General features: G+C 32.5%; 2 protein-coding genes across 2 annotated transcripts in view; both read left to right on the top strand.

Moving 5' to 3' along the window:
• The first annotated feature begins 15281 nt into the window (after nucleotides 1-15281).
• Nucleotides 15282-43883, top strand: LOC129222584 (PCI domain-containing protein 2-like). Its single transcript, XM_054857102.1, has 15 exons — nucleotides 15282-15420; nucleotides 17401-17442; nucleotides 17562-17686; nucleotides 19185-19250; nucleotides 24321-24417; nucleotides 25652-25749; nucleotides 27423-27498; nucleotides 28579-28673; nucleotides 30141-30187; nucleotides 30384-30484; nucleotides 36702-36775; nucleotides 36917-37042; nucleotides 38974-39040; nucleotides 40797-40865; nucleotides 43750-43883. Exons 1-15 carry the CDS (start codon nucleotides 15385-15387, stop codon nucleotides 43837-43839), a joined length of 1209 nt encoding a protein of 402 aa, XP_054713077.1. The 5' UTR covers nucleotides 15282-15384; the 3' UTR covers nucleotides 43840-43883.
• Nucleotides 43884-59902: 16019 nt separating this feature from the next.
• LOC129222574 (mitochondrial chaperone BCS1-like) overlaps nucleotides 59903-72089 on the top strand; it is a 23945-nt gene continuing 11758 nt past the window's right edge. The window contains exons 1-4 of the mRNA XM_054857092.1: nucleotides 59903-60222; nucleotides 62000-62139; nucleotides 62250-62444; nucleotides 64255-64318. Of these exons, the coding sequence (XP_054713067.1) occupies nucleotides 59903-60222; nucleotides 62000-62139; nucleotides 62250-62444; nucleotides 64255-64318 (719 nt within the window). The remainder of the gene's footprint in view (nucleotides 60223-61999; nucleotides 62140-62249; nucleotides 62445-64254; nucleotides 64319-72089) is intronic.

Here is a 72089-nt window from a genome sequence, read left to right as displayed (position 1 = left end):
ATCTATTGGTTATCTACAAGCTCGCTTCCTGTCCAGCCATGGATTGCATGGAATTTTCAAATGTCCAGATAAGACAAATCTATGCGATTAGGCCAAAAAATGGCCAAACCCAAACATCCAAAAAAAAAAAAGGCGAAACCTGTTGCAAATTACTTCTGACCCTTCCAGCAAGAAGGGGTAAAAGTCCCAGCACTTTGCGCGTCGGGTTTTGGGGGGAAAGGGGGGGGTGAAATAATCTTCTATTTAAATAAAAATAATTTCTATTACTTAAAAAAAATTCTCAAACTTCGCAGAAACCACTCTATAATAGTAAAATAATAAACTCTCACAGAAAAAAATTCTAATTAGCAGGGGTGGACAGGCGGAAGGGGGGATTGAGGGGGGGGGTCCTTATAGCAGCTTTGCGGTATTTGAATTTTTAAGGCAGTTTTTTCAAGGATTATTTCTTTCTTTTTTGGGGGCTTTTATTCTGGATGGGTACTCCGTCACACTTAAGGGGTGCGCCATCGCTATTTTTTGGGGGGGGAGGGGGGAGGACCCTGAATTTACATTCTAAAATTGCAGTGAAGTTCACGAAAAAAATTCCCTGATTTAAACTTTTCCGAAGTACAAAATGTCACACAATGATATGGTAATATCAGACTAATAATTCTAAAAGATCTAAGCGAGCTCAGTAACCAAATTATTTGTGACTGGAGTTATTAAACTGTTTAGAGCGCTGGAAAACCAAATTCCTGTGCAGCATTAAAAAAAAGTCCAAATTGACCAAAGTTTCCCTACTTATTCTTGATTAACTTACTTCAACTTTTCTACAATCTTTTGCCATCACCGTAAGGGGGGACAAACTGAAATTGCGAATAGTGAGATGGGCAATGCTGCAATTCTGCACCCTCTAAGTCGGTGGGGGTTCTCATTTGCAAACACCGAGCTACCTCTCTTTTACGCAGCTGGTTATGCGAATTATGCTAAATGTGCGAACATATACTTGCAACACTATCTGAAACTTTTGAGTACATTATGCGATAAAAAAAAATTTGATCACATTAAACATCAGCTAAAACATCAGCTATCCAGCGATCTAACGCAGTGACAAATTCAGGAGGTCTAGAACCTGTAGTGATTCAACGATGGAACAAGTCTTGCTGAGAGCAATGAGCAATACAACAATAGAATGCTGAATATTTACACCTTTTTGTCTCTCAATTTGGAAATTACAATCTGTTTCTAAAGCCCCCAGAAGTTTCTTCCCTCTCAAGCTGGTAGTAGTATTGCTCGCTGATGATAAAGTGAATTGCGATGAGACCTTTAACGTTCGTGTAGTAACATCAAAGGATATTGATGGCAAACAATTTTGTGGCATTTCTTTGTAAAGGAGGTAAGCAGCTATGTCTTCAGCTTCTGTTATGAGAGTAGTTATTATCTGTAAAGATGTGTAAGCCCAAACCATCTTTTACACCTAATGGTATGAACAGTAAAGATGGAATAACAAATTGCTAAAAACTTCTGGTACGAGTTATGCGCTGATCCTCCATCAGTATTCGATGAATCTGGTTTCAGAAGGAAAGAAATACTGTATCGTTAAAGTGCTATTATCTGAAGCAAAAGGTTTATCTACCATCACAGAACGAACAGCTGGTGTCATATATGAGGCAGTGAGAAGCAAAGGGATGTATGTGAACATTTTCAAGTTTTGAATAAAACACGTTTAAAGATAACATCCTAGGTAGGTTTTCATTGATTTTCTTTTCTAAATCATGCGCAACTACCACGCCTACTAGTACCATCTCTTGCCCCAAGATAGAGGAGAGGTTCACTAACCATTTGTACTGGTTATCTCCAAATTTTTAATTTTGCCACTGACATCCCTTTGCTTCTCACTACATCATGTGTAATAGATGGAAGATACCTGCTTGATCATATTTTTGGTTCTGTAAGCTTCAAGGAAATATGCCAGTAATGCAGTGTATAGGTCACTTGTAAGTGTGGGAAAGCTAATGTCATTTTTGATGGGTGCAAAGAAAGCACCACAGAAATATAATCTGCGTCTTATTACAACAGTCAAGCTCTAGAAGACTTTCTGAGCCTCAAATCTTGTGCTTGCTCTGAGGGGTTCATTGGATATAGTGAGTGTTTGAAAAGTCTGAAAGTGGACTGAAGTGTGCAACTATATGCACAAACTGTGCTAGACATAGCTGCAACAATAACGATTTTGCTGAGAATCTAGATTCCAAACAACATTTTGATAACGAAGACTTTTTGTTACAAGCTTAGGAGAAATCATTTGAAAGCAAAAAACAGTTCAGCGTAATTTTTCTGGCCATTGAATCAAATGTGCACCATTAGAGGGGGTGGGGGGGGGGAATGATAATATTTTAGTATATAATTTCGTTTTGGGAGGTGAGCTACTGTTCTTATGGGGTGGACAGTCCTGATTTAATGCATTTTAGATTTGCATGAAATAATACTTCTACTTGAAATAAAAGGGGGGGTTGAGTTCATTTTATTTGGCGGAAGGGGGGTTGCTGTAGCTATGAGAGGAGATGCACCATCGCTCTTGGAGGATGGACACACTCGATTTATAACTTTAACTTAGCATAAAATAATGTTTCCGTATGAAATGTATGGAGGGGGGTTCGGGGGTACTGCTTCGTTTTACGGGGATAGGGGAGCTCTGTAGCATTGATGGGTTACGTCATCCCTCTTGGGGATCAAACACCTTTAATTTCATGCTTTTAAATTTAGTATAACATAATCTTCTCACTTTAAATTTACTCTAAAAATTCTAGAAAAATGCCCAAAACAGCAATTTTTAGATGCCCCCCATTCCAAAACCCGACGCACAATGGGGTGGGACTTTTTACCTGTTCTTATTGGGAGGGTAATAAACAATTTGCACCAGGTTTAGCTTTTTTTTTTTTTTTTGGATGTTTGGGTCCGACCCCTATTTTTACTGTACTAATGAGGGCGAAAAGTAAAAATTTGATGCCCGTATTCTGCTCATTTGAATGAGACTCTACTTCTACAAAAGCCGACATCGGTAAAAAATAATAGATTCGTCCATTTCTGGATGTTTGTCTTTCCATACAATCCGTGGTCAGACAGTACTTGGTTTCCGCTGAAAAAAACATCTAATGCCAACATTTTCCTATCAGTATTGAATTCGTCACACATTTCTTCAAATGTCTCAAAAACTCATTTCTGCAGATACTGCCGTTTACTTGCACACGGCAATACAATAGTTTATGTACCTTGGTTCAATTCAGTGGCGTAGCCATGGGGGGGATAGGGGGGTCAGACCCCCCCCATGAGACCCAAAACAATATATATGTATATATATATATATATATATATATATATATATATATATATATATATATATATATATATATATATATATATATATAGGTATATATACATATATATATATATATATATATATATATATATACATATATATATATATATATATATATATATATATATATATATATATATATATATATATATATATATATATATATATATATATATTATATATATATATATATAATATATATATATATATATACATATATATATACACATACATATATATATATATAGGTATATATACATATATATATACACATACATATATATATATATATATATATATATATATATATATATATATATATATACACATACATATATATATATATAGGTATATATACATATATATATACACATACATATATATATATATATATATATATATATATATATATATATATATATATATATATATATATATATATATATATATATATATATATATATATATATATATATATATATATATATATATATATATATATATATATATATATATATATATATATATATATATAGTATAAGTGTATAAATTTGAGGGCATGGCTTTACTTTAAACTTCAGAAAAAATTAACCCCCTCCAAGGATTTTTTCTCGCTATGCCACTGGTTCAATTTATGGGTTGTTTTGTCTAATCCGTATTTGTATTAATTTGGACCAAAGAGATTCTACTGTTTAAAGCCATAAATAAAGGGTGGCAAAATATTAACATCAGCGACTTAACAATGAAGTTTTGTAGAAGCTGAATACAGACTTAACAGTTAATTTTTGTAGAAGTTGGGGATGTGGAAAATGATTTTCGCTGTTTTTTAAAATGCTGCTCTCGCTCATTTTCATTCAATTAAAAGTATATCGGCTTTCAAAAAAAATAAATAAATAAATAAACAGCAATAGATTGAATTTGTCTTGTGGCAAAGGCTTGTTCCCCCATGATCCGGCACTGTATATTTATATAGAAGTGGATATTTCAGGGGCCTAGTTCCCCTACTCTTTTAATTTCCTTAACTAGCGTCTCCCACTTTTCTCCAAGACTACTAAATGCTACAACAGAAATCGGAATATGAATTTAACAGAGTTTCATCAAACTTTCAAGTTTTGTTTTGCACAAACATTAATTAATATTTTAATTTAAAAGAGTAAAATGTGTTAGTTTTTTTTTTTAAATAGGACCCTTAATTATCTCCCCAGTCAGATCAGCAGAGTAGGTTAGTCATTTTGGGGTTTGGCTAGTGCATTGTGTGTGTTGTTTGCGCCCCTACCCTCTATTAAAAATTTGTCACTCACTACACAACTGCATGGCATGCAAGTCAAGTATCCCTTTTTTATCAAAACTTCTTTTATTTTTATTTGCTGCGAAACATTGTAAAGGATAAGTGAGATGATAGTACACATTAGTGCAGCACTGAGTACTTGGTGTATACTCAGTACTCGAACCAATTTCGACTCTTAATTCTGCCAATATCATGTAGTTAAAATTTAATATTTATGAGTATGCCTGAAAACAATGAGAGTTTTAATTGCAGAAAAATATTCAAATACAGTTACTGCTACTTGAATCATAGAATATGGCTACTTTGTGTAGGGAAGATCAACCAGTGAATAAACAGCTCAGAGATTTTGTAAAAAAATAAGGTTTTAAAATTTTTTAAGTAAATTGGCAGTAGTAACTTTCTCATACCCATCTCCAGAAGGAAAATGACAAAACAATGCTGTGTTTGTCCACTAGTTGGGGTGTTCATTTTCTGGGTCGGAACATTTTTTTTCATTTCACCCCCCCCCCCCAAAAAAAAAAAAAAAAACCTTGATGCAGAACCTTAAAAATTCTCATTTTTTAAAAAAAATAAAGACATCATTTGATGTGATTTTATTGTCATGGTGGCTGATACAGTGCAATTCCGTTGCATTGAACTTTAATGGGCCCTAAATAATATTCGTTGTAATGGAATTCTAGAAAAAGGACTGCAAACGTATTTTGTTGAAATGAGTATTTCATTGTAGTGGCATTTGTTGTAACGGAATTTCACTGCACTACATTTTTTACAAAATAAATACATCATTTGATATGATTTTTCTGTCATGTAGCTAATACAGTGAAATCTTGTTACATTAAACTTTAAAGGAGCCAGAATAATATTCGTTGTAATGGGAATTTTGTTTCTATTGAATTCTAGTAATATAATGGTAATTAAATGAGGACTGAAAATGTATTTTGTTGAAACGGTATTTCATTGTAGTGGTATTCGTTGTAAAGGGTTTGTTCGAATCGGACTATTCATTCAAAAGTTATTAGGGAGGGGGGCAGGGCAATTCTCCTTGCTTTGGCACTGTACGACAATTTTTAACAATGCTGTGGATTTTTTAAAATTAAAATTCGTTTAAGTGTTCATTCACTGGTCCGTCTACCCTATGTTAAGGCCAAAGCCCTCGATTGGCCAATTTGAGTTTAAAATAAGCTTATATAAGAAGATTTTACCTTTCGTATGAAACTTTTTTTTAAATTATTTCATGAGATATCTACTGATGGGAAAATTATAAAACAAAACAATTACATCTGTAAAATTTATTGAAAGCCTGTAGCTATATATTGTACTGTTATATATAAAGTAATGTTGAATAAACATTACATAGGTATTTGATTGAAATTGAGATGAATTTTGGAAACTTAGCAATTATAGGTAAATGGAAACACTGAATGGTAGCATTTTTTAAAAGTTGGCTGAATCGTTTATCACTTCATCTGCATCAAGCCAATTAAAAGTCACTATTTTTTCAAATTAAGCAGTATTTTTTTCATTTGTATCACCGTCAAAATTAGAGCTACATACTACTTTATAGTTTTTTTTAATGCAAGTTTCACAAATACATAGTAAGCGGCTTTTGTGTCTGGTTAATCAGTTCTTCTTCTAGGTCGTCACAATTATTTTGTATTTCATCATAAACATTTCTTCGTCAGAGTTGCTTTTCATTATAAAATAATCACCCTTAGGAGGGGACCTACTTATCCCTTACAGGGAAAAACTATGCAAAATCCCATTGCAGTACGTACTTTAGGCTAAACTGCACAAAAAAAAGTTCAATGAACATAAAAAAAATAATTAAAAATAACCAAGAAGCATAGAAAAATGTGTTCTTGAATCCGCTAAAAAATATTTTGAGTTAAGTTCTAAGACCTAGAAAAAAGTTCCATGAAGTCCAAATATATGCAAAACCATCAATCACTGTGATGAAATGTGACATGATCAGTGTTACATATTTTCTAATCCACCAGTAAGTTCATTGTACCATTCTTCCCAACTCTTTTAACAGTTTCGCGACCGATTCGAAAGTGACATCTGAAGTCTGTATTCAGTATTTCAGGAAATTTTCTCGCAGTAGCCCTGAACTCTGGGGACGTCAGTTCTTCTCCTTGATCCATGTATAATTACAAATTCATCCTCAGTCGATAAGCTTTCTTCAGAATCGCTATTATCTTCTAGTAATAAAAATTTTCTAGTAATCTTCTAGTAAATCTCAACAGTTGACACCAACAAGACACAAGCTATAGTACAGCTTGAGGACTTTGTATTTTCCAGGGATGACGTTTTACTTCATTTGAAAAAAATTAAAGAGACTAAGGCTCCGGTTCCAGATAATATTTATCCGAAAATTTTAGTTGAATGTGCAGAGGAATTAGCAGATGTAATCGCAAACATTTTACATGCTTCTTATAATTCGGGGACAGTGCCAGAGGACTGGAAGCTGGGTAACATTACACCGCTCTTCAAGAAAGGGTCTAAAGGGAGTGCGGGAAATTATAGGCCTGTGTATCTAACTTCGGTGGTTTGCAAAATTTTTAAAACATTGATGAAAATTAAGATAGTAAATTTTCTAGAGACTAATAATCTATTGACTAGTTTTCAGTACGGTTTCAGGAAAGGTAAATCAATTTATTACATTTCTATGACAAAGTTACCATGGCTTTGGACAATAAGAAGCCTGTAGATGTTGTTTACATTGATTTTCAAAAGGCTTTCGATAAGGTACCGCATGTTGCTCTACTTAGCAAATTAGCTGATATAGGAATAGGAGGGAAAACTTTCATTTGGGTAAAAAATTGGCTGACCGGAAGCAAATAAAGTGTAGTTGTAAGGGGAAATTATTCTAATTGGAGTGATGTCTTAAGCGGGGTTCCTCAAGGATCAGTGTTAGGGCCTGTTTTGTTCATTGTCTTTATGAACAATATTCACAAAAATATTTCTGGGAACATGAATTGTTTTGCTGATGATGCCAAAGTTATGGGGACTGTAGAAAATGAAGAACAAGCAAATCAGCTGCAAGAGGATCTAGATCATATTACGGAGTGGGCTGATAAATGGGGTATGGCTGTTAATGTTGGGAAATGTCAAGTGCTACATTTAGGGCATGGAAATAAGTGTACAAGTTATTATTTGCAAGGTTCAGTCATTAGTCAGGCAGACAAAGTTACTGATCTGGGGGTCTTAATAAGTCAGGATTTGAAGTTTAACCAACAGTGCAGCATTGCTAGCAAAACAAAGCCAATAGGATGCTTGGGTTTATCAATAGATCTATTTCAAATAAATCTAAAGAAGTTCTTCTGCCCTTATATAGAAGTTTGGTAAGACCCCATTTGGAGTATGCTGTTCAGTTTTGGTCTCCTTATCTTAAGAAAGACATTAATGTATTGGAAAGGGTTCAAAGGCGGGCTACAAGGCTAATAAGTGGACTTTCCCACTTAGATTATGATTCCAGGCTTAGAAGGCTAAAAATGTACAGTCTTGAGCAAAGAAGAGAGGGGACATGATTCAACTGTTTAAATTTATTAAAACGAAAGATGTTACGGGGCTAAAGTTTAGCACTGAAAACAGGACAAGGGGTCATTGTTTTAAGCTATTTAAATCTCAGGCTAACATGGATATTAGGAAAAATTATTATTTTAGCAGGGTAGTGGAACCTTGGAACAGCTTACCGGAAGAGGTGGTAATGAGCAAAGGAGTGGACAGTTTTAAGAGGGCCATTGATCTTCACTGGGGATTGTAAATTGACTAGGACCAGTCTAGCTGGGCCCAGAGCCTGTTGCTGGTCGTCACTTTTGTATTTGTAATTGCAGCGCTATCAACATAACATTATTTCCCTTCGTTGTCCGCCATGTTGTTTTCACCCAAATGGCCCAAGCGCTGTCCAGAGCACAACTGCTCGGGCTCTGCCCCATACGATTTTTATGACGTCATGGCTGGGACAATTGGTCGCCTCGTGCCGTTACTCTGAACGCACCCAAAATAAAAATACTTTGTTAATTTTACTCTGGCAACATCAATGATGTTTACCACACACATTGAAAAAAAACGTTTGGTTAGAGACCGAAAGATTTTGAAAGCGTCAGGGTGAAATAGTGCAATATTTTCGCTTTTCTAATCGTTCATGCTGCCATCTAGTGGATAAATGTATGAATATCGATCAATAATTATTATAAAAATAAGGTTGCAAAGCCCTATTAATGGAGGTCCTCCTTCTTTCTTTTTTTTAGTATTCATTTATTCTTTATAATTAGCAAAAATATAAATATTCGAATAATTAAAAAGGCTAATAATTTTGTTTACGGTGGAAAAAAATGAAAAAATACTTTTTCATTTACATGCATGATTATTTACATTAGATGGTGCAATCTTATAAAGGAAAGAGAAGAAGAATGCATTATTTTTGGCTACTCTTGGTATAAATGAGTGAATAAATAAATTTTCAAATTCAGTAATATTTTAACATGATAAAATTCAAATCGTCTGCAATTGTTAGTAATAGTAAAATTATTCAAATAGACAAGAATAAGGTAGAGCATTATTAAAGTTTTTTTTTTTTTTCATTTGCGTTATTCTGAATAAGTAAGTATATTGCGCATTCACATGAAATAGACTTAATGTATGTAATAGCTACGATTCATGAAAACAGTAATTTAAAATTGGACGAAAAAATTGCAGACATTGAACGTTCTTGGGAATTGGTATTTGATATATTTTGGAGGATGTAAAATTAATCTTCTGAACAAAAAAGTTCATGTAACCTCAACTGATGAAAGTATTCAGTCAACTTCACTAAAAAGTATTTTAGAAATGAAAAAAAAAAAAAGCATTAATAGAATTATTTTCTTTCTATTCATTTACTTTTTACAATTAGCATTCATATGAATTAATGACAGGTGAAAAATAACTTCTTACAATAGAAAAAAAAGTTATTAAATTAGTTTGTTGATAATCATATTTTTAAAAAATGAAAATGGTGCTGAAAAATGTCTGTTAATTAAAAGTAAACAACGAAAATTTTTGAATGAAAAAAAAAAAATTCAAATTCGTTTACAGCAAATTTAGTGATGAACATATCAGTTAAAAATATGAGTTTAAGTTTTACATCAACTACAGACAAAAGCACTCAAATATTTTACTGTGCAAGACTCTCATATGTGAAACCCATTTTCTATGTTGAAGTTCTATATGCAAATAGTTTGTGATAATGATAAAGGTTAGAAATGACTACTTAACATCAGGGATTGTGATTTTTTAACTTTTTTAAATCAAAAAATTCGGATTTTTTTATTTAGATTTTTTTTCAGTCTTGAAACATTTGTAGATATCAATTATCATTATTGATCTTTTAGTGCAAGTCCAGACGCATAGTTCATAGTAAATTTTTATCATAAAATGTTTGTACATTGTGCATAGCAATCTAGAATGTTTTCTAAGTCCCTTCACTCCCCTTTTTCACGCAGTTTTCAAACAGAATTTTCTCTTTTTATAAAAAGAAAACTGTCACACATGATAATAGAAGTTTTACAATGACAATTAGAAATCCTTTCGTACAAATTTCGTTACTACTAGGTTTCAACTCTAGCTGGTCTGCTCCCCCCCCCCCCCCCTTCCCCAGCTACTACCACCAATCATTCATTTATACTTCTAGGAAACATTGGTGCTACTATATTTCCTAGAATCATAACTTTTATACTTTTTTCAAGATAAATTCTTAAAATTTGACAATTTTCTTATCAGCTCAGAGTCGACTAAAGTTCTGAAATAAATCCAATTGGGGTGAATAAGGCAATTGTTAGTTATTTAATGAATTAATACTTAAAATGATTGAATAAGTAAACGAATTGAACTATGTCACTTTACCCAGCATGCACTTGACTAATTTAAGAAAACGTTTAAAAAAAAGTTCTTGACTGACAACAAAATATTAAAATATGAGCACCATTTTTTATAATTCTAATTGTTAATATTTTTTAATTCTCAATGTGTTCATAATTTGGAACCGTACAACGCTTTCGATTTTGTTAATACTTATTGTTAACTGCTTGACAATCTTACTTAATGTTAAGCAGTGTTCGTTGATTTTAATCAGCTTGATTTAAGTTATGATTAAAATCATGATTTAAATTAAGTAATTTAGAAAAAAAACCCGTTGATTTAAATCAAGAAATTGTTTTAACAAAAATCATTGATTAAAATCAGTTGATTTTATTTTTATTAATTAAATTTGAATTTTTAGAATGTATTGCTCTAAATTTAACTGCACTGCATTATACAATCTTAACTTCAACTGGCTAAACTACATAGATTATTCTTGCAATATTGCTTTTATTCCAAAATTGCACTTCGGTAAAAAGTATATATAAAAAATTGTATTTTTTCTTATACACAATTACTTTAAGTAAAGTAATTAAGTAAACTTATTAAGTAAAGTAATTGCTTTAACACATTATTTTACACTAAAAATGTACATGATGATGGAAACCTTATTATTAAGCCAGGGGTGCCCACCAAAGGGGGGGGGGAAGGGTCATGCCGCAGACTGATCCATTGAAATTTGTATAGGGGTTGTTTTTAGGAGTATTTTTCTCAATTTTGTGGAGCGCTTGTTAAGGGGGGGGGGACACTTCGTGACATTTAGGGAGGGGGGTGCTCTTTTCCTTTAGAAGGAGGGGCACCCCAGATTAAGCAAAGCGTCAAACAAAATCGCATCTTATCTAAACGTTATACCCTATTTATGAATCTTAAGAATTTATTGATATATTATACTAATGCTAATTTTAAGAGTAAGCTAAAAGGTTCATCAGTTCAGGCTGGTTTATGATCAAGTTTTAACAATTGCCTTATTCACCCCAATTAAGTCTATTTCAGAACTTTTGTAGACTCTAAAAGCTGATAAACATAGAAAACTGCCAAATTTTAAGATTTTTTCTTCTAAAAAATATGAAACATATAATAATAGGAAATAGGGGTACCACTGTTTCCTAGAAGTATATAGTTGAAGGATTGGTGGTAGTAGCTGGGGGAAGGGGGGGGGGCAGAGCAGCTAGATTTGAAACCTAGCGGTTGATAGTCAAAATTTGTTCTGAAGGATTTCTAATTGTCATTGTAAGACTTCTATCATCATGTGTGGCAGTTTTCAGTTTAAGAAAAGAGAAATTTATACTTGAAAACTGCTTGAAAAAAGGGGGAGAAGAGACTGGGGGAAAAATTGTAGATTACTATGCACAATGTACATGTACAGACATTTTATGATAAAAATTTATTATGGACTATGCCTCTAGACTTGCACCAAAAGTTCAAAATAAAAATTCTTATTAACCTTTTTTTTAATTTTAAACGTTAAATTTATTTTGAATCATACATTATTTGTGTTGAAACTGGTCTACTTATACCTATCATTCAAACATAGCTACTGCCATACAATGCAAATAGCTAAAAAGTTGCTGTTTCACCTATTGTGTAGGAAGTATATTATGTTTTTAAATGTAAAGTAGAGTTGGTTGGGGTAAGTGGGACCCCTTTTGAGAATAGTTCGTTTTTGAAAACTTATGCATAAGTTTTGAAGCAAAAAATTTTAAACTTATTGTCTTATTTTATCTTATATATTATTAATAAACAAAAGTTCTTCATTATTTTCTAAAATGCTTTAAATATTCTTAACGATTATATTTTTTAAAAAATCGGACGGGGCTCTCACTTACCCCATAGTAAGGGCAGAGGCTCTAGTAGTTCTGCCGCCCTAGGCGATATTGACTAGTGCCGCACCCCAATCACCCCCATTGAGTAATAATTATCATAATATAAAATAATAATATGGGTTTTGCATATCCAAGCTGTGGTACGCACTTTAAGTTGTCTTTTTCATTAATAAAGAAGTGCATCTTATATCACTGAAACGGATGTTAATATTTTCAAAAGACTTTTAAACCACGCAATTTGCCGCCTCTAAAATTAAATTGAATTTTCAGTTATATTCCGAACTATATATATATATATATATATATATATATATATATATATATATATATTCTTTGCATGTCCAAGCACTGATACACACTCTAAATTATTTGTACTTTTAGCCTTGAAGCAGTAAATCTTATGACGCTGAAACAGATTTTCATACTTCGATATTTGGCGCCCCTAAAATCTGCCACCCAAGGCGGCCGCCTACCCCAGGAGCCGGGCGTGAGTAAGGGGTAAATGGGTCACCCCCTTTAATTTAAATTTAAATGAAGCATATCTAAAAATGCGGTGCGGTACATTTTTAGTGTGAATTATATTTTTGTAAATGCATCATCCACTTATAAGATATTTACTGTCTTTTAAATCTGTATCACGGAAAATTTTAAAACGAAAAACAAAGCAAGTTTATTTGTGAAATTTATTGAAAGTCTATAGGGACATATATTTTACTTTTACATATAAAGGTGTGTTTAATGGACGTTATACAGTTGATTAAGATCAATTTGAGTAAATTTGCCAAAATTATAAAATGAAAAAAATAATTGGAAACACTAAATGACTGCGTCTTTGTAAAAAAGAACCATTATCGTTTCATCCTCAGTAATTATCCCAACATTATCTGCACAATGCCAATAAAAAGTGTCACTATTTCTATTCGTTCTTGAAAATTCAACACTATTTTTAATTTGTATCATCAACTTCCAACATTAGACCTACTTAAATCGAACGTTTCACAAATACATAATCATCAGTTTTAGCAATTTTTAGCTCAACTATCAATTCCTATACTAAGTCGTCATAGTTGTCTTTTATTTCAAATACTTAACTTACTTTGTCAAATATTTAATCAGAGTTGCTCTTTATTTTGAGACCCCCATTTTTTTATAGGGGCCCCAATTACCCGATAGTGAGGAGGTAGATATAATACCCACTTACTTAGTAGATGGGTATAATACCACTTACCACGCATAGCAAAAATGTACGGGGTAAGTGGAACCCCTCCTCTTAAACACTTATTAAAAATATTTTATTCAAAAATTCTTGTTGCTGTATGAACTTTAAGTTATACTATAAGTGAAAAATTAACTATCATAAAAATAATAAAAACTAATCTTGAAACACTTCTTTGAAAAATGTTGCTTGGACTCGCAAAAAAAAAAAAAAAAATAAACAGATTTTTTTTTTTTTTTTGACTAAGTGCTATGACTTAGAAAGATTTCACGAATCCCAAATATGTGCTAAACCAATTACTGTGATGGAATTTAACATGATCTGTGCAAAAGAGTTTGAAAGAGTTGAAGAGAGTTTGAAGAGTTGTTTATCCATATTTCAGTTTTAGAGGGGTGACTCACTTACAGCAGTGACCCAGTACCCCAACCAACCCTAATCTACAAATGTTTCAAGATTAAAAAAAAAAAACTGAATAAAAAAAATCCGAGTTTTTTGATTCAAATAGAAAATTAAAAAATCACAAACTCTGATGTTAAGTAGTCATTTCTAATAACCTTTATCATTATTACAATAAAATATTTTCATGTAGAATTTTAGCATAGAAAATGTTTCACATATGAGCGTCTTGCAGACTAAAATGTTTGAGGGCTTTTTTTTCTTTTTTGTATTTGATGTAAAACTGAAACTCATATTTTAAACTGATATGTTCATCATTAAATTTGTTGTAAACGAATTTGATTTCTTTTCCAATTAAAAATTTTTGTTGCTCACTTTTAATTAACTGACATTTTTCACCTTTTTCACTTTTTAAAGACATGATTATCAACAAACTAGTTTAATAACTTTTATTCTATTGTACATAATTATTTTTCACCTGGCATTAATTAATAATGAATACTAAGTGTAAAAAGTAAATGAATAGGAAGGAAATAATTCCATTAATACTTTTTTTATTCATTTCTAAAATATTTTTTACCGAAGTTTATTGAGTACTTTCATTAGTTGAGGTTACATTAATTTTTTGTTCAGAGGATTAATTTTACATCCTCCAAATGTAACAAATACCAATTCCCAAGAACGTCCAATGTTTGTCGTCCAATTTTAAATTACTCTTTTTATGAATCGTAGCTATTACATATCCTAAGTCTATTTCATGCAAATGCACAATGTATTTATTCAGAATAACCCAAATGAAAAAACGTTTAATAATGCTACTTTATTCCTGTCTCTTTGAATAATTTTATTATTACTAACAATTATAAGCAATTTGAATTTTATCATGTTTATATGTTACTAAATTTGAAAATTTATTTATTCATCCATTTACACCAAGTGTAACCAAAAATAATACATTCTTCTTCTCTTTTCTTTATAAGATTGCACTAAAGTAAATAATTATGTATGTAACTGAAAAAGTCTATTTTTCATTTTTTTTCCATCATAAACGCTAAATGTAACCTTTTTAATTCTTCAAATATTTATATTTTGGCTAATTATAAAGAATAAATGAATACGGAACAAAAAAGAAGACAAAATTAAGGGCTTTCAATTTTATTTTATAATTAATATTGATTGATACTCATACATGTGTTCGCTAGATGGCAGCATGAACGATAAGAAAATCAAGTAGAAAAGCGAAGATATTGCACTATTTCACCCTGACGCTTTCAGAATCTTTCGGTCTCTAACCGAACGTGAAAAAAAAATCGCGAGTTTTCCGCGGTTGTTTATGATTTTTCCATTTTCGTTGATGTAGAACGTATTATATTTTAAATTTGTTACCATTTGTTTTGAAAAAAAAATGTCCTTTGTATCGTTAAATCAATATCTTAACACTGTAAGTTTTCCCAACTTAAGATAGAATTTCTTTGATCATTTTAGTTTTTGTTTTTTCCTTTTTCGTTTTAAATTATGAAATTGCTTTGCAATTGGTACATTAATATGCTGTTGACCTTTCCGGGATGTATTATTAAATTTCTACCTTAAACTTCGTTTAATAATGAAACTTCTGTTTTCCTTCCAAACTTATACTAAGTGTCAGATATGAATCATGAAAAGCTTGTATTAATATGGAAAAATTTCGTTACTTGAAGCGGTTCGACTCGAACCGTACCATGTTTCGGATGCTCGTTGGTGAGATAAATTTACTTTTCTACTAGTTTGTGGCACTCCCAGCTTCTGTGAGATCACATCTGCCTCCTGCTTAGTTATTCACCAATCCAGACTGATGAGTCTAATAAGAACAAAACTGCAGTCTCTGGATGTGATAAACAGGCTGTCTTGTATATTACATTGATCTCTGTGCCCATTTTGGAAAAAAGTTCATTTCCAAAATTTGTGGAATATACACCGCTAATGCTTTTACATTACAATAATGTGTTGCTGTCAAAAATCACCGCTATAAGCAATGAGAGAGCAAATCCTTTGTTTTTGGCATATAACTAAATGTCACAACTGGGCTGTTGCAGTGACGGATACAAAAATAATTTTTGGAGGGTGTCCAGGAAATTGAAAAGCATACTCCCACCCCCCACAATGTTTCATACAATATTGTGCATGATTTCATTTTTAAAAGTTTTAGGATCCCTTTAGGCTAACTAATCTACTTTTAAGCACATAAATGTTTTGCATTAATATAACTTTAAATGGGGATGTAAAGTATTTTTAACATTTCAAACAAATTAAATACCGAACTCTATATAATTTTACCGAGATAATATAAAATGATCGGCTTTAATTAGGAACACGGTTATAATGATTATAACACAAGGGCAAGATTATTAATCAAACCCACACTCAAGATTTTATAATTTATATTTTGACCATAAAATAATTTAATTAAGAAAATAATAACTTCATAACATATTAGTTTTATTGAAGAACTCAGAAACTATTTCTTTGCTGATTTGTTCTTAAAGCCATGATACAGTTGAGATAACATTTTGATATTACATGCTGTTTCTGTGAATATTATGGTTTTTCCAAGAGACTGCCATGTGATTTATTTCATTTTGCATTTTTAATAAGCTGAAAAGAGATCTATTACTTCTCAAAAATAACCTCCTGGTCTTAATGACTTTTCTCGCAACTTATTTTATAAATGTTAATTATTGAATTAACATTTATAATTTGAATTAAATTAAATTGAATTAAATTTGAATTAAAGGACAAATCGTGATATTACGTTCCCTTGAATTTGAAATCAGTGACTTAAGTGTATTCTGCCACTCTTGCCACTGACTAAAGTATTACTTCTTTAGCAAACAAAACTGCTTTTATTCAAATATGCTTTGTTTTATGTTCATTGTATATAACTAAAAGGTATTTTTAAGTTATAGAGAAGTCTAATAAGAAATAATAGTTGAAATAAAAAGGTCAATTATTTTTTTAATATATGGAATAGATTAATTGATCCCTTTGAAAGCCCCCCCCCCCAAAAAAAACACGCTACCGGGCTCTTGGTGTAAAAGCAAGTAGTTATGCCTTAATGCTGGCTTAAGGACAGTAGTTTTACTGCTTATTGCTATTGTCATATTTTAACTGAAGCAGAAGTTGACACTCAAACTTGATTTTAGTCTTTAAAAATATTTCAAAAATTAAAGTTATATTGTTAGTCGAGATATTTTTAAATGATGTCTTTTATTTCTGAACTATAAAAAAGTTAGAATACAATAGTGGAGAAAAGAGAAATAAGTCTAATTGTTGATATTTTTGATAGTAATTTTTGGTTCAATTTTGTTAGCATTCATGTTTTGTATTTTGTTTCTTTTCTGAGCTTCTATGAAAAATAGCTTTCATATAGTTTTCTGTTTTCCAGATTGAAGATTCCCTTCGTGCTGGAAATGGCGATTATACAGCCGTAAGCAACAAATTGGGTTTCTAACACATTTAATTTGGCTCAAAATGGATATTATGTGACTATTAACATTTTTTTTTTTTTTTCTGAATTCTTCATTTTTTTTTTTTTTTTTTTTTCAGATGTGTCTTTCAATTCAAGATGTTCATGCTTTTAACCCAAAAATTTACTCTGCATATAATGCTGATTCAAGTGTTAAAAGAATTTTTCAGCAACCATGGGATGATGTTGTATTACTTCATATTAGGTTAGTTTTGTTATATCTTTGAAATATTTTTATTTGTATGAAATTACAGTACTTCATGAAGATTGATTTAACAAAAAATTTGAAGCTTGATTTAATTGTTTACTGTGAAGTCTTAAAAAATACTTCATCGCCTCAGAGCAACAGTAAGATATCTTACTGTTATTCCTGGGTTAGATGTCTTATTGTTGCTCTGAGACGAAGACTTACTACTTGTTACATATTTTTATGTATACTTTATATTTATGAGGATTTTATAAACTGGTTAGAAAAAAAACTTAAATATTTTGTTTCAATTGAAAAAAAAAATTTAAAAAGACTATTTGCACGTCTGCGAGTTGATGATTCAAATTTTATTCTCAAGAAATAGACTCAGGAATGTATAAAATGCTTTTTTTTTTTTTGGAAGGGGTTCAGGCCAAATGTTATGAAAAATTTCCCAATTTAAGTTTGATAATATTCAAATCCTTATTCACAATGAGTACTTGTATAAAGTGCGATCAAACACACTTGTAGATCGCTTCTTCTCTTAAGTTCCAAAAGCCCCATGACTTTTTTTTTTTAACATATGAATTCCAAGAGCATATATGTACAACATCCGTGAGTTTGTTCTGTGTTGGTAGAAATAATAAAAAGTCCCCAAACAGAAAATAATAAAATGAGTCTGAGCTTTTCCTAACTTCAAAGGGTTCATTATTACTCTTTCACAGACTTACTACCAAACGGCACGACCTTGAAGGTCACGGACCTGGACAAAACTCTGGATTTAGATTAATTCCCACTAGATATGAGACCAGGTAAAGTGGTTTGACTGCATAATGCATAGGTCCTAGTTCATGCATTTGTCTATATTATGCATGACTGCTCTTCCTAGCAGTGTCTTCTTTTAAGAATGAATAATGTTCTAGTGGATGTTCTCCCTGTCGATCCTTGTGCCTTTCTCCCCTATGGGAATATTTTCTGACACAAATTTTTTACTTGTTAAGGAATTGAGCTGAATTAAAAAAAAAGTGTTTTCCGTGTCGGTTTTTGGCGATCTGGACACCAATGATCTGTATCCACGAATCTACATTTTTAATGATTTAGCACATCGCTGGTTAAAACCTTCTGTATATTCTTGCATTGTAAATGCTTTTGCTTAATGTACAGCATCCCCCCCCCCCTCCAAAAAAAAACTGTATCTGAACTATTAACGATTGTTCCTTTGTACAGAAGATTTTCACATTATCCTTGGACAGTTGTCCTACTCAGACTAGTTGTAAGGAAAACTTTACATGTTTTGGTGTGAATGCTGTTCTTAAAGTTAACCTTTGACCATTAATTATTTCCTTTTTTATATACATGATTATTTACGTTTTCGTAAAAATTAATAAAAGGATAGTAACTTTTAAGGAATTAAAGTTTTCAACAAAAATTGTTTTAATAATCTATGAATAGTAATGTTAATCATTTATAAGATTGTTGAAACATACAGATTGCTTACCTTTTCTTTTCTTTTAAGGTGTATCCATGAAATTAATAAAGAAAATTATGTGGAAGCATTCAAGCATCACTTTTCTTTAATACAGTATCCTTCAATGTTTTTATGTCAAATTCTTCTTCATTTTCTTTTCAAACATCTGTTCATTTGACTTGAACTGCTTTTTAATTTTTATTTAATGAAGAGAAAAAAAAAATTTTTAACATATATAGTGGCTTGACTCCAAGCAATTTAGATCCCTAAAACGTCAAGATATTGTTATATGAAGGGCCACGGGGAAGAATGATCATAGTCCACCATGCTCAAATTCCCCTCATTACGTTTTTGAGCTTGAAATCTCAAATCATTTTTAAGTTAGCCTCATTCTTCCCTGTTAAAGCTCACTCACTATGATTATTCTTGCCTGAATAATATTTCTCTTGAATACTGTCTATAATAATTTACATGTTCCCATAGGTTAACCAGTTTTTTAGAAAAATGGACTTTGATTGTTCTTCCCTGTAGCCCTTCATATTTTAATGCTGTCTACTGGGGTTATAGCATTGTGCAGGGTGCTTTTCCTCATTCTTGTGGGAAAGTTTTATCAGGTCATAGAAATAAGCTTAATTGTGCCCAGAATGCATGTAGCAATCATAGCTAAATAATTCAGATGCATGTTGTGAGCAGATACATTTGCTGCAGATATGTACATTGTCCAATAATTTTTGATTAATATCATTATGGAACAATGATTATCTTCAAAATCTGTGGATAAACTAATGAAAACATTCATCTCTTGCTTTCATGGATTCATGATTGAAAACAAGATAAACATTGCATTACTAAAAGTTTAACCTGCACACTGTAATTGTTTTACTGTTCGAAAAAGTGAATTCCTTGTCAATTTGATCGTTCAGTGATAGATTCAGATTATCACGACTCTAAGAAAACTTAACATCTTTATTGAAGACTATGTACATACAGTAGCCCCTCGTTATATCGCTCTTTTCTTCTGTCTCCCGAAATATTAAAGCCTAAAATAAGAAAAAAACTTTGCTTTAAGTTTGAAACCATTTCTGAAAACATATGGTATTGCACAGAGAAGGTCTCTTTCTTCTCTGTTTTGTCAATGAACAAAAGGAAGCAATTCTTCTGAATTCGCTTGAAAAGCAGCAGTAATTCCTGTCATCCAAATGTACATACCAGTGCAGTATATTTCAGTTTAAGATGGTCTGTAAACTACTTGACATCTTCTTTTGCATTGATACATTGCCATTACAAGGAGTGAGAGACATCAAGCAAGTGTCATCGTAGCCCATGTAGAAGAGAACATACGCCCTTCTTTTAGTACAGAAAAGATTTGTACTTGGTTGCACAAACCAGGATGTGCATCAAAGAAGGGAATAATGATCTGGATGGGCGAAATAGTTTCCTGGAAACAATCTGGTTTCTTTTACTTTTCACATCCTTTCTACAGCAAGTAAAATGGATTAGAAAATCTACTCGGAATAAGAGGGTATTGGAATGCTCATTCTTATCTCGCGGTAGCTCAGAAAGATCGTCTTCATTCGCCATTTGATGATTTTAACTTTCTGACGGTGAAAATTTACTTAAATTTTAATCTTGTTTAAATTTTAATAGGTGTGATAGTACCAACATTGAAACCATTAGAAACTAATGTCAAAAAGAACGAATGCCAATTTACTTGTGTATTAGACATAACTATTTTTAATGCCCTCCGTTATATCGCGCTTTCGGATATATCGCTCTTTTACTTTGTCCCCCGAAAAGCGCGATATAACGAGGGGTTACTGTATTTACATCTTAGTGATTAAACCAAACCAGTTCATTCAAAACATAGCGAATTACTCGCTTCCACGGAGCTTGCCCTTGTGATCCGAATTCTATTCCGTCTCTCAAACTCTCAGTGTTGCCACTAAATTTTTTCATAATCTACTTACTTAATTCAATAAGCGCTTGCAGCGCTCGATATTGGTTCTAATAATAGGCGGGAAGGAGCGTATAGCTTAGGTTTCTCTACATTTACATACCTGCAGGCTGCAAATAGTTTTAGTTGTGTGCATAGATACTTTATATTTTTATCTGACTATGGTAGCATTTAATTTGAATTGCAATGCTTTAGCATTGACTTAACCATAGAAATCATGTTATTCATGTTTTTTTTTATTTATTTAATCGGAACTCATAAAACTGAATTTCTCTTTTGCAATCTGTTTTGAGCCCTTTTAATTTTTAATGTAAATCAAAGTTATCAATTAATTTTGTATGAAATCTAATGAAGAGTAAAGGCTCTTTTTTTCCTTTGAAATGGAAATTGAAGAATAAAACAAGGTCAAATTTTACCCATAGTTGGTAAAAAAAATCAGGGCCATTTTGCACACCTATAATTTAGAATATTTTATTTATGTATTTATACACACATATCCATATGTATGAATTTGCATTATATATTATTACTATAATTGTTTGCTACCTATGTATTACCAAATATTATTTGAAATGTAATTACTATAGTATTATTAGATGCCAATGAAATTCTTTAGTGTATATATGTATATATATATATATATAATAAAAGTGAAAAATATTGAAAAGACCACACCAAGAGCCCAGAGATGCGCAACGCAGCAAAACTAAAAAGCCAAGTAAATATAAAATTAAGCAAACAGAATAATTTCAAATGTTAAACAAATAATAAATAATAAGTGATGATAAAAAGGAAAAATGCAAACAGCTATTAAGTAGGAATAGATAAAGAGTGAATCCAGAGCTCATCAGCCGTGGAGGATTCGTTAATTATGGTCAAAAGACCAAAATTTTAACTATGAACTAGAAGAGAATGTTTAAGCTCCAGTACATGTAATATAGAGTAACAATGGGCAGAAGCACCACTTGCTAAGCTAAAAACAATAAACTAGAGCTCAAACCTAAAACTGAAAGCAGGGCGTTTCGCCTCGACTAATTAGGAAAACATGTTCCGATAATTAGCCTTCCACGGGACAGTACCTGCCTATAACAAAATTGTCTTACCTTGAAATCCACGTAAACAAAACCAAATCCATTGTTCAACCTGATAAAAAAACCATTCCATTTGTCAACAAAACATTAAAAACATAAAAACATATCCAGAAATCAGTCCATAGACATACCGAGTTGCCTGTTTCGCACATGTAAAATTCATCCACCCTGGTGATTCATAAAAAATGGTTTGTCACGGTTGTATCATACATTTACACAGTTAAACAGTTTCAAAGGAAGCGAAATGCTCATTGAAGGCTATACTTAAGCAAATGTTTTCAACTAGATTTTTAGGGAAGTTATTATTAAAAAGTAAGTTATTGAGTACTGAAATTTCTTGCTTAAATGCAGAAATGGTATTGCAAATTCTTTTAATTCTGATAGCTTGCGAAACAATAATGCCAATAAAAACCTTTTTACTTAAGCAGGAGGAAAAATCTTGTAAGCTGTTAACTGTGAAATTGAATTCGCGTCTTTTATCATAGATTGTATTGGTTCTGGATTGTTAATAATAGTGTTGAAGTGATCAATTTACTTAATATGCTTGATATAAATTACTTAGATACTTTTGATTTTGAAAACCTCTTCACCAATATCCCACTCATTGAACTTTTTTTCCTCTGTTTCAGAACTTTTTAATTCAGTCAAGGATTCCCTTGATTTTAATGAATTGTCTTCTCTTGGTCTTTTTAAATTTTGTATTTTCAATAATTTTTTCAAAAATGGTAATTCATGTTTTCTACAAATTAATGGCATAGCAATGGGAGCTAATTTTAGCTCTACATTAGCCAACCTTTTTCTTTTATATTATGAAAGAAAATATTTAATTGACAATCCTTCCTCTACACCTCTTTGTTGCAGATACATTGATGACCTTTTATGTATAAATTTTCCTAATTTTTCTGAACTTAGCAAAACTATTTACCATAGTTCATTAACGCTCAAAAAGACCAGTTCTAATCAAAATAGCTTTAATTTCCTGGATATCAACATACAAATTGACTCAAATTGTTCCACTACAATCTATGATAAAAGACGCGAGTTCAATTTCACAGTTAACAGCTTACAAGATTTTTCCTCCTGCTTAAGTAAAAAGGTTTTTATTGGCATTATTGTTTCGCAAGCTATCAGAATTAAAAGAATTTGCAATACCATTTCTGCATTTAAGCAAGAAATTTCAGTACTCAAAAACTTACTTTTTAATAATAACTTCCCTAAAAATCTAGTTGAAAACATTTGCTTAAGTATAGCCTTCGATGAGCATTTTGCTTCCTTTGAAACTGTTTAACTGTGTAAATGTATGATACAACCGTGACAAACCATTTTTTATGAATCACCGGGGTGGATGAATTTTACACGTGCGAAACAGGCGACTCGGTATGTCTATGGACTGATTTCTGGATATGTTTTTATGTTTTTAATGTTTTGTTGACAAATGGAATGTTTTTTTTTTATCAGGTTGAACAATGGATTTGGTTTTGTTTACGTAGATTTCAAGGTAAGACAATTTTGTTATAGGCAGGTACTGTCCCGTGGAAGGCTAATTATCGGAACTTGTTTTCCTAATTAGTCGAGGCGAAACCCCCTGCTTTTAGTTTTAGGTTTGAGCTCTAGTTTATTGTTTTTAGCTTAGCAAGTGGTGCTTCTTCTGCCCATTGTTACTCTATATTACATGTACTGGAGCTTAAACATTCTCTTCTAGTTCATAGTTAAAATTTTGGTCTTTTGACCATAATTAACGAATCCTCCACGGCTGATGAGCTCTGGATTCACTCTTTATCTATTCCTACTTAATAGCTGTTTGCATTTTTCCTTTTTATCATCACTTATTATTTATTATTTGTTTAATATTTGAAATTCTGTTTGCTTAATTTCATATTTACTTGGCTTTTTAGTTTTGCTCCGTTGCACATCTATGGGCTCTTGGTGTGGTCTTTTCAATATTTTTCACTTTTGTTATTTTTTATATATATATATATATATATATATATATATATATATATATATATAATTTTTTTTTTTTTTTTTTTTTTTTAAAAAAAAAAAAAAGGTGGCATGTTTGCTAAAATAAATTTTGTTAGTCAAAATATGTATTATATAATTTTTTTTCCCAAAAGAAGTGTCCTTAATATTGTACAGGACATTCACAAAGATCTTGCAAACCCAGAAAGATGAAAATTGGGCTTTGCCAATTATGTATACATTATGTTTGGACTTGAGGAAAATAGCCACTAAAGTAAGGATATAACCGCACTCTTTTTTTTTTTCTGTCAAATCTGTAGATGTTTGTGATTACTAATCAGTGCTATTTTGCTCTTTGAAAAGGTGAATTAAAAAAAAAAAAGTTTAAAAAAATAAATTTTTTTAAGTAAATAAAAACTCACACTTAAAAAAATAAATTTTTTTAAGTGTGAGTTGTTTTTTATCTCATCAAAAAATATAATCAGCAGTTCAATTTTCTACAATAGATTTCACTAAACACTTCTCAACACTACAGATTTTTTTGGGAACATTGAATTCATAAACTTTTATATTAATTTCTTAATGGAACCTTGTAACGTGGACCAACGGGCCCCATGCGTGGAGTGTGTTGTTCCGTCTTGCGGGGCATTTTGGACCGCATTACGAAAACAACTTCTGTTACAATTTTAGTGATAAATATTATCCAATACTGTTAACTTAGGGGGGTTTTTTGTGTATTCATCAAATGAAAAACAAAGTTTAAAGGACTATAGAACTTATTAAATTGATTTTAATTGATAAATCATCTTCAATTAAAAACCGCAATAAACATTCACCATTAGTATACAATTAGGTTTTTAAAATCAAAAGAAAAATTAGTTATTAAATGTTCATGAAAAAATTAATGCAAATTAAAGTTAACAAGAGATGTATCATATTTGGGAATATAAAAGTGTGAATTCCTGAGCAGGCACTGGATTTTGGAAGGATAAGTCATATGTTACTTTTCTGCGCAGTTACATTAATATTTGCTAGGGGTAAAAAAGTTCCTGTTTTTTCTTGATTTTGAAATGTAAAAGAGAAATGAAAGAAAAATAAATGAATATGTAAAAACACAAACTACTTGGGTGTTTTCTCGATCTAATTTTAGAGAAACATAGTTGGTCTGCCTAATAAGAAAAGTTGCAGTGATTTCAGAAAGAAAAGAAAAAAACTATTTAACAATTGTATTTAAAAAAAAAGTTTGCAAATTTATTAATCTGTAATTTAGTTCTAAAGCTTTGCGGTTACTTTGCATTATCCGAATTTTAGGTCTTCCAATCATACGTAAAATTTATTGAAGCATTTGTGGAAAAACAACTCAGTTAAAAAAAAATAAAAAAACACTTTTTTTTTTTTCAACCACTTGGTTTAAACCGAACAACCCTTTCGAATACTCTCCAGGCAATATGTATTAGTTCCTTTAAATACTTTAACTTGGATGTTTTCAAATAGTTGCCTTTTTTTAGGCTGATAATCAATTAGACAAAAAAGAAAAACCTCATGAAATGCTTGAGAAGGGAGCTGATCTTCTGATGGGATTCTTCAGAATATGTGTTGGTGACAAGTTAGTAATTTTATTTAAAAATTGTTTATTAATTATTATAGTTTCATGTCATGAATTAAAAATTAGGGAAAGTGACTATTTTGCATGAAATAGCTGAAGTCATTTTTTTTAAAGTTATTTGTAGGGGGAAAATTAGATCATTTTGAATAGCATAACAAATGCACTATTATCATTATATTGAGAGCATAAATCGATTTCGAAATCTTAAAAATACCTTTAAATGCTACTGTAGTTATCTGTAATTGCACAGAGCATCACATTGATTATTTTTCTGTCAGGGCAACCTAAGTAATGTAAAGAGAGTTACTGTAATCTTACAAAATAATACTTTCTTGACAGTAATTGATTTTCTTTTGTGATTTTATTATTGGACTATAAGAAAGCTTGCCTTGGATGAGCTCATCTTCTCTGTGGCAAATGTTGCAGCTTTCTCAGAAACATCATTATTGTTGTTGAAATAAGAAAAATTAATTTTTAATGGATATAAAAAGTATGTGTTGCAATCAAAGTAAAATGTATGTTAAATGAAGAAACATTTGTTTTTATTAAACAATTTTAAATCAATATCATTAATTTTTTTCCTTAAAACAAAATATTAATATACATCATGTATAATTAATTAGATACTTATGAGTTATGTTTTTTTTATAAAAATTCTGCTAATGCATATGTACTAAGTTACCTTCCTTTCATAAAAGTATTTTTGTGCTAGTTATACTTTGTGTCATTATATTGATGGATTATGAACAACAAGAAAACTGAACTATACTCAAAATTCACTTTTAATTGTTGCATAAATAAATTTTATGTGTGTTCTAGCCCATGAGTCAAATATCAGGTGCAGCCCAGGGGTGGAAAAAAGTTAAGCACCATTGCCTTAAACAAAAATTAACTTGACCCAAAGTTTGTTAAATTCAGAGAAACTCAAAAACAAAAGGTCATTGCAACACAAGTCGACTGATCATATGAGGCAGTGTGAAGCAAAGGGATGTAAGTGCCAAAATTAAAAATTTCAAGATAATCAGTATGGTCCATATGGTAGGAGAACATCTCTTCTGTTTTAAGGCAAGAGATAGTACTAGTAGTTGGTGGGTGCTGCTATACAGCATGATTTAGAAAAAAATTACTGAAAGACTACCCAAGATCTGAACTTTAAACGTGTTTTACTCGAAAACTTTAAAAAGTCCACTTACATCCTTTTGCTTCTCACTGCCTCATATAAAATTTAAACATATCTATGTTTAAAAGTTAGAAGTCGAAAAGAGAAAATAAACAAAAAATAAGTAAATGTGTAAATTGTAGACAACCAAAAACCTAGTATGTGATGTGTTGTTCCTACTACATGTAAAATATGGAAATAAAAACTTGAAAAATAAATAGACAGCCTACTCAACTGCAATCACCTTTCATTTCATTAATCTTTATAAAGTTTAGTTTTCATTTTATTTCATCTATATATGTGTGTGTACATATACAAATAAGTAGTAATATAAGGAAAAGGTATTAAGAACATGAAGAGGCATGTGCTTCGAAATTTTACATCAAAGCATTATTTATGAGTTTATTATCAATTTTATATGAATAGTTAGTGTTTAAATGAAATTATCAAGCTCAAATGTCAAATTGCTTTCTTCACTTCTTCTTATTCTTATCCGTTTTTGTTTTCATTTTAGCCGATCTTTGCAAGAAGACACAAAACGATGGGGCATTTTGAATTTAACAAATCAACTGTTCAAAATATACTTCAAGGTTATTATATTTTAATATTTTATAATGATTTAATATTTTTTTCACAATCTTTTTTAATGTCTAGAAGTAATGTTTATTCTAGTCGATTCTAAAAGTGCATTTTTTATTTTTTATCTAATTGTTTGGGTGTACACATTAAGTGTTGATTTATCTTCATTATTTTCATTCCAAATGCATGCTATGTCAACTTAATTTACAGTATTCCATAATACAGTCAGACCTTGATACAAAGTCACTCTTCGTTCATTCAAGAAACTGACCTTATCAGCAACCTTATGACCAATTCATATGTGTTTGTCAATAAAAAATACTTACATATAAACAATATCATTTTTGTGTAAAATTTAATGCTTTTTTTTATTTTGTTTACCCGTTTGAAATTAATGGAATTGGTAAATTATGTTAAAATATGTAATAATTTTGATTTGGAATAAAGTATACAAATATACTCTAGCAAAGTACTGATATACAACTTACATTACTTAAAAAATTACTTCTTACATAAGTCATATTTTTTTCCTTTTAATTTTGCATAATGTTTTCTTAGTTGCTGTATTTTCGGAAAATTTTCTTCTGCTTTGTTAAAATCTGAAACAAAATGCCTTATTACACTCATGCTCTCAGCACTTCTGCTTGTGTAACGACTTCATTTGATAATTACACTCAATTTCTGCTGTATTTTTGGTTTTTTGTACTACATATGTTCATGAGAGAAATTGCTTTTTGTTGATAAAAGATTGTGTACTATTACCATGTAAGGTTCTTAGAATTAAGTCTGTGTAACACTAAAATCACTCAACAAAAGTTTGAAAATGTGACTTTATAAACGACTGTGGTATTTAAGACCTAACATTATATCCAATAATCATAACATAGAAATCCTATTTGATGAGCTGACTCTTTGAAAAAGTGACTTTATGCGCAGGATGACCTTATATACAAGTGACCTTAGATCAAAGTCTGACTGTACTTAATTGTAGCAATGAAAAAATTCACTCAACAAAATGACTGTCATCATTAATGAGAATACATAAATGCTAATAATGTGTATGCAATAATTTTATTTTATTTTATTTTTAGGTTAATAAGCTTCATCTTCTAAAGCCTTTGATACGAGTTATTGAAAGCTCTAATTTGAAGGATCAGTATCCAATTGCTCAAAGAGTGGCTTATAAGTGATTGTTTTAGTTTTTGTTTAAATATTGTTGTTTTAAAAAGTTATGCAATGTATTTTGTGCTATTTTTACTGTTGATTGTGTGTGTGTATATATATTGGACATAGTGGGGAACTTAGTGGGGTGGACTCTTTAGGGATGAGTGATTTTTGCTTTTCAGAGAACTCTTTTTACCTTTATCTTTTTTTCTAAATGATATCCATTCAATTGTTTTATTCTTTTTTATATGAGGGACATTGCAGCGGGAATTCTTGTTTTTTCTACATGGGTAGTTAGTTTTTTATACTTAATATCGGAGGATGATTTTAATCCTTTGGGTATGGCTGATGGAACAAATCATACAATCTATGAAGATCTTTCAAGTACGCGAGAAAAAATAGTTGATGAAGCAACTGCTCAGTGGGCACTAGATAAATCAAGTTGTAATAAATATACGCATTCTGACACCAAGCAGCTGGAAACATTTTCTATCTACTTATTTTTTTCAATAAAATGGTTCAAACACTGGAAAGTTTACTGAAGTTTTTCAACTTTTCAATTTACAAAGTTTAAACAGAACAACGTCTGTCGGGTCCTCTAGTATATATATATATATCCAATGTATATGTATCCAAATCCAAGACTTTTAGCCTTTGGTTAGACATCTAAAGAAAACTCTCTCTCTCAGGAACTTATCAGCAAAGGATCGAACTAAAGATTGAAGAGGAACGCATCTTAACTTAGGTGTTGAATAAAGCCTTTGAATAATGGTCCAATAAGTTGCCTTGGCAACTTGACAGCTTAAAAGCAGATTCATAGTCCAGCAACATGTCTAAGTGTAAACAGTACACTACAACAGAAGAAAACAAGCTATACTCATTTCCGCACATGTAACTCCTTTATCACACATAGGCTCAAAAAGGGTTCTCCTTGCTTTAGAGGTCTATTGTGCAGGAATTGCAAGTGAAGGTGAATGAATTTTTCTCTCATAATCACTTGAGATATATATTTTTTATTTCTTTTTTTCATTCTTTCAAATTAAATTTCCAGTCATCTTTGAAAGCACTTTGAGTTAAAGGAAGTTAAGTTCGAGATATTGAGCATAATTAGCATGGAATTAAAGACAAAGGGATCGGGACTTGATAAAAACTTCGAGTTATAGTAATATTAGAGTTCTAGGACTTAGAGTTATCGCAAATTGACTGTATATACAGAACTATATTTTTCCTTTTTTGTTTGCCATTTATTAGTTGATTGGAATGAAAAGGGAATCTCTCTTTTTATTGACTGATAGCTTGCACAATCTTTAGTGTATTTATTTTGCTATTAAAATGGAATTTATTTTTATGCAGGAAGTAAATTGATTACCCCTTAATTAATAATTTTTGAAATCCATCATAACTTTAAGTTTTTCATCGCTTTCAGTTTTGTTAGTTGCTACTTGCTAAAAAATATTCATATTGTAATAATTTTTAATTTTTATTTCAGGTATTTTGTAGGGCAACAACAAATGTTTCAAAGTAAATTTAAAATAGGTAAGTGTCACTTTCTGAAGCACACCTCTTTAACAAAATTGCATCTGTAACTTTTATATGACCAAAATGTTCCTGGTTGCCAATAGAAGGGCTAGATTTTTCTGTATACAAAAATTCCATCGTAGTTTTTTTTTTTTTTTAAATTTGCTTACATATTTTACAATTTACTTTGCTGAGAAAATATTTTCTTTTTCAGCTGATGAAAATTTATCATTTGCCTTTTTACACTGTCATAAAGACTCGAAAAGAAACAAGCGTCTAATTTTAATATTTCTCATCACCGTAAAAATGGTCTTGGTAAGTGCATTTACAGAAATTAAATGATAATATTACATCTATTGGTTACATTTCATTTATAGGTAAAATTTTCGGATTGATCTTTAAAGCACTTTTTCCTTCATTGAAAACCTTTTATCCCTGGCAACCCTGATTCGGGACGCGAGAAAGATAGGCAACCTTACTTAAGCATTTTATTTCCATCTTTTTTTCTTTGTTTATGTTAACGATTTTCGGAAACTCAATGAGGGTAAATTAGTAATTTTTAGGCACCTTCAACCCCTTGTAACCCTGATTAGTTCACGCGAAAGAGGTAGAAATTCTTGCTTTCACTTTTTATTTACAACTTATACTCTTCATCTATGGTAACATTTTTAGGAAACTCGATAAGGTAGGTCAAGTTTAGTGGGATCTTGCCCTATAAGTATTAGTAGTTACTAGTAGTAAGTACTAAGAGTTGTAACAGTGAATTGTAACCCTTACTAAGTGTTTATTTATATTAAGCCAAAAATTGATGTCTACCAATAGGATCCCAAAATTTCCCTTCTCCAAAATGACTTTTTTTTTCTTTTTTGACTCCTAAAACTGCTCAAAAAAAAATAATAATTTGAATTTTAACTTCTGGAATTCAAATTATGTTTTTCACAATCACAAGTGTGTGTGTGTAGGCGTCTGTGTTTGTGTCTGTGTGCAGGAATGAGCAGCAATCGAAGTATATATCCTATATTTCCTGTATTTTCAAGAAAAGCATCAAAATCATCCTATATTTCCTATATTTTTGAAAAATGTCTTATATTTTCTATATTTCCGTTTTTTGTTGTTGTTGAACCAGGAGGACATTAATTCTACAAATTTTGGTGCATGTTACACTAAAGGAAAAGATGATTTTACCGCTTTTTGCCATTTTTGCAACTGTTCAGTGCCCATAAGCAATAGGGGATTTTCACAATTGAGGCAGCATGCTAAAACATTCAAGCATAAAGAAGACTAAAAAACGTCAAGAGGATCCTACTCAAGCTCTGTTTGTTCTTAACACAAGTGTTAAAGGGTTCAGTTTAGATATAAGATCAAATAACAGTGGAATTAGTACTTGGATCATGAGTGAGGAAGAAAAAATAAAAATTTTCTTTGTTCAAATTTTGTTTAATTATTTCGTCTATAAAGTACACTTTTTTTTTTTCAAAAACTATTCTTTCAACCACAGGAAAGTCATTTCAAATGTAAGGAATAATTTTATTTGAGGTTTTTTTTAAAACAAAATCATTGATAAGAATAAATAAATAATATATGATATGTATTATTTCTTTTTTCATAGCAAAAATATTCATATAATATGTCCTATATTTGTCCTATATTTTCTGCGGAAAATGTCCTATATGTGACAAGTCGGTCACTTCTACCCCTGCATGAGTGTGTGTGCATGTGCAGGTGTATGTGTGTGTGTGTAGGATGTTGACGCAATCTGGAGACTTTTTGCTAGAGGAGCAGCATTGGGAGGGGCTGGTTGACGGTGGTGCTGCAGAGGAAGGCGGGGGAAAATAAAATCATAGCAATTCAAAACAGTTAAATGAGAACAATAAGCAATAAGATTGCTCAAAAAAAAGATAAAATTAAATTGAATTTTGACATATGGAATTCAAGTTATCAGGGTTCGTACGCTCCTTCAAAACTCCTCCAATACTCCTTCATTCAGGAAGTTTTTTTTTTGAAGGGCCCTTTGAACTCCTTCATTTTCGTTTTAATTCCTTCAAAACTCCTTTTTTAGAGTTCAAGACTACATAATCTTCCTCTCTGACAGTAACTTATAATACTTTGATCAACAACTAACTTTGTTCTTAAGGGCAATTTTAATGTAGTAATTTTGTGCATTCATTTTTTTCATAAAGATGTGCTTTACAAATTGATCATTGTTAAATTATAAAAGTTGAAGGTGAAAATTTTATTAGAGGACTAAAACATTTCGTAAGTGAAGTAAAACATGCTTAACACTAGAAAGACGGAAGCGGTCATTTTGACCGCAAACGATTTTCAAATGCTCATATTTGCTGCGTTTAATTTTCAAACTCTTTTTCCTTCATTGACTTTTCCTAACTATTTATTAAGATCTTACAACAGTATTTTTTTTCCCTTTAGGATTATTATTATAGTCGCTATAAATGTTTATACCTAGAAAGACTGACTACGGTCAATTTGACCGCTAAGTGAACCTTTCTTTACGCATCCGTTTTCTCCCTTTTTCTCTTATCAGTTGTGTGTACTATGAACTATTGTTAGTTGTCAGGGTGAGTAATGTTCTTTTGAGCTTGAGTAGTACCTGCTGGTCAGGTTTAATTCTTTGAACTGTTATGAAAATGCAAAACACCTGCTGGTTGCATGTTTTCAGTTTTCTGCTATCTGCACAGGGGACAAAATTGAGGAAGGTAAATTTGAAAAGCATGTGACTGGACACGTGAAATCACTTTGGGTCTAAAAACAAGTAAATATTAACAGGTAAATTCCAAAAATCTTTGCTGGAAATGTTTTGTGCACCAAAACATGTGCTTTGCTTGAAGCATTGACGTTTATTTTCTTCGGTGATAATGAAGTGCTCAGTCACATAATTATCTTTATGGTGTCGAGAAGAACCGTTGACAAGCAAAATTTCTAGGAACATTAACTCCTGAAACTGTTGATTTATATCAAAAACAGATTATGGTTCGAATGAACAGACTGACTTATCTGAAGAGAAATATATTCCTAGCGATGAGAATAGTTTGCTTTCATGAGATTATTGCGAATATTTTTCGGAGCCTAGATTTTCAGAAAAGGATTGTTCTTCTGAGTTAGAATCAGAAGAAACCTTGCTAATAAAAACTGATGCTCAAAATATAAAAAGTAGTGACAGAAAAAGAGAAAAGGGTCCGACGTCGAAAAAAAGGGGAAATTTCCAAAAAAGAAATCCTATTTCTCCAATTTCCTCCAACTTACCTTGACTGATCAATTTTGCTGCATATAAATAAGTATCTACCTCAAGAAAAAGATTAAAATAGTGTGAAATTAAATTATGCAGAAATAAAACTACGAGCATTTGTTCTAATTGCCAAAAAAAAAAAAACTGTTAATGGCTAATATACAGATGGCGTGATAACATAAGTATTTCGAAATACTGTAAAATAATAGTAATGTACGATATCTAGCGATATTAAGAAATTTTTTAAACCAAACACACGTATGGTTGATTATAGTACTTGTTAGTTATTACATGCTAAGAAAATTTCCTCTTTTTTGTACAAATTTCCTCTTTCTCAATGCCAATTGTGTAAAGCATGTGTATTTCACTTGATCGAACATAAAATTAAAAAAAAAGCTATCTGAGACTTATTTGCAGACTATATTACGATTAAATTGTTAAATAAAACTCTGATATGATGAAACAAATCTTTTCTATGGTTAAAAATCCCGAAAGGAGGAAATTTTTGTCTTTTAAGTATGGCGGTCAAAGTGACCGCTGCTCGTCTTTCTAGGTATACGCAAAACGCAGTCTTTCTAGTGTTAAATGGTGTTTGGGTATTTTTCAAGTTTTATGATTATTGTTTTTCCCTCCACCACACCCCCAGTGGCATAAGTCAGGTTGTCTAGTTTTTATTCAAATATTTAAAATTACGTAAGTAGATGTACTACATACCTGCCAACCCTTCCGGATTTCCCGGAAGTTTTACGGATTTTTATGTCCTTTTCCGTTTTTCCGGTTATGAGCAAAATCTTCCGGATTTTTCACGTTTTGTAGGAAAAATAATTATCTCGCTAATTTTGGCGCTGAAGATACTTTTGTGGAACGCGGCATCGCGTTTTAGGCCAAGTAGCCAAGGAAAGGTTGCCGTAAGAGAATGGCAGGTGAAGAAGCAAGGCAAGATTATGACGTCACTGAGTGATACAGCACATGACTTCATCGGGATCCAATCAAAGCAAGCGTCGCGGCGGGCAACTAGGGGCACAATTTCGGCGCCAATTATCTTCTCATTCTCTCAATTCGCGCTGTTTTTGCGTCATTCTTTTTTTTAGATGAGTAACAAATGTTATTTCCAAACTTTTAAAGAAAGCAACAAAAGTAAGATTTACTAAACGAAAGTAAGTTCAATTGATATGAAATTCATAACTAATATATTGTTAAATGTAAAGAAGGTAGGTGTCCTGTTTGATTTTATTTTGCGTTAAAATCTTGTGGATAAAAAAAAAAAAGCTTCCGGATTTTTTTTCTCGGAGGTTGGCAGGTATGATGTACTACATTAAGTGGTTGTGTAATAAAAAAACAATTGTTTAGTAAATCGCAGTTATGATATAGTAAAAAGGGTCATCCACAAGTGATGTCATGCCTTGAGGAGAAGACGGACTCATGAAATTTTAACAAAGGGAAGAGGGAAGGTGACAAAAAGTGACACAACACAGTTATTGTAACAATATGTTTATAAGAAATATGACATATGACAAGAGGAGGGGTTAGGTGAAGTGTGACACTTCACCTAACTTATTATCTTACTAACTTATACTCTTTATTTCTTATCTTTACTTTAATTCTAAAGCTTTGCTAGTTACTTTGCATTAATTAGATTTTACTCTTTATAATAATGTGTAAAATTTATGAAAACATTTGGGAGAAAATGATAAAGTTTTTAAAAAACAACATTTTTTTTATATATATATATATCTACCTCTTGGTTTAAACCGTGGTTTAAGCCAAACACCCCTGCTAATACCTTTTGAGTGAATAATCCGATTCGAACAAATTTTATTTTGTTTGAAAGATCTCGGCGAGGACACCTCATTCCTATGTTTTACTTTCTGATTTGAATTATTTTTCATTCAATTTTGAAAAGTTCAAAAAACTTAACAGTAGTGCCTACAGGGAAATTCAAGGCAATTCTAAACTTAGAGACGAATTTGCTTCAAACAAACTTGTAGGAAAAACCTTTTGATGAATGCATGTATATCAAATATTTTTTTGATTTGAACAATTTCCCTTTTAATTTTGAACAATTCAAATCCCTTAACAATAGCGCCTACAGGGAAACTGAAAGTCGATGTAGATTCTGCACTTGAAGGCGGATTTACTTCAAACAAATTTTGTTGGAAATAGCTCTTGACAACAAACTCCCGACTCCGACAATTTTGGGGCACCTGACTCTTGACTCCATTGCCCGACAATTTGTCAGACTCCAATCCCCGACTCCGACTTTGCTTTTGGCAAAAATTTATAAACAGAGGAAGAATGACTGACTCTGATTCTTGGACATTCAACTCTGACCCCTTTATCCCAAAATAAGTCTGACTCTGACTCCGGAAACATTGGCAGAGTTGTGTACTCTAAACGAAATGACCGATTCCAATTCTGAATCTTTGAATTAATTACCTTCAGTTCCCGAATCTGACTCTTTTATCCGTAAATGAGATTGACTCTTACTTTGCTGCCATGGTTTTAACTGTGAAATAATTATTGTTAATATGACTTGTTTTTATTTTCATGCTAAAGTTTTAATTTATGTATTCATTTTCTGCGGATAGACTGGAAGTCATTTGTGTTTCTACATTAACATATGCACAGACATTTTTTTTTTTTTTTGACATTGAAAAATATTTTTTTAAGTTGACATTTTATTGTTTTTATTTGTTTTGGAAAATATGTTAATTCATTTAAAAAAAATACTTTGGCAATAGGATAAAAACAAACTTTTTTTTTAATATGATGTATTTAGTTTAGATGCTTATTAATTTTAATTTTTTTTTTCTTTTTGAAAGCGATTTTTTTTAATGGAAAAAAGTCCTAGCTTCTTTGTTTAAAAGGTGCTGGTATTTTATTTGCTCTTTTATTAATTTATTTATTTATTTATTTCTTAAGCATCTAATTCTTTTGATGAGTGATGCATTTTATTCCTAGAAATTAGCTTAAAATATTTTAAAAATATGTTTGAAACAATTTTCAATTTTAGCTATTTTTAAAAATATTGATCACATACCAGAAAGTAGATGTGGGCATACGGGAAAGTCGGCTCATTTAGTTCTAGAGGGTTTTTTTTTTTTTTTTTTTTTTTTGTTTGTTTTAAATAGATGTGACACAGATTTTTATATTCCTGGATTAAAATTACTTTTGGGATTCAAAAACATTACTTTTGTATGTATAATCACTTTTTTTTTAAACCAGAAAACATTTCAATCCTTATGAGTTTTTTCCTTTGCATATTGAGCTGGTGTATTTGTCTTTTAGGGTGTTATGCCTTCAATGTATCTTTTACAAAAATATGATCTGATGGAATTTGCTGAAGTTGTTCATGCTGTAAAGTAAGTCATCTTTTACGAAACTTTTGACTTTATATTATATCTTATGGTTTATGTATGCTCCTTTTGCTGTAGATTTTTTTACAATTTAGCTCTATTTAGTTAGTGCCATTTCATATTCTAAATTAATGATATTTCTTTCAGGGATGGTGACCTTGAAAGATTTGGCAGAGCTTTAGAAGCTTCAGAGGATTTCTTTATAAAGTGGGGAATTCGGTTAGTTCTTGAAAAATTAAAGACCATTATATACAGAAACCTTTTCAAAAAAGTGTAAGTTTTGTTTAAAAAATATTTTGTTCCAAATACTCTGGTGAAAACAATTAGGAGAACAAATGTTTTTTTGCAATAACAAAAAAACTAATGTAGCAAATTAAACCAAACCTAGCTAAAATATCATTCAATATAAGGCAAAACGAAAATGGCACAACCTGGACCCCAAATAATGAAACTGGTCACTTGTTTAGCACAAGAGAGAGAAACAAACCAGACAGCAAGTATGATTGCTTCTAACAGTTATACAACTCCCAAAGCAGCGTTTCATACTCTTTACCAGGGTCTTTATCAATCCCCGTGGCAAAACTGCACCCACTCTTGCACTAAGACACCCTTGAGCTCATCCATGGTTGTCGAATCTGATCTTCAAGCTGCAGTTGAGCATCCAAGGACATCCCATAAGTATTCGATGGGATGAAGGCCAGAGGACATTGCAGGACATTCAAATCGTTAAATGTCCTCTTTTTTTTAGCATATGTCCAGTGACATAGCCCATGTGGATAGCTTTATCGCCAAAATAAGGATGAAATTTGGTCCAAATGCTCCATATAGGACTTAATTTCCTTGGGAGTTCACTGGAGCTCAGCTCCTGCACTTCTTTTCAGTTGTATCTGAATTTTTGTATTTTAGATCAAATTCAGGCTTTTTGCTTGTGAAAATAGATTTTGACGACTATAAGACTACTGTGCTTTTGTTAGAAATTAAGTAATGCTCCATAGTATTTCATAAAGCATCACATAAGGTGCATAGTTCTTGTCCCTGTGCTGCTGACCTGTCAGAGTACCTCTATCAAAGACATAAAAGTTGGTACGCCCATTTGCCATCACCTGCACCATAGTGATCCTTTTCGACAATGTTAGTGGGTTGATATGGACTCCCATGTTCTCTCCTAGAGCACATCTCGAGGGGGTCGGTAGATTTACTGTGAACAATTTTAAAGTTTGGCTATTTTGTAATTAATTTGTTTTCATCCCTGATTTCAGTACAGTACACCCTCGTTTTACGTGGGCTTATTTTATTATATGCGGTTTAAGATTTGACACCTTTATTTTGATGAGTTTTGGTTTTACGTTGATGCAGCAATGCAAACAGATAAAATTCTCCCCTCTTTCAAAATCCAAACTCCGAAAAATTGCAGATTACGCACAATCAACTGGGTTTTCGTAAGCTAATAATTGAGCTTGGGCCACTGGAGACATTTTGTGAGATTGGTTCCTGAGCTCTTTCCAGAAGTAAAGTTACTAAACTCACTCAGTTCAGAACTCACTGGAAGAAGAGCTTTTAAGAGTTACAAAAGAGGATAAAAGCAATGAGGATACAGACATAGGTGACACACAACCAAAAACGTTCACATTGAAACTTTTGAGCCATTCCTAGTCAATTTTCTGATTTGTTAGTAAAGGAAGATTCAGTCATGGGAATGAAGGAAGATTCTGTCATGGGAATGAAGCAAGTGATCATGGATGCATTAATGCTCTGCAAAGAATTACAGTGAAAAATTCTTAATGACTGCCAGACTACTATCATAGCCAGCTCCTCGTTATAAACAGAACACGAAATTAATTTATGTTTTCTTTATACGTTTTGTGCATAAAAGTTGTTGTAAATACACATTAAACTTATTATACAATTAGTCATCACTAGAACGAAGTATTTTGTTATCTATGAAACAAATCCCCTATTTTAACACTAGTATTAGGTATTAATTTACGCAGTTTCGATGTACGCAGAATTTCCGTGGAACAAAACCCCACTTAAAACGAGGGTCTACTGTAATAGAATTATTTTAATAATTTTGTCTTTAAGTTTTAATTTATGTGTTTGAAAGGATTTTATGCATTCCTTAATGAGTTATATTTTATCATTTTGTTTAAGTTATTCTAATTTAAAGAATTTTAGAAATGTAATTTTTTGTGTCTTGTTTGTAGTTCCCTCTTGCTGCAAACTCATATTATTCCTGTAAGTGCTTTCAAAGCTGCTTTAAACTTGAAAAAGGTGAGCATTGTTTCTAGTTTTACTTCAAATTTATTAATAGATATTTATTAACTCTGTTTTAAATTATTTCAACTAAAATCAATCTCAGCATCAATTACCCATTTATTTCAATGAGAAAAATGTGTTTCTCTCTCTCTCTCTCCTTGCTCAATACTTTGTCTTCAGAAGCAAAAAAAAATCCACCAATTTATTTAGAAGTACCCTTTACGTAGGGGGTAAAATATTGTCTACTGTCCATTTAAGGCAAATTGTAAGCGGAATTCATAAATATGTCGCGATAGATATGAAATTGGGCTAAATTTGTTAAGATAGCTTGAAGCTGGATATTTATGCAATAAAATTTTAATATACTTTGCATGTCAGACACGAAAATCAAAAATAATTGTACATTAAAATATTTCTGTTTCTAGAAAGTTGTTACTAATATCATCCACTGGGTCTTCTAATATCCCATACATAGAAAATCAATTTAAGACCAGAATAATTTAATTTTTGCATAAATTTGCAGTTTTTCTAAAACATGGAATGAAATGTATTGCGCTAAACTACTTGTAGCTACAATCTTGAGTAATATAAAGCTTTGTTGTTTCATATTTTTCTTTTCTCACATTTTTCATGAAACCAATGACTACGTCTTACATCTTAACCAAATTTTACCATTTTGTCACATGAATGAAATTCTGCTCAAATACTGAATTGTGCGTCATCAACAACTTTCATACTATCGCAGTCATCCATTCACATCTAATGTGGCTCATCTTTGTCAACCAATCAGAATGAATCAAGAGAAAGCATTATTTTTCTCATGTTTCGTTATTTTAAACTGATGAGCTTGTGACTTGGCAAAAAGGAAAGCTGTCTTATATTTCTGTTTATTTTCTTTCATTTTTCTTGAAAGGCATTTTTATTGAACTAGGTGACGGCAGCTGCTAATCCAGCTTTGTAACTTGTGGTAGAGGGTAATGAAAAAGTTGATATTGGTTGAATTTACTTTGAAAGTATTTCGACTATTTAGGATGATGGTAGTCTAGTTAGATTACAATGATCCAACCTAGGGGATGTTGCTGAAGAGTTTGCAATGGATGTTCTGGCCTTCATGGCATCTGTTACTGCAGGTTCCTATAAATACAAATTTTTCTCTTTTTTTTTTTTCATATTTTTGTCATCTATTGTAGTTAAGTTGTATTGTACAAACTTAACTTATTTTGTTTCGGCTAAAAACAAAGCGCCAAAAAAACATCAAATCCCAACATTTTTCCATTGTTAGTACAGATTTTAAAACGTTGTGTAACTGGTGACAGCTACACTTGTCTAGGTGATCCCGCTTACATATCAGGCAGCTGAGGTATGTCTATTTATTAAAGTATATGCTGCATGATTTGATATTAATACTACTTTTTAAATTATGGGAGATTATTTTAATACTATTTTTCTTATTTGTAGACTATTTTTCATTTAAGAGGCTACTAAAACGACTATTTTTTTAAGACCATAACTCATTGGCACTCATGTCAGTACTGTTGAAATAGATGTTTAAGCATTTGAATTGGAATTGACTGATCCTTTACTCAATAAATGAATTTTTTATGTAGGTAAATGTAGGAAAGTAACTTGTGATAAAATTTTGTATTAATATTTAGGTTCATTAAATTGAATTCTTTTTAATTTAAAGCCCTGAAGCAAAGGTAGTATTATTAATATGATTTGATATTCCTGTGTAGTTTTTTATGTGCCAACCATAGTCATTTTATTTCAGGAATATGAAGATGATGATGAAATTGAAGATGCAGAAGTATTGTGTATTCTTTCCAACTTAATTCATGATGTAAGTCAAAGCATTCTGTTGAATTTATGTAAATATGACAAAGAAATTTATTGATATACATTTTTCCATACCTCCCCCCCCCCTTAGAATATGACTGACTTCCCTTAATTGCTAAATTTAAGCACTCCTCTCAAGACAAGACCCTCCCAAAATGTGATCATAAAACCTTCTAAAATTGATCCCCCCTCCCCTCTCCAGGGCCGATCCTAGCAGGTGTGCAGCGTGTGCACCGCACAAGGGCGGCGAAAGCAAGGGGCGGTCGCAGGCCACATCATATATTTCTTTTAATCAAGCAAAATTCCTCAAGAATTTCTCCTAAGATAACTTATAATAAATCAAATAAATATGCTGAATTTTAAATGTTCAATTATCAAAGTAAGTGTCGATATCCTGACAGCATAGCACAGTTTAAGAAAAATAGATTGTTAGGGAACATTGTATTGGTTCATTGTCCATTAATATCTACTCTTTACACAAATGCTTTTTTTTGTTGCAAAATTTGTGACAGAACCGGTAATCAGGCATGGATACAGAAGAGGGGAGATGAGGGAAATGCACCCTCTTGAAGCATGAAAGGGTGCCTTCTTAATAAAGGGAGCACTCGGGGCCCAGGGCGGCCACTAATGTTTATCCCTCAAGCTTTCATAGACCTAAACAATGAAGATATATTTTATATATTATATTTAAAAAACGCTTTACTGATTAGATACTCTCGCAATCATTTAAACAACAAATTCTGTTTTCAACAATCTCGGTGCATGGAGAGACTGGAAAATTGCGACTCCCCTGAGAGTCAAACATATATGAATGACGAACTAAAATTTTGTAATTTTCCCCCTTTATAGCATTTTTTTCGAATTAAAATTATGAATGAACTGCCCGGTTTCAGATCAGGGCTCTTGCCGCGGGTAGTACATTTAAACGTAGCTCCAAAACGAAGATCCAAAAGGATGTCATGACTTCGAGACTAAAGAAGGCTTAAAATTGCGTTTTTAGTACTTTAATTTCAGAAAATTTTGCTGTTTGAACCACCGATCTTAAGGACCCAATTAAATCTCTGATTCACCCCTTATACCTTAACTTAATCACACATAGCCTGAAAATGTTTGCTTTAAAATCCAAAATGTGTTTTTAATGTCATCAAAATTTGCTTAATGACATTTTTCGTATTTCTTTTTCGAAATTTTTGCGATGGAATACCCCGAAATCCATTCCTAAACATTACTACCAAAGATAGTCTCAATTTGCGTCTTTAGAGAATCCCCTAATCCCACCCCCTCAGTTTGAAATTGACTTCAGTTTCAAAAAACAGTTTGTGAGGACACACTGAACCCCCGCCCGCTCTTTGTCCCATCGTTATCAAACAATGCGTAAAATACGATTTTCTAAAAAACTCTGGAGAACTGCCTAGCTTATGTAAATTTTTACGGCGCTAGGGCATATACCTAACCTATCAATCGTCGAAGTGAGATGGACAAAAGTCTATAGTTGTGTTTTTCAAATATTAATATCGAAAAATGTCCGAAAGATCCGCCGAAGCTTCCCAGTTTTGTTAACCTCACCATACATAGCATAAAATTGCGCTTTTAGAAATATCCACTTGGGAGCTTCAAAACCCTTCCTTCCCAAAAATAGCCTAAAATGGATTTTAGTTCCGAAAAATATTTTGGTTCGGAATATTTTCACGTTTTTCTTATCATTTTCAAATATAGCCAAATATGGGTTTTTGAAACAATAGTGGAGAAGAATTTACCGGAGGAAAGCCGCCAGATCCCCTACCGTCAACAAAGACAGCATAAATTTGAGTTTAAAACTTCAATTTCGAAAATTTCTCCATGCACCTTGAATATACCCGACCCTTTTCTCCTTGCAACCAAACACAACCAAAAATTACTAAAACTATTTTTCGTAAGCCAATTTCGATAATTTTCTAGGAGCAATCCCCCTCCCCTGTCCTTTCTCTGATGTCACAGAAGACAGACTATAAAATTCGTTTTTACGACTAGTAAATTTTGGTATCTATTACTTTCTTCAAAGATATAAATTGGGCCTAAGGAGTTTCTTACTATAAAACTTTTCTTCCTTTTTGTAAGTTCATCATTCTTGTTTTTTTTTTTTTTCTTTTTTAAATTAGAACTTTATATATAAGTTTGAAGAAATGTTTATATGGACGTCAAAGATTAGTCAAAATATGGAAATTACTCTTGAGGGGCGGCACATTAGATCTTTGCACACGGGCGGCCGACACCCTAGGATCGGCCCTGCCCCTCTCCCATTGAAAGCCCTGATTTTACTGTAATTTACACTTTCATGGGGTGATTTTGGTCTGGATAATGTAGTATTTCTGTTAGAGTAAAATGCCTTTCTATTGTCTGTTAAATAAGTAATAATATGTATGTTTTGTGGGATAATTGTTTTCTGTTTCAATATTCTCCCCACTGAACAACAAATTTACTTCTTTTGTTATCAAAATTATGTTGCAGGATTTTCTCAGTTTTTCACAAAACTTCAGTATAAACTAAATTTGAAATTGTAGTGTCCTCTGTCATTACAAATTATCAGTGTAAGAAGATATTTTTATGTTTAATAAAGGATTAAGAGTCTGGTTAAAATTCTCGTGTAGGGTCTTTCACTGCCAATTGAACTTTATAGTATCATTTTTTTCCAGTGCGCTATTATTGCAAATTGATTTCCTGTTTATGCTTTTGCAGTTTAAGCTATGCTTCAAACAATATTTCACATTCATAAGTGAAATGTTGTGCCTTGTTTAATTTGGCAATTTTAAATGTATTCTAATTTTGAAATTATTTGTACTTAGCAAATATTTCTTTTAATTTTGTAAAATTGTGTATCCATGATTTATATGATAATGTTTTATTTTCAGAATAAGATGAAAGGCTACATTTCTTACCAACATTTAAAAGTTGTCCTGAGCAAACAGAATGCTTTCCCTCCATTGTCCACTACTGAATGATCATTTTTTATGTATATAAGTTGTTTACTCGCTTAATAAACTGTTTTTACAATAACTGTTTTATTGTAGTGCTTAAGTTTGTTTAGAACATAATGCAGAGGTCGCATTTATTCTGAAATCCATAAAATTTGTAGAAAAAATTTGTATATTGTAAAATTCTAATAACATTTTGCGGATGTTCCTAAACTAATAGGAAAACTATACAGGGGTCTGTTTGGGAGAATTGACCGAACCCTTTACAAAGTAATTTGTAGGAAAAACATTTTCACTATAGATTTAATCTGATAAAAGGTCAGTTCACAAAATATTTTGATATTAAAAGACATTTTACAGTATTTTTCATTTTGGAACAGACCTTTCACAAAATTTTTCCTCTGAAAAACGAACTATTCAAAATTTAAAGCAGGTGTTCCCCACCTCTACTTAAAAGAAACATAACATGCCTCAAATTTTATGCATTTTAATCGTTTCTTGCCCACCTATCTTTTACCGTTGAGAGAGACGCTAACGACCTATCCCAATTCCGTTTGCATCCACTTTTGCTAAACTTGCTCATTTTAATTCAGTATGTCAGTGGTCTTCAACTACAAGGTCTGCCAACCTGAAATAGTCAGAAATGAGCGAACTTTTCTATTACTACTATTTGCAGGTGCTGAAAGATTTCTCAACAATATATTTTTTTCCAATCACAAGCAGTGAAAAAAAAAAAAAGAAAAGAGGTAATGTACTTTTTTAGTTCTAAACATGTTAACAGTATGCAGTAAAAGTAAGATAAGCATAAGCAATAACAAAAGAACTACCAAAATACTGAATGCGGAATTAAATAATGAATAGCAAAATACGAAATATGTGAGTCACAAACATTTATCTCAAGCAACATGCCACAAATATGTGAGAACTATGGTTTTTTTCATTGTTTAATGCAGGATGCATCGAGGAGTTGCATTTGGCGCATTTTGGTATCCCCCTCAACTTTGCATGTGTTAGAAATTTTTAAATTCAAGGTTTATTACTACACTTTTCAACATTTTCAAGCACTTGGAAATGAAATTTATTTTTTCAAATCCTTTTTATTTCTTTAAAAACGAATCGTGCATTATTTCGGGATTTGGCGGGTCCTAAGATAGAGCTTGTTTATTTTATAGGTAAATCTGGCCCTGCTTCTTATAATACATACATAACCATTTAATTTTAGAGGTTCGTGAGTGCTATTACCCCGGTCTAGGAAGATTGGGCGCCCCAAAACCTGGGAGCCCAATATTTTCGGCGTCCAATGTATTGGCGCCCAGTCTTCCGATTTCGCTATTACCCCGTTATATTTTCAGTTTTCTTTATTGCGTGTTTTTTGGAGCTTTTAATTTTCAAAATGCAATTTAGACTATGTTCAGTAACTTAGTCCCGGAAATTTTTCGATATTACAGTTCCAAAAAGGCAATTTTTGACTGCCTTTGATGACATTAGTAGGAAGAAAGGTTCGGAGGCTCTTATTCAGAAATTTTTCGAAACTGAAGTCAAAAACGCGATCATGTCCTTTTTTTTTGGTTGCTTTTGAGAAAGGGATAGGATTCACAGTGGCTCTCCTCAGATAATTTTTTTAATTGGAGTCTTGAATAAAATTTTAGGCTTTCTTTCATGCTGTTAGTGGGGGGGGGGGGGGGTCGAAGGTGTTCCCTCGAAAAAATTTTGAATTTATACTTCTAAAAACTTAATATTAGACCGTCGATGGTGGAAGAAAAAAGAGGATTCGGGGATTCTACTCGGAAATGTTTTTTGAAATTATGGGCTCGAAAAGTGCAATTTTGTAAGATCTATGATGATTTTGATTTGGGGGGGATCGAAAAACCTCCCAGGATATTTTTCGAAATTGAAGTGTTGAAAACGTGTGTGTAGGCTATCGTTATAGAACATTACGGTACGGATCTGGTTAAGAGATTCTCCCCGGCAACGCTGTTAATTTTCGAAATTGAAATCCTAAAAAAAAGTCTTCAATAATGTTGAAGGTTGGCAGGTTACTCTCCCATGAATATTGTTCGAAGCAATAGCCCTGAAAACGTAATTGTAGGTCATCCTTGATGGCGTGTTCCTTCCTTTCTAGGCTAAATGAGCACATCTTTTGTTTTCTTTTCAGTTGAAGTTTTGCGAGAAAACCCTACTCCAGTATTCGTTTCAGAAACATTTAATTGCTTAGGATTTCTATAAAAACATTTTCAATTTACATCCAAATATTTTTATCTTTTTTCAGTAGATTTTTTAAATATTTTAAACTAAGATGATATTTTCAAGAACACTTTTCCCACTTTATTTAATTTTTAAGACCATGGCTCTTGAATCTCTGCACATGAAGTTATGCTTCACTTTCGTTTTTTACTTTCAAACATTGATAACTACCGGTACGCGCAGTAATCAAAAGTGCTCGCTCAGCGCCACATTCGACAGAACAACCGGTCACTCGAAAAAAAGAAAAACATAATACACACAGAGTAAGGTCCAACACATAGAATGAGGTCCATTGCCGGACTGGACCGTTCAAACGGCCCGAGCGATTACACAAAACCGACCCTTAGCTCAAGGTTCAATCAGACAGATGCAGCTGATTGCTTAGCAAATTAAGTTCCCCCCTTTCTTTCACCCCCCCCCCTCTTTTTTTTCCCCTAAGTCAATCTTAATAGAAGGGTCTTCAAAATGTTTTTCTCCTTAACTCTCGTCTTCTGCAAGAAATTTAAAATTAGTTTTTAGTTGTTCGGTTGGAGTAATAATGGAAATTGATGTCCTAAAAACGCATTTATTTCAGAGTTTTTCGAACATCAATTTCAAAACATTTCTGGAGGAGGGTCAACGGACCAACACTCTTTCACTAAGATTACTACCAAAAGTAGTCCGAAATTGCGCCTTTAAGATTTCAATTTTGAAAAGTTTCGGAGGAAGAGATCCCTAAAACCGCTCCTTACTTCTAAACGTCTCGAAAGACCCAAAATTGCGTTTTACCTTTCAAGAGAGGATTCTCGAACTCTTCCTTTCAAAAGATTGCCTAATGCTGGGGGAAAATCTGAATTGCTTTTGCAAAGAACCTTAAAATAAAAAAATTCAAAAGTTACTGACTATCAGGTAATTACGTCCAACACCTCCTATTTCTTTTACTACCCCCCCCCCCCCGCCATATTTTTTTCTTTTTCCTTGTCGGACTAAAAATAAGAAAGTCTTCACTTCGCTACATGTGCTAACCCCCTCCACCCACTAAAACCATTAAAGAGCTTCTCAAACCTCGTTTTCAGGGCTTCGATGTCGAAAAACTTCCAGGGGACCATTATCAAACGCCTTGCCTTCGAAAAGCATCGAAAATCGATTTTAAGGAGCTTCAATTTTGAAAAATGCAGAACACCTGACGTTGTCAAATATGCACAGGGATTCAAGTGAAACACGGCCGATCGCAATGCACCGATGCGATCGCTATTTCCCCAATTTGAATTCAAGTGTAACATTGCGATTGTCTTCAGTCCCGATTCCCTCGCAAAATTTGCAATTGCTCTCGAGCTCTCACAAGTCTGGAAAATCCCTCGCAAGTGCAGAAAAACATCAATGGCGTCAGTTTTGAATGCAAAGTTGATTTTAGAATTAATGGAATGTTATTGTTGAAAATTTTCAATTCTAAATTGGCAACTCAATGCAAGATTCGTGTTTTGTTTACCGTAGCATTTTTGCGGTAACCTTCATTTTAAATTGGAAGTATAATTGGTTTTATTTACTTAAAATATGCGATACTTCTTCAATTTAACATTGTTTTCATCCACAAATGCAGTACTTATTTTAATTATGACTTAATACTTGATGGCATAATATTCTGCATAGTCATTATACTACTTCGTCGTTTTGAAGAAATCAACGGAATTTTTTTCCGGCTGAACAGCAGTACAAGTTGAATTACGACTGTGATGAGAAATTATAATTAAATTCTCTTCATTGTTGTAATTTTACTAGTCAGTGGCGTAGCTAGACCCGACTTTCGGGGGGGGGGGTTACTTCTTATATATATATATATATATATATATATATATATATATATATATATATATATATATATATATATATATATATATATATATATACAGTGGTGGACAAAATTATAGACTCAATTTTTTTTCATTTTGTTTCAATTACAACGTGACTCAGTTTAAATTATTTTCATTGAAGTAAAGATGAATAGTTGAAGAAATAGTTCTAAAATTAGTAGATCTTATCAATTAAATTAAAAAATTCATAAAATTAGAAAATTTGGAAATTTAATATTTTATCATTATGTGAAACCTGGACAAAAGTATAAACTCAGAGGTAAAAAATCCAGGATTACGAGAAAGTTTTGTTCGAAAATGTTAATTTCAGCCATAGAATGAATAAATGTTGCCATCAGTGATTGCTAAAAGTTTTGTTTTTGGAAATTTATGAGAAATATATAAATGCATCGCTGGACAAAATTATAAACTCATTTTTTTTTTTTTTCATTTTTTCAATCATAATTTAATTCAGTTAAAAAATTTTTTGTTCCAGTAAAGATAAATAACTCTCTTAGCATGGTAAAGCAGGATTGGCATTTTTTAATGGAAGATAGAACGCTGAAGATTACCAATTAATCCTGGAAGATCATCTCTTACCTTTTGCTCATCTGATTCCTGGAGATAACTGGTTATTTCAGCAAGATAACGCGAGTGTACACACAGCGAAAAGTACAAAAGAATGGTTCAAGCGCTGGCGTATCAAAGTTATCAAATGGCCAGCTCGTAGTCCGGATCTTAATCCGATTGAAAATCTTTGGGGGACCCAATTCGCAAAGTTTATCATGATCGGCACCTGTACCAAACCACAGAGGAAATAAAAAGGGCAATACTTTCAGCATGGATTCCTATGCAACTGCAGCTGTTAGAAACTCTTGTGAAATCTACATGCCCAGCCGCATATTCGAGGTAATTCAGAAAACTGGGGGCCCAACTCGTTTTTAAAAGTTGGTAGTTTACACTAATGGCTAGATTTAATGCAGTGTTTATTTTTAAAACATTTCAAATATTGATTTTTTTTCCCTCAATTTATCCATGTTAATAGCAAAATGATATTTTCCTAAATCTATGCTTTTGTTTTACTGAAGTAATCTCAAATGTAACTTAATTAAACTCAAAAAAATTTTAAATTTTGTCAGCTTATTATTGTGTTTATGCAGTATTGTAATATTGTAATTCAGCATTGATTCATTTTTGGATATTAAATGATTAAGTATTTGAATAAAATTCTACCAAACTTCAGAGCTTCTTACTTTTGAGTTGATACTTTTGTCTAGGTTTCATGTATTATAAAGGTATTAAAGTTGAGAATTTTTTAATTAAATTATTTGTTTTATAAAGTTTTTGAGTTATACTGAATTTAGGACTATTTAGTCAGTTATTTATCTTTACTGGAACAAAAAGTTTTTTAACTGAGTTAAATTGTGATTGAAAAAAAGAAAAAAAAAATGAGTTTATAATTTTGTCCAGGGGTGCATTTACATGTTTCTCATTAATTTCTAAAAACAAAACTTTTAGCAATCACTGATGGCAACATCTATTCCTTTTATGCCGTTAAATTAACATTTTGGAACGAAACTTTCTCGTAATTCTGGATTTTTTACCTCTGAGTTTATACTTTTGTCCAGGTTTCACATAATGATAAAATATTAAATTTGCAAATTTTCTAATTTTATGAATTTTTTAATTTAATTGATAAGAGGTACTAATTTTAGAACTATTTCTTCAACTATTCATCTTTACTTCAATGAAAATAATTTAAACTGAGTCATGTTGTAATTGAAACAAAATGAAAAAAAATTGAGTCTATAATTTTGTCCACCACTATATATATATAATATATATATAATATATGTATATATATATATAATCGCTTGGAATTTTTTCCTTTTCTTCTTTTTTTTTTCTTTCTCTTCTCTCTTCTTTTTCTCTTTTTTTTTTTTTTTTTGAGACTAACTTTTCGGGGGGGGGGTTTGTCCCCCAACCCCCCCCCTTAGCTACGCCCCTGTTACTAGTTAGTATTATACTAGTTGAGAAAGAAAAAAAAAAGGGACTGTTGAAAGTGAGTAAATTTGTTTAACGTTCACTATCTTACTAATATAAAATCTCAATTCTAGGCTAGTATTTTTTAATTATTTGCTAAAATTGCATTTACTTGCGTAGTATGGTACAATAACAAAATGCATCAAACTTAGCTACATGGTCCCCGGCATAAGTTCCTACTATGACATGCATTGTACTCCCATTAAAAGTTAAACTGTGAAAGTCTGAAATCTGGTAAATGTCGACACTAATGCATATCAACATACACATACCAAAGGCATCAGTGATAAATTTAATATTTCTGGTGAATCGTCACGTCAGTAAAAGTCGACATTCTTTACTTTTGGTGTTTTACAGTAACATATGTACTGCATACACATGATTTTAAGAAAGTAATCGGCAGAAACATTTCACTGTAAGTAAATGGAAAAAAAAAGATAATTAATTTGAATTCTGAAATTTTGAATTCAAATTATGTTTTTCGCAATCACGAGTTGCGACAGGGCCCTACTCATTGAGGGCTATTGTTTCTAGAAACAGCTCCTGTCCCCCCAAGCCTACCCCTCCTCCTGGGCGGTTACAGATGTATAGTTGTGTGTGTGCAGGTATGTGTAGGCGTGCGTGCATGTGTAGGCTTGTATGTGTGCGTAAACCTGTGTGTATGAGTGTAGACGTGTGTGTGTGTAGGATATGGACGCCTCTGACCTGGAGAAACGGATTCTAGGGGGCAGTGCTCGGAGCCGCACCTGCACAGGCCGGTGGTGCTGGTGTCCCTGGTCCAAGCTGAAAAAGGAACCACAACATCAAGGACGGTCAAATGAAAGCAATAAGCAATCATGATTGCTCAATAACGATCCAAATCCCGTTGTTTTTTTTTTCCAATGAGGAAAAAAATAATGGCAGTACTTCACACAAAGGTGCATATACAAAACGTAGTCAGACAAGGGGGGCAAATTTCGAATTCAGTCGTTTAATACTGGTTTGGGAGGGGGTGATAGTGAAAAGTGAGCAGTGCCAGATGTTTAATTTTTCTGTTATTTTTATATTTTTGTGGCAAATGCTGAAACTGATGCCCTCACTAGTAATGGACATTATTAAAACCTTTTGATAATCCAGATCTTTTGAAATCGAGAACTCCAGGTGAGTCAATCAATAACCGAGAATTCGTAACAATAAGAGTTCTCGAGTGATTCGATTATGCCCATCACTAGTCCTTACCCATCCACCTTCAAGGTTTTATATCAAGTTTGAACAAATTTGAAGAAAATAAGTATGGTGAATTTTGCCATCTTTCAGAAGTTGCCGCCTGTAGCAAGGGCTTGCTCCCATATATGTAGTACAGTCCAACTCACTAAAAACAAGCGTAATGAGACTGCAGCATTTGCTTGTTATATATAACAGAGTGCTTGTAAAAAAAGAGTCTATGGAAAAAATCATGAAAATTCATACATACTGAGTTATTTTTATATTTCAATATAACACCAAAGTTAGCTATTTGCTTTGAACTGTCTTATTTCTCTCTTTCTTGTTATTTTTTCAAGGATTTCGTGGTATGAAAAACATTGCCAATGACATCTGCGGCTCAAAATATTTCGAATTTTTTCTGCACTTTAGAAACTATTGAATACTGTAAGCCCCGCTTAATCGAGTAACGGATAAACGAATAACCCATTTATGCGAGTAAAACCTCCTGGAACCGAATATTTCCCCATAGATGCAATGCTAAAGATCCTCGCTTAATCGAATAATTTCCCCGGATAATCAAAAAATATTAATCAGCTTTCACAAACAATTTTGATGAGAAACATTTTGAATTCATTAGAAAAAAATTAAGTAAGAACACTTATTATTTGCGTTCGACGAACCTCACCGGTCGACCGGTGAGTAACCGGTTTACTAACTGCAGCGTTCTATCATCTTTCGGTTACCATTTTAAGCTGTTGATTGGTTGATTAAAGCACATGATCGGTTAACTGGTTGAGCTGGTCGCAAGCAAGCATTGAGTTAAACTATAAAGTAATATTTATTTCCAACTGTCTTTACATTAAAAAAATAGCCCAGTTGATAACCTGATTAAATAACACGAATAAATACTGTACGCAATTTAGACGATGATAAATTGACAAATATTTAATGTAAGATACGGTAGAGAAGGAGGGGGAAAAGGGTATCAGAAAGTGTTCCCAAAAGATCTTGAGCGAGCAATCGCCTATTACGGAATTTTTCAAAAAACAATGTTGTTCTGAAAAAAAGTGCCAAAAATAAAGATTTCATAACTGAAGTTGTAAGCTACTTTTTATAATTTTCATACGTACTCGTAATATACTTGTTTATATAAGAAACTATTTTGTTGTTTATTTAGCTTATTTCTAAAACTTAAAAAATAACACTAATTATTTTCCTTAAAAACTTGTTTTTTTATTATTATATTTTAAGACAAGTTGTAAATTTAAAAAGGTAAATAAAATTTCACCGCTTAATCAAATAATATTTCTTGAAATCGACGATATTCGATTAAGCCGGTCTGACAGTATGTCCAAGGCTTAAGACTTAGATCTACAATATCGTCGGAAGTATATCTCAGAAATGATTTAACATTCGCTTCAACAAATATAATTTCTAAATCTTCCTAAACTCCACGAATTTTTTTAAAAAAAGGCTGTGTCTTCACTTTTTCTCAGGATTTATGTCTTTTTTTTTTTAATTCAAAATGTTAATGAAATTTTTTGAGAAATAGAATAATGTTTTCTGCAGTGGAAATTGACAAAAATTTTATGAATGACAAAAATATTGCTCGCTTGAAGCGTTGTTTGCTCGATAAGGCGAGTTACGTTCTTATAGGCTTAACATTGTACCAGCCAAAGGTTTTTTGATTCCCTCGCTAAATCCAAGTTCTCATTAAAACAGGGCTCGTTATAAGCAAATTTGACTGTATTAACCAGATACACTACAAGAAACGGTTCCGTAGGTAATTGAGACCTTTTAGTAAATAGACAAGTGCTCGAACAATACGTGCACAAACAACTTCTGCCGTAGCCTCTGATAGGATGGAAACAGCATTGTATCCTCGTTGGCTATGTTTTTGCCCATTTACTTCAAAATTCGCACAGTCGGTTTGCTGCAGCTGAGTTTTGCATCTAGTTATATTACAACATGCTTCCTTCGCCCTGGATCCGGCACTTGATGTACGAGATAATAACCTGCAATGGTACCAGACAGTCCGGTTATCACATCCAAAGACTACAGTTTTGTTCTTATTAGAACTCATCAGTCTGGAATAGTGTGAACAACCGAGCTGGAGGCAGATATCAACTCATTGGAGCTGAGAGCGCCAACAAACTGGTAGACAAAGTAAATTTATCTCACCAGTGAATGTCCGCAGCATGGTGCGGTTCGACTTGTGGCGTGTTATACAGCATGTAGCTCTGTAATACTACATGAAGTACATGGCTGGTTTTAAAGCTACGTGCGGCAGTGATGGGAAAATTGTATTACAGCAATGCATTTGAATTTTTAAATCTCAGACTTGTTTACGCAGGGCCAACGAGAGACCATGCCAGCCTAGTCGAAAACTAGGGGTCACAGTTCAGAGTTTTATGAGGAGAGTGGGGGCTGGGGACCAAACTAACAACATTTTTTCCTTGGCTCTCAGCTGCCCTGCCTTTACCCCAAAACCAAACCAATTCTCACTACTACTCCGTATCCCTGACACAGCTACAGTCTTGAGGGAAAATGATTCCAAATTCTAGAATTTCAAAGCTTCCAACTCGTATCTTCTAACCTAAAATTGGCCTGACACTGCAACCCCGGTTATAAGTAAACCTTCACCTCCACATAAAAATTTCTCGTTATGCTACAATGCCCAAAAACATCTCTTGTGTGTCCATTTCCAGGGCTAGCAGGCACCTTGTGAGCCAGCTTCAGAGTTTTTGCCTGGCACATGGCGGTCCAAAGAGAAGAATGAGCAGGGCATCCCCCGCCGGGCGGGAGTGAAGACATGACAGCGAGCCCTAAACTGAGCTTTAACTGCATTAAAATGTATTCTTTTTACTTTTATTCAGTACTAGTGTTACCCACATGGCTTTGCCCATAGTAGAAAATTAAAAGGTCTTTTGGTTCGCCTGTATATTTAAATAATGTATGGTGAATTTCTCGCCAATTCGCTTGCCCATGTTACAGTTCCGCGTTATGATGATTTCGTAATTTACTATTCCACGTTTTGATAATTTTTTCGGAGAAATTTTCTGAAAATTGGAATAGAAAAAGAACAAAATCGAATTTTTGAAATATCGCTTTGAGGTGCACACCCTCATGCTACAAACTTTGCTAAATTTCATGAAAATCTCCCAAACGGTCTAGGTGCTATACGAGTCACAGAGATCCAGACAGAGAGACTTTCAGCTTTATTATTAGTAAAGATTTAATTTAAAATACTAACACATTCCTATCTTTTTTAATAAAAGGAAAGATAACATGGTCAGTCTCTTCGGACGGCCCTGCCCCTGCTTTCCTACCCTCTGTGCGGCCTTGGTCAAGCCCGGATCTACATACTCGCAGACCCTGCAGTGTGTGTGGGAAGGGGGGCATGCCACTGAAATTCCCCCCCGACCTTTAGTGACATAGAAATTTAGTACGCAGTTAGCCGCCATGCTGATTTTTGGCAGGGGGCCTCAAAATTGATAGATTCGGGCCTGACCCTGGTCATACTATGTTCTTTCATTGTTCGTATTACAGTACATGTAGATGTAATTAGTTTTATAATTTTGTATTTGAATAAAATTTCTTTTTTGAAGCTAGACTTATTTCAGGGTAGCAAGAAATTAGTTTACATTTTACTGATAAAAAAACAACTGACTTCCTTAATAACAAAGAAGACATACTGCAATCACACCTGTTTAAGCGAAATCAAAGAGACCTATTATGATCTAGGTGAACTAAAATAAGTAAAATCAGTAAAAATGTGTTTAGTGGAAGTAAAAAGAACTTATCTCTGCACAATGTGTATCACCATTTCAAAACTGGATGTATCTTATCAATGTGATTATTTGTAACTATTCTAGAAATTGGCTCCAACTTTTGAGTTTAAACTTGTACATAACCCAAACTATTAACAAAAACTCTCATTTTGCTTCATAAGTAAACATATTTTTACTTACTACTTGTGCAAATGTATTCAACGTAGGGAAACAAACATGTTCAAATCAAACAGATATTACAATAAGCAGTTTAAATTCAAAATTCTCTAAGTATTATTCAATTGTCGTTGTGAGAAAATTATTTGAAAATCTTTGATCCTCATCAGATTCATTCTCATCGGATGATTATCAAATCGTAATTTTCCTTTAAACATCATGCGTTTTAAGATAAATAAATACCTTTGTGCTGAATAGTAAAGTCAGACCAAACAACGTAAGTAGAAGCACAAATTTGTAAATTACAACAGACACGTGTTTCGGCGTTACAGGGAACGCCTTTTTCAATGCAAAAAATAATGAGCTTATGGATGAAAAGCTTTTGTCGGATGTCTTTCCATCCATAAGCTCATTATTTTTTGCATTGAAAAAGGCGTTCCCTGTAACGCCGAAACACACGTGTCTGTTGTAATTTACAAATTTGTGCTTCTACTTACATTGTTTGGTCTGACTTTATCATGCGTTTTATTCAAAACAAATACAATATGCATGTGGAACATATAAAGCATTTCTTAAACGGCAACATTTTTTATCCAGTTTGCTTTCTTTTCTAACTGTAGAACTGAAAGTTGAAAAAAAAAAAAAAAATAGCAGGGAACATATCCATTACGCGAGCGAACATGAATTCAACATCAAAACAAATATTGCATCACGATTTCAACCATCTCAAACCCAGGGAGCACAAACCTAATTCTCTCATTGGTTGCATCAGTTAATCGCTCCAAGTACATGCGATTATCATCGACCAGTAGCTCCTACCCCGACTTCTCACTTGCGATTGTCCAAATTGTTTCACTCGAATTCGACTGTCAACAGCGATTGCAAATCTCGGCGATTGCGATTGTCTTTTTTGCGATTGTGTGTGTTTCACTTGAATCCGGCCCTTAATTTCAGAATAGTTTTTGGGAAGAATCCGAGAACTTACCTTGCCCAAAACACGCATCATCGAAGTTAGTCAGAAACTGCGTTTTTAGAACTGCAATTTCGAAAAATTGAGCGGATGTATTTCGCCCGAAAATCAATCGGGGCAACTTCAAAAAGTCCGATTCTTTACTTACCACTTAAATTAACAAATATAGCCTGTAATGGCGTTTTTAAGATTTCAATCACTAAAAATTTCCGCGGCTGGCCTCCGAATTTTTCTTTTCCGTAGCATTACCAGAGACAGTCTAAAACTGCATTCTTAGGACTACAATCCCAAAAATCCCCCCTCCTCTCCCCCTTTCAGAAGCGAGAATGTTTTAAGAGTGCCTTTCTAAAACTATTTTTTGGTTGCGCCACAGCGTGACAGTATGAAGTCCTTGCCCCACGTCAAAAAAGAAGATCAGGGTATTGCTGTTTCTGGAATTATTAAAAAGAAGTGAGGGGGGGGGGGGCTAATCTTGGACCTATGGGCCCCCTCCAAAATAAAAACATATAATACGCCACTGATCAATAGATCTATTTTAAACAAATTAAGAAAGTTCTGCCTTTATATAGGAGTTTAGTAAGACCTCATTTGGATTGTTCAGTTTTGGTCGCCTTATCTGAAGAAAGAAGATATTTCTGTATTGGAAAGGGTTCAAAGAAGGGTAACTAGACTAGTAAAGGGACTTTCAGATTTAGATTATGATACTAGAATTAATTGGCTTAATATGTATAGACTGGAGTAAAGGAGGGACAGAGGGGACATGATTCAGTTGTTTACATTTATCAAAATGAAAGATGTTAATGAATTAAGTTTTTGCACGGAAAACAGGACGAGGGGTCCACGCTAACCTGAAAATTAGGAAAAACTACTACGTCAGTAGGGTTGTGGGCCTTACCGGAAGAGGTGGTAAAAGAAGCCACTGATCTTTATTGGGGACTAATAAATTGACTGGGACCAGAGCCTGTTGCTGGTCGTATCATTTGTATTTGTGCAACCGGCTCCACGACCCACCTGCCTTTCGGGCGATTGGATCGCTAGGCCGCCCGATTGCCCAATCTAAGCGGCGTCCCTACATATATTTCATCCCTCCTTTTAAAAATTTTGGATCCGGGCTAACAGGTGTCCCTTCTTTCCCCCCCCCCCCGTGCATGCCCCTGGTGACACATATCTTACGCTAAACGCTAAAACATCTTATGAGCAGTCATTGCGACGTCATCAAATCAACCAACCGTTGATCTATGCGAACACACCCACTATCTTTTTCTCACACTGCTTGCACTCTCTGAATTTTCGTACTCCAAGGCTGCGTTCGGAAACGATCCACCGGTTACACCGCGTGGTTAGTCCGGTGTGGTTATGACGTATTTGGAATTTCTCTAGGAATTCCGGTAGAACAGCTGTGTTTCCGAACGCTCGTGGTTAAACCGCGGTAGTTCTAGTTCAGCAACAAACGACACTCCAATCAACGCGTAACTTTCATAGTAGGCAAGTCACGTGCGTTACGATCAAAACATGAAACACGACCGGATTGGCCAACACAGACTTTGTGACGTTTGTGATCTCGCTAACCGCTTCCAGACAGCGGTGCCACAGGTTGCTACCAAGTCGACCGCCAGAAAACAACCGCAGTGTTTCCGAACGCGGTTAAGTGACGTCACCGGTTCCACCGCAAGCGTTTCCGATCGCTTGCGGTTGCACCGAGGCGACCGATCCGCGTTTCCGAATGCACCCCAAATTGTAAACAAACATTCAAGATGGCTGCGCCCTTAGTGAAATGATGTAACCGCGATTTATTGAACTTATATCTTTTAAAATTGAGTACAAAATGTTATTGAGTCGAATGAAGAGGATTGAGTAAAAAAAATTAAAATTTAATTTATTTGTTTCTTCTGTTCTTTCTCCCTAAGTCCCAGTGAGTCAAATACATTTAATGAATTGCTTTTTTTTCCCTTCTCTGCTCCGTCATTCATTTAAATGTAGATTAATTTCAAACTGTAATCGAAATATTTAACCTGTTACTAATTCCATATGAAGCCAACTTTTCATTCTAAATCTAAAATTATCTTTTTTTTTTAAAAAAAGATCTTGTTTAAAATTGATTAACACATCTTTTGACAAAAATCCCTTTTATTCCCTTGCGTAAAACTTCGCTCATTTTCTCTTTCACTCGAAAAAATTCAGAACGGATTTTAAAGGTTTTTTTTACTTATGTACAAACGTTCGATATTAATCTTGCTGTAGTTGATAAAACTTTGACTACTTAAATCTGTACCCCAGAGCCAGAAGGACGTCTGTCCAAAATCTGCGATTTTCCGTTTATTAGTGCTTTGTATGTAGAAACCCATTCCACATCAATTAAAAAAAATCCTTTTCATTTTTTAATTGCGTTTAAAGAGCAAGCGTCCCATCTTTTGCACGGACCTGAAAAATGTTTTTCCACTCTACTGTGAAATTATCATAATGTGACTTTCGTTCCTCTGGCTCTGAGGTATAGAAATAAAACAGTGAAATCATAAGTTTAACCAGGAACTAAATTTTGGGAAAAACAGTGTATAGTTTTTAGCAATGAGTATGAAAATTATTTTCATAGTACAGTTGGACCCTGATTTAACAAATTCATTAGGACCAAAACTTTTATATGTTAAATCGGGGCTTTTCATAATATAGGGGTTTGAAAAGAAATTTGACAAAAAACTGCACATACCTTTTCTAAAATCCCTAAAAAGCAACTGCGCAAAAATATCCATAATTAAAAAATATGCACTTTTTATTCAGCATTACGCAACTCATTACACACTAGTTAATATGAAATTTTCAAAAACTTATTATTTACATTTTAATGCTTTTTTCTTTCATTTATTTATTTATTTTTATTCATTTATTTTTTGTGTTCAGTATTTCACATAAAAAGACTAATGCAGGAAGCTGTAAAAATTACTTTTGTCACAAAAACTGTTAAATTTAAATATAGGGACAGAATTAATCCTTAATATCAACTAGTGGAAATTTATTTTACTGAGGTTCAATAGTTAATGTATGCACAAGTTTTCTCATTTGTAGCATCCACATGGATCAACTTTGTGGTGACATGTGGCCCGCGGGCTATAGGTTGGGCATCACTGATCTTTTGCATGGAATTATTGGCTGTTCAGGTCTTCACTCTGTTTTTGTATATTTTACTTCATGCTAAAAAATGTCAAGTTCAGACCTGAAAACAAACCTGCTAGCTATATCTCCGATAAACATATTTTATAAATTTGCACAGTTCTAAATTATTGCATGTTTTAACTTTTTTTTGAATATTTTAAAACATCAGTTTTAAAACAGACCATCTTTAAAGATATCAAAGATAGCCTGAACCTGCATTATGGATTAAAATTTCAAGAAATTGCCGGGAAATAGCTGCATACCTCTTTTTAAGGCTTGATGCACTAATTAAGCCTTTTCCAATTTGTGTGCTCTAATTCTGATAGCCCTCTCTAAAACTAGAAGCTGAATTCACCCTTGCCAATGCATCGTTTATTTTGTGAAAAAACTCGAAGTCTAATGATTTCATGTCTTGTCAGACAAAGCATGATTATCTTGTTAGAAATGAAAGTGGAAAGCGGTAAATGACAATCTGAAATACAGTAAACATAAAATAACTATAGTTAGATGATCAGAATGAGATATTTAATCGCCCATGATGAATTTGTCTTTAAAATTGGATGAAAGAGTTTTGCATTAAATATGTTCAATAATTATTAAGAAAACTGTCCAGATAAATTTATTTTAAAAATACCAAATTGCATGCGAGAAAAAAAAAGTGCTTTGGAAATTAAATTACCATACACTAATAAAATACATTCTTTTCAGACGTAAAATTTCAAGAAATGCCGTTATCAGATTTCATCACTTCTCTTCAGGACAATCCATATTTCGGAGCAGGATTTGGCCTTGTGGGTGTTGGTGCTGGTTTAGCTGCTATGAGAAAAGCTTCCATGGTGGCAATGATTTTTTTTCGACGACATTACATGATGACCTTAGAAGTGCCCTGCAGAGATAAGAGTTATCAGTGGTTGCTGCAATGGATAACACAAAATGCCAAGCATACCCAACACATCAGTGTTGAAACAACTTTTAAACAGCATGACACTGGGAAAATTTCAACGTCGTTTGATTTTGTTCCAAGTGTTGGAACTCATTTCTTTTAGTACGTATTGAATTGGAGAATTCAGATGAAATGAAAATACAAATTAACTATTTTAAAGCTGATTTGAAAATCTACTCTTACTTTGGTTTAAATTTCTTATCATACTGATACAAAGCAGGGGCCTGTACAGAAAGTTTGAGGCCCGTAACAAATGACTTTTAGAGGTACCCCTCCAAATTGCTTACCCTTACGTCCCTACACATATTTCACCCCTCATTTTAAAAATCTTGGGCTCCCTTTAAGCTTGGGCCCAGGCCAACAGGCATCCCTTCCCCCACTCCCGTCATGCACGCCCCTGATTCAAAGTACTATTTGAAGAGCTTGTTTCCAAATGGTAGTGTCAATTTTTTTCATTCTTGAAAATACACAGCTTTGATAAAGATTTAATATTGAATTTAAAGAGAAGAAAATTTAACCCAATGTTCTATGGATGAAAATAAAACTAAATTATATTGTTAATGAAATCCTGGCAGCATACTTATTTAGAAATGAAAGAAGAAAAAATGACTTCAAGTTTGTGGAACAAACAAGTAACTGAAATGACTTACTTCCATCTAAAAGTAATTCAATTTTTTTTTTCTTCATGTGAATACAGCATAAGTTTTAGGTTGAAAAGAGAGGTGCACATGTGGCCTTTTTTTTTTTTTTTTTGTTTTATTCAAAAATCTAACCTTTCCATTTTCTTTTCTCAGTTTTTTTTCCTAACTACAATGTTACATTTGAGGCGATGAGATGCAAAGGGATGTAAATGCCAAAATTAAAAATTTGAAGATGTAAAAATGGATAGGTGAACACTTTGTTTTGGTTCTAGAGATAGAACTAGCAGCCCTGGTAAGTGCTGCAATACAGCATGATTTGGAAAAACTTTTCAATGAAAGCCTACCTAGGACCTTATCTTCAAATGCATTTTACTTAAATTTTGAAAATGTCCTCTGACATCCCTTTGCTTCTCACTGCCTCATTTAATCTCTGCAAATGCACATGCCCAAATATTAACAGATGTGACAACACTTTGTGAAATAAAAATATGCTAAAATCATCCACATGTTCTCGATATATCTAAAAAAGCAAAAAAAAAAAGGAGGCGTGACGTAACAGGGTGCTGTATTTTTTAAAATTTGAGTCTGTTACTGTTTCAAAAATAAAAATTTTTACGTCACACATTTGAAAAGGTACACTCTAAAATTAACAGTTCCTTGTAATAAAACAAGCATCAAGTGGTTGTTAATTCTGTGGTATTGCATCAAAATAGTTTTAAAATTCAGATGATAGAACTCTAGAAAAGGTTTCCACTGCACAACTACTTTTTATAGTGTATTAAAAATAATATTATTTTTGTATCCACATGGTGAAAAGTGATTGAAGTAAATTTATTACATTTGTTAACAACGTGTCCAAATCAGTAATCAGTATTATTTCCTGTATTATATTTATTCATTAAGCATCAGAATATAATGAGATTTTCTTTGACATTTGTAATTAAGAAAGTACAAAAAATAATTTTTTTGTCAAGTATATTAAAATATGATGATCTTCTTTAACAATAATTTTCGCATCCAAATGGGATAGAAAGCCATACAAGAAAATTTATTTCTTTTCATTTGTTGACAGCTTATCTAATGGGGCATTATTATTTCTTGAATATATTTGTTTATTAAGTCTTAAAATTTTGAAAAGTCCAAGTCCTAAAAATCTGAAATCCCAATCCCTCTATTTTCTTGCTCACTTTATTCTACCTAAAATTTTATATTTCAGTTGGATTCTTTATTTGTTTCAGCTACAATAAAACATGGATTAGAGTAGAGAGAAATAGAGAGCAACATACATTAGACCTTCATATGGGTGTTCCATGGGAAACCGTTACTTTGACTGCTTTAGGAAGAAACAAAGCTTTGTATTTTCAAATGCTAGATGAAGGTATTCCTTAAATTAAATTTCATGTTTCATTAGTAAACAAATGTATAAAAATACTGTAATACATAATAGTTTCCTTGTTCAATTTAATAGTATTTTTTGGATTATTGCAGCTAGAAGGTTAGCTTTAAAAAGAGAAGAAGGCAAAACTATTATTTATACAGCTATGGGCTCCGAATGGAGACAGTTTGGCCATCCTCGAAAGCGAAGGCCAATAACATCTGTTATTTTGGATGAAGGCCTTGCTGAGAAAATACTTAATGATGTTCGAGAATTCATCAGTACACCCCAGTGGTACACAGAAAGAGGTAGCATTTTAATTTTAAAAACATATTTTATTTTCAAAACTTGTATGTCATAAATATGTGTATAAATTACTATGAATAAAATTGAATAAAATGACCATGAGCTTATTTTCACATTGTATCCTATTATTGCAAAATAAATTATGTTATTAACTGTATTGAGCTATGAATAGTCTTGAGTATAAGAAAATTATAATGGCCTCTTCTTTTAAAAAACTCAATTTGAAATTTTCTAACATTTTAGAGTTAGATTAGGAATGATTAATAAAACCTCTGCTTGATTTTCTCCTCACCTGTAATATATTATTTATCATCAGCAGAATGTCTAATATATAAATAATATATTAATAATTTTTCTCAGTACAGTACAGCATCAATTGACTGTATACCAAACAGCTCAAAACATTGATTGAAAGGAAGCATTCCGACTGACAGATTGGCCTTATAAGTGGGGGGGGGGGGAAGAAAACTAAATGCCATAGGACTTTTAGCTGCAGCAAAAAAAAAAAAAAAAAAAAAAAAGAGGAAAAAAAGTAGAAAATTTTGTTAGGGCTGATTTTGAAAATGTTGAAGCAGATAAGAGGAAATTGATGCAAGTCTAACAAATTAACTCCCGTTTTTCTTAAGATTTGTGTAAATTTTGTACACAACTTTCCCAAAAAAACACTTAGACATGAATTACTGTTTGACATTTTAAACCGCAACCTTCCTCAAATTTGCGCATGCGTCAGGTCGCTTCTGATTTTATCAAAATAGGGGAGATATTGATAAGAAAGAAAACGAATGTGAGGGGGATTTTTTTTTTTTTCCGTTGGATTCGTTTATTAGAAATGTTGCTTCGAGTTGAGGCTTTTTTTTTTTAGCAGAAATGCTACCATGGTGCATTCTTTTCAACAAGCTGTAACCCCTTTTTAAAATAGAACCTTTCAACGGTGCTAGTCGCGGCTTTCGAGATCAGACAGTAGACTTACATTATTTACCCCAAAGTATTTTGAGGTGTCACAGACACTTGGTAATAATTTTATTCAACATATAATTGTTTGTTTAAGAAAAACAATTGATTTACTATTATCTAAATAATGAATACATAAACTAAAAGTTATTTCTTGTGCTAAATAATGTTTAAAAAACAGATATACAAAGTAAAACAAATAATTTTGTTCTGAAAATTTCTGCTTTTATTTTATAATTTCTAATTTTGGTTGAATGAATTGGAAAACAAAATAAATTAATTAGCCATAAAAAGTTGGGGCACCCCCACATAAACCCCTCCGAATCGCTGCCACTGGATAAATATATGTGCCATATTTAAGCTTCACTGTGGTGGACTATTCAGTAAAGATGTTCTTTAGCTTTTTCGTAAGATGTAGAGACTTACTTCAATTACCATTTTGAACGTATAAAGGCAGCCTAGTAAGTTTTTTGTTATTTGTATGGCATATGCTACAAAAAGTATCTAAAATTTTATGTTCCATGTCAGTTCTTTTCTTCATATTGCTTCTATGATACTGACACATTTTCTTTCTTTCTTTTTTCTTTTTTATTTTTTTTAAATAATGAATCCATTCAGCATAAAAACAGCCATTCTCCAATTTCTTCTGATAACTGATATTTGTAAATGAAAAATTTCAGTTCTTTAGGTAATTCAATATTCAAGGTTTGAATAATTCATATTAGATGTTAAAGTTTTTGCTGAAAAACTAAAGTGTTGAAATTTTTGAATAAAAAATGTTTTTGTAATGATATGATTTATATTTTTACATAATTGCTGTAATGAAATAAAGTTATAAATCATGCGTTTTGTGAATTCTAGGTATTCCTTATAGGCGAGGCTATTTGCTATATGGTCCTGCTGGCTGTGGTAAAAGTAGTTTTATGTAAATATAAATGTTAATTTATTTTAATGCATTTATTGCAGAATTACATGCAAATCAAAAACATAATATGAATGTGTATGTGTATAGTTGGTCACTGCCTTAAATTGTGTTACATTTTGTGATGCAGTGAACTTTTCTTGACCTGCTCTCTCAATAACATAATAACATTAATAAAGGAGAATAAAACTCATATAGTCAGTAAATTACCGCCCATTAGCCAGGGCTAAAGCAGAAATACGTGAAATACACCACCAGCTCAGTCATTTCCAGCCGAGGACTGCAGTTTCGTGCTTATTAGCACTCATCAGCCCGACATAGGAAAGTGACTGAGCTGGAGATGGAAAACCTCTTAAGGAAACCTAGAGTGCGAAACAAACTAGTAGCTAATATAGAATTAGCAGACCAGACGAAAGACCGAAGCAATGGTTCGGTTCAACTCGAAGATTGAACGCAAGGCAAGGTATATTCAGTAAATTACCGCCCATTAGCCAGGGCTAAAGCAGAAATACGTGAAATACACCGCCAGCTCAGTCATTTCCAGCCGAGGACTGCAGTTTCGTTCTTATTAGCACTCATCAGCCCGGCATAGGAAAGTGACTGAACTGGAGATGGAAAACCCCTTAAGGAAGCCAAGAGTGCGAAACAAACTGGTAGCTAATATAGAATTAGCAGACAAGACGAGTGACTTGGCTGCCTTAAGAGGTTTACCATCTCCAGCTCAGTCACTTTCCTATGCCGGGCTGATGAGTGCTAATAAGCACGAAACTGCAGTCCTTGGTTGGAAATGACTGAGCTGGCGGTGTATTTCACGAAACTCATATAGACCAGGGGTCTGTCCAAGATTTTTCACAAGGTCCGTTTTTTGTGAAAAATCAAATAATTTTGTGAAAAATGAATTAATTTTGTGAAAAAACAAATAATTTTGTGAAAAATCAAATTATTTTGCAAAAAAAAAAAAAAAAAAATCTTTTTTTTTTTTGTTAAAACGAAATTTTAGAATTTAGAGATGGCACAAACTGCATCAATTAAACTTAAGTGTTTTCCTCTTCTATGTCGAGAATATCATTCTGGAGTGTTTTTTATATCGTTCTGGACATTTAGTGAGGAAGGGGGGGGGGCATCGCTCTCTCAAGTATCAATATTTATCTACCATTCTACATTATGTTAAATTATACTAGAAACATTTCTGTACAATATTTAAAATATTTATAACAAAAAAATAAATAAATAAAATAAAATTCAGACAAGGGTACAGCGTTTTTAACTTTTTGACCCAAGACACACTTAAAAAGCACAGAATTTCGTTTAAAACTTATAAATTCCGTGATTTTAACAAAAATAAAAAGATATTTTAATTGTTTACCTCTTAACAAAGCGTAATAAACATCAAAAGTTCGAAAAATCGGATTCCCATAGCGGATGCAAAGAGATCGCAATTCTCAAAGTGAAGACATCAAAAGTATAAAAACGGCTTGTAAAAGAAATATTTTTGATAAAATTATTTTAAAATTGCATTTTAGAGGCCTATGATAAACATTTCATTAATATCTGTGGACACAGTTGAAGCAAAAAAAAAAAAAAAAAAAAAAAAAATTAAACCATCTATATCTGTCATAAAAGAAAATGGAATTTTGCTTTAAGGCTGTTGTCCCAAGAGATTGGCGCCAAGGGAAAATCAATCTACTCCCGTAATCAAAATCAACAGCAAATAGCCTCCCGATCTTTGTAGCATACGACGTGATTTTCAGTCTAGAATGGATTGAGATAATATTGTAGAAAAGTTTTGCGTTTTTATAATTTAAATTAATTTTAAATGAAAATCTCGCTTGGCGACGGTTTCAGAATAGCAACCATACACGCACTAAAAACTGAGCAACTTAGCTTCCTACTACAAATCCTGTAATACTATTGGGAAAAAAAACATTCATCGATGATTCATAAGACTTTGAGGGTCTTAATAATAATTTTTAAAGTTCATTTTAATCAATTTTTATATTTTAAAGTGTGGATGTTTTAAAAACTTGTTCAATCTACGGACATTTAATTCCAACTTCCTCATGCAGATGTCGCTGAAGTAAGAAATCTGAAAAATACCAGTGTCTGGCATTTTTCCTAATTAACTCTACCATAAATCACTTCAGCTTTCTCCCCTTTTTCCCAATGCGAGCCACTTGCGAGTTCCTCCTTTCTTCATAGTCTGATAACGATGTTTCCCGAGGGCCCAAGGAATCGACACCCCATCGAGAAGGGGTTGAATGCGTTCCTTTTGCTAATTTCAGCTTTTCACTGAGGCATTTCGCAATTTTTGATTTTGTCGGTCTGTATTTTGTTGTTGTGAATGCCATTCTCTAATAAAATGAAAAAAAAAAAAAAAATAATAATAATAAAAGCGATTTTTTTGGCTATTTTGAAACGAAAAACATTTATATATTTTTTTATTTTTATTTATGAGATAAATGAAAAATCATAGTGTATTCGACTATGTGTGAGCAAAAATTTTTAATTTACCTAAATCTGTCACGTTTGCTGTAATTGTATAGTTTGGTTTGAAGTTACCGGTTTATTAACGACTGCTTCGGTTTAGTCACTTAATAAAGAGGATTTCTTCTCTGGAAAAAGCAGGCTCCATCAAATATCTGTTGTTCGATCGACACTCAGAATAATTTCTGAAATTTCAACTTTTCATCATAGTTTTCCTAAATATTCTTGACTTAATATCTCAATAAGAAATAGTATATGATTTACACAAACATCGTATATGGACCATAAAAGAGAAAAACGAAAGGGGAAAAAATGTGCAGACCAAATCCAAGAAGCTTTCCTGTTTTGAAAGTTTTAGGGTTGTGACTATTTTTCAAAAAAATGAGGAATCTCATTTCAATAATGGTTTGGAAAAGAATTTGATACTGTTAAATTTATTCTTGTCTTCCTTTTCATTTTCTTTTTGATTTCCCCTCATGCAAATTGATCATTAACTTAATTTCATCTAAATATTTAACATTTATGACTCCTTTTTGCTCAGTATTTCCGTAATAATTACCTACACAGCACATAACAATAAATTTTAGTGGGGGGGGGGGGGGCTTTTCATATGTAGTCAAAACTTACAAGAGACTAAATAGTCATCTGCAATGGTACGGAAGGGCTTGGAGGAAGTAATTTATTTCTGCGATCGAGGTATTTTTATCTGAAGTTATTATTTTCAAATTAAATCAATCAAATATAGATTACTTTGTTCCAGGAAGGTTTCACTCAACTGGAATTGATAATTCCTCAAATGGATGGTATTCGAGGAACTCTGCAGTTTATGCAGTCAATATGCATCACAGCTCGCAAGATGAATATATACTTATCATACAAAGCGGAAAATGTTTCACTCAACTGGAATTGATAATTAAACAATTCTCGAAATTCATTCTCTTAGAAACGGTTTATTGGATATAAAGTAAATATAAAATCAAAAACATATTTCACTTATTATTGAATTTTTTTTATATGCAATTTGATGACTAATGATACAATGAAAAATGTGGCGGTGAAAATAAATAAATATTCATACACGAAATAATAGGCTACATTTTGTTGATGTGCGCCTAAAATCGATTGTACACGAGGAACTCTGCAGTTTATGCAGTCAATATGCACCACAACTCACAAGATGAATATATACATATCATACAAAGAGGAAAATGCTTCACTCAACTGGAATTGATAGTTAAATAATTCTCGAAATTCATTTTCTTCAATAAAGAAACGGTACATCCGATATAAAGTAAATATCAAATCAAAAACAAAATTAACTTAATATTGACATTTTCTTTACATGCAATTTGATGACTAATGATAATGAATAAAGTTGCGGTGATTATAAATAAACATTCATACTCGAAATAAATTGCTACATTTTTCTGAGGAGCGCCTCAAATCGATTGTACACGAGGAACTCTGCAGTTTATGCAGTCAATATGCATCACAGCTCACAAGATGAATATATACATATCATTACAAAGCAAAAATGCTTCACTCAACTGGAATTGATAGTTAAATAATTCTCGAAATTCATTTTCTTCAATAAAGAAACGGTGCATCCGTTATAAAGAAAATATAAAATCAGAAACATAATTAACTTAATATTGACATTTTTTTACAAGCAATTCGATGACTAATGATAATGAATAAAGTTGCGGTGATTATAAATAAACATTCATACTCGAAATAAATTGCTACATTTTGCTTAGGAGCGCCTCAGAAGGATTGTACACGAGGAACTCTGCAGTTTATGCAGTCAATATGCATCACAGCTCACAAGATGAATATATACATATCATTACAAAGCGAAAATGTTTCACTCAACTGGAATTGATAGTTAAATAATTCTCGAAATTCATTTTCTTCAATAAAGAAACGGTGCATCCGTTATAAAGTAAATATAAAATCAGAAACATAATTAACTTAATATTGACATTTTTTTACAAGCAATTTGATGACTAATGATAATGAATAAAGTTGCGGTGATTATAAATAAACATTCATACTCGAAATAAATTGCTACATTTTGCTGAGGAGCGCCTCAAATCGATTGTACACGAGGAACTCTGCAGTTTATGCAGTCAATATGCACCACAACTCACAAGATGAATATATACATATCATACAAAGAGGAAAATGCTTCACTCAACTGGAATTGATAGTTAAATAATTCTCGAAATTCATTTTCTTCAATAAAGAAACGGTACATCCGATATAAAGTAAATATCAAATCAAAAACAAAATTAACTTAATATTGACATTTTCTTTACATGCAATTTGATGACTAATGATAATGAATAAAGTTGCGGTGATTATAAATAAACATTCATACTCGAAATAAATTGCTACATTTTGCTGAGGAGCGCCTCAAATCGATTGTACACGAGGAACTCTGCAGTTTATGCAGTCAATATGCATCACAGCTCACAAGATGAATATATACATATCATTACAAAGCAAAAATGCTTCACTCAACTGGAATTGATAGTTAAATAATTCTCGAAATTCATTTTCTTCAATAAAGAAACGGTGCATCCGTTATAAAGAAAATATAAAATCAGAAACATAATTAACTTAATATTGACATTTTTTTACAAGCAATTCGATGACTAATGATAATGAATAAAGTTGCGGTGATTATAAATAAACATTCATACTCGAAATAAATTGCTACATTTTGCTGAGGAGCGCCTCAAATCGATTGTACACGAGGAACTCTGCAGTTTATGCAGTCAATATGCATCACAGCTCACAAGATGAATATATACATATCATTACAAAGCGAAAATGTTTCACTCAACTGGAATTGATAGTTAAATAATTCTCGAAATTCATTTTCTTCAATAAAGAAACGGTGCATCCGTTATAAAGTAAATATAAAATCATAAACATAATTAAAATAATATTGACATTTTTTTACAAGCAATTTGATGACTAATGATAATGAATAAAGTTGCGGTGATTATAAATAAACATTCATACTCGAAATAAATTGCTACATTTTGCTGAGGAGCGCCTCAAATCGATTGTACACGAGGAACTCTGCAGTTTATGCAGTCAATATGCATCACAGCTCACAAGATGAATATATACATATCATACAAAGAGGAAAATGCTTCACTCAACTGGAATTGATAGTTAAATAATTCTCGAAATTCATTTTTTTCAATAAAGAAACGGTGCATCCGTTATAAAGTAAATATAAAATCAGAAACATAATTAACTTAATATTGACATTTTTTTACAAGCAATTCGATGACTAATGATAATGAATAAAGTTGCGGTGATTATAAATAAACATTCATACTCGAAATAAATTGCTACATTTTGCTGAGGAGCGCCTCAAATCGATTGTACACGAGGAACCACGCGGGCTCGAATCACAGTTTTTACAAGCATATAATTTATCAAGCTTAGCACATCGGTCATGTGCCCATTCGTCACAATTGCGACATTGAAGCCATTTAGTAGTTGGTTTTTTTTGATTCTGAGTGCGGTTTAGCGCACTCTATGCAGAACCAGTCTTCATCTTCATCCGAAGAATGCACTGTTTAGACGCACTTTTTTTGTCTTTGTGTCTGTTGGTTTCGTCTTTGTTAGAGACAATTTCCTTTTCACAAATTTTTGTTTCCCAGCTTTCGCTTGCAAAACATTTTTTACTGGTGTATCTATTAAAGTGGCACTGCGGACCGTCTACACTTCTGCACTGTTTGCTGCGTTGGAGAAAGACCTACGTTCGAATAATACATTATTTATTATTATCATTGTTGTTATTATTATTTATTCAACCGTACATATTAACAATAAATTAAATCATAGAATGAAAAGACATCAGAATTATCATTATTACTATTATTATCGTTATCCAACAACAGTGTTTTACACGAGTTAAATCATATAGTGAAACAGATCAGAAATACCACTTAGGGGCAATTCATTAATTATGTCAGGGTCCCGAGAGGAAGGGGGGTTGGAAAAATCTCTACATACCCTTACTTTGGGGGGGGGGGGGGGTCAAACCCATTCTTGCGTAATATTTTCCAAATAGATATTGCCAAATCAACCTTTCTTAATCGTACCTTACTTTTTTTTACTACGTTAATTTCAACATAATTAATGAATGGCCCGTTACCACCATTTTTCACCGTACTGCATAATATCTGTATTGTCGTGAAATTTATTTCGTGTTGATCGGCTGCCTTTCGTAATGAACTACCTGCTGTTACTTCTTTATCCAGCTCCAGGTATTTTTCTTTAGGTGTTTGCACCTGTCCGCCTTGTTTTTATAGTCCACCCGGCCGTATCATCTTTAAAAAGAAGCAATATTAAATTAAAATTTGCTTGGGGCAAGTTGTTTCTTGTAACAACTAACCCCAACAAAACTGTAACAACTTCATATGACGCCACTTTAAATCTTGGTACATATTATTGGTGTTATACCTTTGTACAAAAATGTAAATATCTTAACACTTACCTGAAAATGAAGGCTTTCACGTGGTATAGATATCAATCTGTTATCTGCAACGGCTTCGTCACAAATAGAAAAATAACAGCGGAAAGAAAAATTACTTCCATCAGGCTCAAAAACACCCTTTTCATTGAGCACTCTCCCTGCGACTAAATATAAGCACTCCAGTGAGTCAGGGAATACAGATGGGTGAGTGCTATCATCTAGTGCAAGGAAAGTCAGTTTCTACTGGCAGTTAATTTCAAATTCGAATGTAACAACTTACCCCGGTCTCCCCTACTGCTCTGGGGCACGTTATAAAGCGATTCACATAAGATCAATATAAATAATATTTATAATATGTCAAGGGCGTATATAAGGAAGGGGCTGAAGGGGCCCGGGCCCCCTCCAAAATCTTTAAAAAAATTTAAATAAAGGTAGTTATTTTTGGTTTCAGTTGCTCACAAACAATTTCCAAACCTTTAGCTACAAAAAAAAAAAAAAAAGGAATAAATAAATATGATAGTGATAACTATTATAATACGTTAGATCAGAGATTTCCGAACTGGGTGCCGCAGGAAGAGGTGTCCATGGTAACAATAATATGTATATAAAACTAGATTAGGATGCCTTGAGAAAATTCAAATTCTTCAAAGGCTGCCGCGAATCGTTAAAGTTTGGGAATTCTGCTTTAGATGGCAACAGGCAATGGTGTTCAGAAGGGGTCAGGGGATCCGTACTCCATACTCAAGAAAAGAATGTGTCTTGGGAAAGCGAAGTTATTTTTACAAAAGA

This window comes from Uloborus diversus, chromosome 1, assembly GCF_026930045.1.
Source record: "Uloborus diversus isolate 005 chromosome 1, Udiv.v.3.1, whole genome shotgun sequence".
Lineage (NCBI taxonomy): Eukaryota > Metazoa > Arthropoda > Arachnida > Araneae > Uloboridae > Uloborus > Uloborus diversus.
Note: the sequence above shows the minus strand (reverse complement) of the source record. Positions and strands in the feature narration are given on the sequence as shown.

Coding starts and splice junctions, on each gene's coding strand:
- LOC129222584 (XM_054857102.1), top strand. CDS start 15,385: ATGTCCTTTGTATCGTTAAATCAATATCTTAACACT. Junction 17,687..19,184: donor GTTGTATTACTTCATATTAG/GTTAGTTTTGTT, acceptor TTTTCTTTTAAG/GTGTATCCATGAAATTAATA. Junction 39,041..40,796: donor CTGCTTTAAACTTGAAAAAG/GTGAGCATTGTT, acceptor ATTTTATTTCAG/GAATATGAAGATGATGATGA.